This window comes from Notolepis coatsorum (assembly GCF_963971535.1).
Source record: "Notolepis coatsorum genome assembly, chromosome: 16".
Taxonomy (NCBI): Eukaryota; Metazoa; Chordata; class Actinopteri; order Aulopiformes; family Paralepididae; genus Notolepis; species Notolepis coatsorum.
In genome coordinates, this window is record NC_140180.1 from 51,897,868 (window position 1) to 51,969,956 (window position 72,089).

Here is a 72,089-nt window from a genome sequence, read left to right on the forward strand (position 1 = left end):
GCTACAATTTATAATATATTCATTTTGACGTCTGGTCATATATGGTGTCCCGTTAGGCTGCTGTTGTGTTTTTATATTTGGGTCTGATTAAAGACACCTGCGAGCAAGCGGCAGGGATGGTCTGAGACTGGGTCTGATTAAGACACCTGCGAGCAAGCAGCAGGAGGACAGAGACGAGTTGTACAGGCTCTCTAGATTCGAAGAGTGTACGACTATGTGTAGTGTACCACTAAGACTGTTACCAAGAACAGAAGAACAAGACCCCTTTTTTATGTAGCATGCAGCCAACGAGGTAATTAATGTTTGTTTGTATTTTGCTTTTCTGATGTATTGTTTTCATATCGTGTATATTATTGTTTGTGTTGACCTGACTCAACGTATATGTTTCTGTTTAAGTTTTCACGGTGGATTGGAGGACCAAGCCTTTAATAAACCCGTCGAAAGGAAACCACTTGTGTCTGCAGTGCTTGAAGGAGTTACAATTGATATGATTTGGTCTGTATAAAAAACAATACATGGCAATCCAATTACACAGGAGATAAGGCATGGACACTGAACTGTTCTGCAGTCGTCTATATTTCAATCCTGTTATAATGCACATGCAATTATATTATTGCACATGCAATTTTTTTTAACGCCAGCCAGCGCGACCAGCGCATAACCAGCGCCATTAGAAAGATAAATAACCACTGTATAATAATAATCACATCTGCCCCGTTCTGCTCATCCGACCAACACTGATATGAAGAAATCACTGTCATGGGACCAATACCGATATGGTAAAGCAATCAGCCTAAACAGTCTTATGCTGCCATCTAGTGTCCATCAGAGTTAGAGTACCATGTATATATAATTATTTCATTATAGTAAACGAGGGATCAAATAATTATATATACATTTGATTTGATTTGATTTGATTTTAATGGGGATCCCTAATAAAATCAAATCAAATCAAATCAAATGTATATATAATTATTTCATTATAGTAAACAGAGCTTTGTGAGGGATCAGTCTAGAAGAGCCATCCTAGATCAGAGATCCCCAGATCTATAAGACAACATCTCAAAACAAAAATAGAACAAAGAGCTATGTGTCAGGAGAGAGCCGTCATGAACCATATACCCAAAATAAGAAAATTAACTGTATTACAGCACAACACTGTAGGCTGAAGAGCATCTGAAGTGTCAATCGAATAGAGCTCCCTTTGGCATATCTTTATTTTCATATCTCCCCTCTTGGCAATGTAATGTGTTCCATAACAGCATAGCTCACACCATTGCATCTGATAGAGCTCTTGTGCTCGCTAATCCTTTGTTTCAGCATATGTGTAGTTTTACCTATATAAATCACATGGGCATTTTAATAAAGAAATAACATTGTCTGTGATGCATGTGATAAAATAAATAAATAAATAAAAACTCTAACCGTAACTAACCGTAACTGTCATGCACTTGTCCTAATATACTAACCTACACTGTAGCACTCAACACTTTGATGAACATTGTTACTCAGCTGATAGAGTTGTACCCTTCCTGCTGTCTTGTTGTACAAAACTTGTAAGTCGCTTTGGATAAAAGCCATCAGCTAAATGACAAAATGTAAATGTAATAAAACCCTTAACAGGAAAACCTCTGCCCCGATCCTGGATGTCTAAAAACAGGATTCCCATCTTCCTATCTTCTCTCTACGGTTCCAGGGCATCACCTCAAAAGCCCAGTTTTTAAAGTATCTGCTTAGAAGAGCTGTTCCTTTAAGAGCCTGGAGTAGAGTTGGAGAGTAGTGTCATCTACTGAAGATCAGTGGTACTACATGAGTGTACTTATCTGCTTTTAAAGGACCATACCAGTCTAATGTTGACATTTCATCAGATATTGCCAACTACTGTAATGTTGAGTTCTTGGTGTATATTGTGTGTGTTTAGCTGATCTCAGTATACATTGACAAACACAACATTTTGATTTATGAAACATATTTCATCACATGGTAAATGGGACTTTGATCCCTCTCAAAGCCCTGTTTACTATGTGATGAAATATATATGTATGGTACTACTATAAGGTGAAATATATGTATGATACTACTATATGGTGAAATATATGTATGGTACTAATGTAAGGTAATATATGTATGGTACTACTATACGGTGAAATAATATATATGTATGATTCTACTATAAGGTGAAATATACTGTATATGTATGGTACTACTATAAGGTGAAATATATATGGTACAACTATAAGGTGAAATATGATATACAGTATATGGCACTACTATAAGGTGAAATATATATGCATGGTAGTACTATAAGCTATAAGGTACTTCCTGATTGTAGGTTTCTTTCCTATATTGTCCATATGCACTGTGTTTCACCCCTTTTTTGTATTCTATAATAAGTATGGCTTCCATTTGTATGCCTCGGAGTACAACGTTCAGTACTAAAAACCAATTCTCAAGAGGTGGAGCTTCTACCACCAGGGTGTTCACAGGTGTATTGCATACTGCCAATGATTAGAATTCTACTACTATTATTACTATTTTCTATGACTATGTACTACTCCATTACTATTACCTTTGCTATTATTACCTTGTCTGCCTGTACCTCCCCTCCCCCATGCTGCTATAATACCTGCATGTCCCCAAGGGGATAAATAAAGGAACACTTGACTTGAATGGGGTTGTTAATTTGATAGACAAATTAGATAGACACAAATTTGATAGACACAACCTGATAGACCTGACATTTCAAAATAAAGTGAAACACTGCATAGTGTGCAGAAATCTCTGCAGCATCTAAATAACATTTCAGACTGCCAAATCTATACAATGACTTAAGACTTTCCATAATATATCCCCTTTATATATTATATATATGATCCCCTTTATATATGATCGAGAGGCCAGCCATGCGTTACTCAGTTTCAATGACCCAGCGCAAAAGTGAGTCGGCCGAAGCACAGCCAAGAGAGGTGGACGCTGACCAATGTCTACCTCCTCAGCCAATCACAATGTGTTCACCCAAGCTATTGTGTAATGGCAGATAAAGTCCAGAATGTCATTGTGCTCTCTACTCGTATGTCTAAAAATAAAACGTACCGTAGGCAAAGAGAAGCGAGAACTCCTGCACACCGTCCTTCCACTTCCAATAAACTTTATTAGAAATACAATGTTTTGGCCCTTAGACCATTGTCTGGTAAAACCTCTTCTCTCTTCTATGGACATTTCCTCCTATGCACCTGTCTACAAGAAACTAAAGGAGTTCATGAGCCTCTACAGTCGAGATTTTAAAATAAAACGTAAAGATAATCAGAAGAATCGGCTGGTAAATGATATCGACGTCAATTCATAGAATACATACTTTGATTTGTGTTTGTTATTTTAGATCACAAATGAGGTCACTAAATCTGCACTGAAGACAAATCAATGTTGTTGAAGGAATGTGTATGACATGGGTGGTATGGTTGAAAATAATGAACAAATAATGAAACCCTAGACACAAGGAACATTTACCTTGAGAGAGACTTGCACAATGACAATTCTTCACTTCAAAATAAACCACCTCTGTCATTTACAGGTGTAACACGGACAATACTGTGTACTGTGGTGTTACAGTATGTCAAGTCAGAGAACGATCTGCGTCGGAACATCAGACAGCCAGCGGTCACTGCCCCCCTGGGACAAGGCACAGTATACAGTTCCACAGAGGAAGGGCTTTTCTCCTCTCCTCTCTCTTCCTTCTCGTCCCTCAGTCTCGCGTTGCGTAGAAGAGCCCCCATCGCTGGTCCCCGCTGTTGCAGCGCTGGAGTTTCTGACTCCATCCGTTCACTATGGCGAGGTAGTCCTCCTCTGAGAATTCCTACACGGGAGAGCGAGAGACGGGCACGGTGAGTGGCATGGAGGCGTACAGTACATTGTATATTACTAAGCTGTTAGGCCCTCGTGCTGTTAGGCCCTCGTGCTGTTAGGCCCTCGTGCTGTACTCCGCTTTTACTGTTAGGCCCTCGTGCTGTTAGGCCCTCGTGCTGTACTCCGCTTTTACTGTTAGGCCCTCGTGCTGTACTCCACTTTTACTGTTAGGCCCTCGTGCTGTACTCCACTTTTACTGTTAGGCCCTCGTGCTGTACTCCACTTTTACTGTTAGGCCCTCGTGCTGTACTCCACTTTTACTGTTAGGCCCTCGTGCTGTACTCCACTTTTACTGTTAGGCCCTCGTGCTGTACTCCACTTTTACTGTTAGGCCCTCGTGCTGTACTCCACTTTTACTGTTAGGCCCTCGTGCTGTACTCCACTTTTACTGTTAGGCCCTCGTGCTGTACTCCACTTTTACTGTTAGGCTCTCGTGCTGTACTCCACTTTTACTGTTAGGCCCTCGTGCTGTACTCCACTTTTACTGTTAGGCCCTCGTGCTGTACTCCACTTTTACTGTTAGGCCCTCGTGCTGTACTCCACTTTTACTGTTAGGCCCTCGTGCTGTACTCCACTTTTACTGTTAGGCCCTCGTGCTGTACTCCGCTTTTACTGTTAGGCCCTCGTGCTGTACTCCACTTTTACTGTTAGGCCCTCGTGCTGTACTCCACTTTTACTGTTAGCACCAAGGCGCTTCAACTCATACAAGAACGCTAACCCCTGATCTCCAATCTAGCAAAGTCAGCACAAATCACATCTCTGAGAGCTGCACTGACTTCCTGTTGCCGCACAAATCCGGTTCAAGGTTCTTAACCTGGCATACCGTGCAGTGAGGGGAACAGCTCCCTCCTACCTCCGCTCAATGGTTTCTAACTACACACCCTCAAGACCCCTACGCTCTGCATCTTCTGGCCGCCTCAGACCCACTCCTATCCGAGCTCCTGGAGGGTCATCAATGAGAAGCAGACTGTTCTCTGTCCTCGCTCCACAATGGTGGATCGAACTCCCCACCACAGTCAGAACAGCTGAAACCTGCCCAAGTTTCCACCGTCGACTAAACATACACCTCTACTTGCGACTATGTCTATACTACTATCTACTATGTACTATCTACTATTTACAAATTCAGATCTGTGGTGTATACGCTGCTTGTGTGACCTGACCCAGCTGGGCCCAAGAATCTCCACTCTGGAACAGAGTTGAACTTTCTGCTAATCATTATAGTAGGCTTCCAGAAGGTAAGTAAAATACATATTTCAATGCTGGAAATTGGCATTCCCCTTTATAGGCTGTTACGACACTGTTAATGAGGTTTCCCTCTCAGGGGATTACTAAAGTTTATCAATCAATACATTTAGTTTTGTGTATTTTTATTTTATGATTTAATTTAGATTTTAGACTATGAGAAGCACTCGGTTGTATGGTGTGGTTTGTAAATAAAGATGTATTGAGTGTCTTTGTTTCATAATATTCATGAATGGTTTATGTTCTTGCACGCTGCTTCTAGAGCTTTATATGCGCAAGTGTGAGTCACGGATAAATGTAGGTATGCATACAGTACATTCAGTATGACCTCATTCTTTACATGCTTGATTTAAAGTCATTGCATTCTTGCAGTGTTTGTGACATGGACGTCACTGCTGTGGACGTCCTTCAGCGATCATGTAATGTCTGCGGTATCTTTGGAGAACTCTGCAAAGGTTCAATTTGGGGCTGGTACACGGACGTGGGAGGGGACCCCTCACAGATAACTGTGCAGTGTGCACACGACGGGCGTACCTTAATGAACTCATCCTTGCTGGCCTCGGCTGTCTGTAGCTCTGTCTTGATCACCTGAATGAATTGGGCTGTCCTGTCCTCGGCTTGCACGTTGCAGAAAGCAGCCTGCTCAATGAACTGCAGAGAGAAAGAGATAAGAGAGAGGTAGAGAACCAGAGGGTGACATGCGGAGAGGAAGAAACACAAACAAACAATCACACATTACACAGTTGTGGAATAATAATTGTGGAATAAGACACCAGCCGAAATCTCACTCCTTTGGGAGTGCCTACAGCCCCCACCCCTCCTCAAGAGCCACAAAAGGTCCAGGCGACCATCTCTCCTTCAGTGTAATCTCGGGTGGCCAGACACCACACTCCTCTTAGTCAAGCTCATTGACCTCTTACTAATACATTTATATTGATCATGAACCGGTTCCGCCACACAGTACACACAACCAATAACTAACTATCTCCAGAATTGGAGAGTAGTGTCATCGACTGAAGGTCAATGGTAGCCTACTACATGAGTGTACTATTTTGCTTTTAAAGGACCATACCAGTCTAATTTTGACTTCTCACCAGATATTGCCCCGTATTTAAATAATGTTGTGTTCTTGGTGTATATAGTGTGTTTTAGCTGATCTCAGCTTACCTTAGTAAACGCCAGTCACACTGGAAAATATTTGAAAGAGACGTTGTCGCCATACAGTAAGTAATTAACCCCTGTGAAAACCACTGGGTTGTTTATTTTTGCAAACATTACTGTATCACCCTCAGGGCTTAATTTGTGCCAGATCCAGCAGGAACAGGATCCGGGACTTCCCAGATTGGGACCGGCACCTATTTGATCGGATCCGGCACCGCCACATGCCCTGAGCGAGTTTTGTGCACGGGAACCAGCCTACTACTGACTGTGTGAACTAGCCTACTGCTGACTGTGTGAACTAGCCTACTGCTGACTGTGTGAACTAGTCTACTGCTGACTGTGAACTAGCCTACTACTGACTGTGTGAACCAGCCAACTACTGACTGTGTGAACTAGCCTACTGCTGACTGTGTGAACTAGCCTACTGCTTACTGTGTGAACTAGCCTACTGCTGACTGTGTGAACTAGCCTACTGCTGACTGTGTGAACTAGCCTACTGCTGACTGTGTGAACTAGTCTACTGCTGACAGTGTGAACTAGCCTACTGCTGACTGTGTGAACTACTGAAGCCTACTGCTGACTGTGGGAACTAGCCTACTGTTGACTGTGGGAACTAGCCTACTGCTGACTGTGTGAACTAGCCTACTGCTGACTGTGTGAACTACTGAAGCCTACTGCTGACTGTGTGAACTAGCCTACTGCTGAATGTGTGAACTAGCCTACTGCTGACTGTGTGAACTAGCCTACTGCTGACTATGTGAACTAGCCTACTGCTGACTGTGTGAACTAGCCTACTGCTGACTGTGTGAACCAGCCTACTGCTGACAGTGTGAACCAGCCTACTGCTGACTGTGTGAACTAGCCTACTGCTGACAGTGTGAACCAGTCTACTGCTGACTGTGTGAACTAGTCTACTGCTGACTGTGTGAACTACTGAAGCCTACTGCTGACTGTGGGAACTAGCCTACTGTTGACTGTGGGAACTAGCCTACTGCTGACTGTGTGAACTAGCCTACTGCTGACTGTGTGAACTACTGAAGCCTACTGCTGACTGTGTGAACTAGCCTACTGCTGACTGTGACAACTAGTCTACTGCTGACTGTGTGAGCCAGCCTACTGCTGACTGTGTGAACTAGTCTACTGCTGACTGTGTGAACTAGCCTACTGCTGACTGTGTGAACTAGCCTACTGCTGACTGTGTGAACTAGCCTACTGCTGACTATGTGAACTAGCCTACTGCTGACTGTGTGAACTAGCCTACTGCTGACTGTGTGAACCAGCCTACTGCTGACAGTGTGAACCAGCCTACTGCTGACTGTGTGAACTAGCCTACTGCTGACTGTGTGAACTAGCCTACTGCTGACTGTGTGAACTACTGAAGCCTACTGCTGACTGTGTGAACTACTGAAGCCTACTGCTGACTGTGTGAACTAGCCTACTGTTGACTGTGGGAACTAGCCTACTGCTGACTGTGTGAACTAGCCTACTGCTGACTGTGTGAACTGAACTAGCCTACTGCTGACTGAACTAGCCTACTGCAACGCACTGCTCGCTGGCCTCCCGGCCACTGCCACTAAGCCTCTTCAACTCATTCAGAACGCAGCGGCCCGCCTGATCTCAAACCTACCGAAGTCGGCCCATGTCACCCCACTTCTTAGGGACCTGCACTGGCTCCCCATTGCTGCACGAATCCGCTTCAAGGCCCTCAACCTGGCATACCGTGCGGCAAAGGGAACCGCTCCCGCCTACCTCCGGTCAATGGTCTCTAACTACACACCCACAAGACCCCTACGCTCTGCATCTTCTGGCCGCCTCAGACCTACTCCTATCCAAGCTCCGGGAGGGTCATCAAAGAGAAGTCGCCTATTCTCAGTCCTTGCCCCACAATGGTGGAATGAACTACCCACCCCAGTTAGGACAGCCGAAACCAGTCCAATCTTTCGCCGTCGACGCGAAAGACGCACTTCTTCAACCATTATCTGAAAATAATAAAAAAAAAAAAAAAAAAATCTAACCCTAACTAACCTTACTGTCATGCACTTGTCCTAATAAACTAACCTACACTGTAGCACTCAACACTTTATGAACATTGTTACTCAGCTGATATAGTTGTGCCCTTCCTGATGACTTGTCGTACAGAACTTGTAAGTCGCTTTGGATAAAAGCGTCAGCCAAATGACTAAATGTAAATGTAAATGTGTGAACTAGCCTACTGCTGACTGTGTGAACTACTGAAGCCTACTGCTGACTGTGTGAACTAGCCTACTGCTGACTGTGTGAACTAGCCTACTGCTGACAGTGTGAACCAGCCTACTACTGACTGTGTGAACCAGCCAACTACTGACTGTGTGAACTAGCCTACTGCTGACTGTGTGAACTAGCCTACTGCTTACTGTGTGAACTAGCCTACTGCTGACTGTGTGAACTAGCCTACTGCTGACTGTGTGAACTAGCCTACTGCTGACTGTGTGAACTAGCCTACTGCTGACTGTGTGAACTAGCCTACTGCTGACTGTGTGAACTAGTCTACTGCTGACAGTGTGAACTAGCCTACTGCTGACTGTGTGAACTACTGAAGCCTACTGCTGACTGTGGGAACTAGCCTACTGTTGACTGTGGGAACTAGCCTACTGCTGACTGTGTGAACTAGCCTACTGCTGACTGTGTGAACTACTGAAGTCTACTGCTGACTGTGTGAACTAGCCTACTGCTGACTGTGTGAACTAGCCTACTGCTGACTGTGACAACTAGTCTACTGCTGACTGTGTGAATTAGCCTACTGCTGACTGTGTGAACTAGTCTACTGCTGACTGTGTGAACTAGCCTACTGCTGAATGTGTGAACTAGCCTGCTGCTGACTGTGTGAACTAGCCTACTGCTGACTATGTGAACTAGCCTACTGCTGACTGTGTGAACTAGCCTACTGCTGACTGTGTGAACCAGCCTACTGCTGACAGTGTGAACCAGCCTACTGCTGACTGTGTGAACTAGCCTACTGCTGACTGTGTGAACTAGTCTACTGCTGACTGTGTGAACTAGCCTACTGCTGACTGTGTGAACTAGCCTACTGCTGACTGTGTGAACTAGCCTACTGCTGACAGTGTGAACCAGCCTACTGCTGACTGTGTGAACTAGCCTACTGCTGACTGTGTGAACTACTGAAGCCTACTGCTGACTGTGGGAACTAGCCTACTGTTGACTGTGGGAACTAGCCTACTGCTGACTGTGTGAACTAGCCTACTGCTTACTGTGTGAACTACTGAAGCCTACTGCTGACTGTGTGAACTAGCCTACTGCTGACTGTGACAACTAGTCTACTGCTGACTGTGTGAACCAGCCTACTGCTGACTGTGTGAACTAGTCTACTGCTGACTGTGTGAACTAGCCTACTGCTGACTGTGTGAACTAGCCTACTGCTGACTATGTGAACTAGCCTACTGCTGACTGTGTGAACTAGCCTACTGCTGACTGTGTGAACCAGCCTACTGCTGACAGTGTGAACCAGCCTACTGCTGACTGTGTGAACTAGCCTACTGCTGACTGTGTGAACTAGCCTACTGCTGACTGTGTGAACTACTGAAGCCTACTGCTGACTGTGTGAACTACTGAAGCCTACTGCTGACTGTGTGAACTAGCCTACTGTTGACTGTGGGAACTAGCCTACCGCTGACTGTGTGAACTAGCCTACTGCTGACTGTGTGAACTAGCCTACTGCTGACTGTGTGAACTGAACTATCCTACTGCTGACTGAACTAGCCTACTGCAACGCACTGCTCGCTGGCCTCCCGGCCACTGCCACTAAGCCTCTTCAACTCATTCAGAACGCAGCGGCCCGCCTGATCTCAAACCTACCGAAGTCGGCCCATGTCACCCCACTTCTTAGGGACCTGCACTGGCTCCCCATTGCTGCACGAATCCGCTTCAAGGCCCTCAACCTGGCATACCGTGCGGCAAAGGGAACCGCTCCCGCCTACCTCCGGTCAATGGTCTCTAACTACACACCCGCAAGACCCCTACGCTCTGCATCTTCTGGCCGCCTCAGACCTACTCCTATCCAAGCTCCGGGAGGGTCATCAAAGAGAAGTCGCCTATTCTCAGTCCTTGCCCCACAATGGTGGAATGAACTACCCACCCCAGTTAGGACAGCCGAAACCAGTCCAATCTTTCGCCGTCGACGCGAAAGACGCACTTCTTCAACCATTATCTGAAAATAATAAAAAAAAAAAAAAAAAAATCTAACCCTAACTAACCTTACTGTCATGCACTTGTCCTAATAAACTAACCTACACTGTAGCACTCAACACTTTATGAACATTGTTACTCAGCTGATATAGTTGTGCCCTTCCTGATGACTTGTCGTACAGAACTTGTAAGTCGCTTTGGATAAAAGCGTCAGCCAAATGACTAAATGTAAATGTGTGAACTAGCCTACTGCTGACTGTGTGAACTACTGAAGCCTACTGCTGACTGTGTGAACTAGCCTACTGCTGACTGTGTGAACTAGCCTACTGCTGACAGTGTGAACCAGCCTACTACTGACTGTGTGAACCAGCCAACTACTGACTGTGTGAACTAGCCTACTGCTGACTGTGTAAACTAGCCTACTGCTTACTGTGTGAACTAGCCTACTGCTGACTGTGTGAACTAGCCTACTGCTGACTGTGTGAACTAGCCTACTGCTGACTGTGTGAACTAGCCTACTGCTGACTGTGTGAACTAGCCTACTGCTGACTGTGTGAACTAGTCTACTGCTGACAGTGTGAACTAGCCTACTGCTGACTGTGTGAACTACTGAAGCCTACTGCTGACTGTGGGAACTAGCCTACTGTTGACTGTGGGAACTAGCCTACTGCTGACTGTGTGAACTAGCCTACTGCTGACTGTGTGAACTACTGAAGTCTACTGCTGACTGTGTGAACTAGCCTACTGCTGACTGTGTGAACTAGCCTACTGCTGACTGTGACAACTAGTCTACTGCTGACTGTGTGAATTAGCCTACTGCTGACTGTGTGAACTAGTCTACTGCTGACTGTGTGAACTAGCCTACTGCTGAATGTGTGAACTAGCCTGCTGCTGACTGTGTGAACTAGCCTACTGCTGACTATGTGAACTAGCCTACTGCTGACTGTGTGAACTAGCCTACTGCTGACTGTGTGAACCAGCCTACTGCTGACAGTGTGAACCAGCCTACTGCTGACTGTGTGAACTAGCCTACTGCTGACTGTGTGAACTAGTCTACTGCTGACTGTGTGAACTAGCCTACTGCTGACTGTGTGAACTAGCCTACTGCTGACTGTGTGAACTAGCCTACTGCTGACAGTGTGAACCAGCCTACTGCTGACTGTGTGAACTAGCCTACTGCTGACTGTGTGAACTACTGAAGCCTACTGCTGACTGTGGGAACTAGCCTACTGTTGACTGTGGGAACTAGCCTACTGCTGACTGTGTGAACTAGCCTACTGCTTACTGTGTGAACTACTGAAGCCTACTGCTGACTGTGTGAACTAGCCTACTGCTGACTGTGACAACTAGTCTACTGCTGACTGTGTGAACCAGCCTACTGCTGACTGTGTGAACTAGTCTACTGCTGACTGTGTGAACTAGCCTACTGCTGACTGTGTGAACTAGCCTACTGCTGACTATGTGAACTAGCCTACTGCTGACTGTGTGAACTAGCCTACTGCTGACTGTGTGAACCAGCCTACTGCTGACAGTGTGAACCAGCCTACTGCTGACTGTGTGAACTAGCCTACTGCTGACTGTGTGAACTAGCCTACTGCTGACTGTGTGAACTACTGAAGCCTACTGCTGACTGTGTGAACTACTGAAGCCTACTGCTGACTGTGTGAACTAGCCTACTGTTGACTGTGGGAACTAGCCTACCGCTGACTGTGTGAACTAGCCTACTGCTGACTGTGTGAACTAGCCTACTGCTGACTGTGTGAACTGAACTATCCTACTGCTGACTGAACTAGCCTACTGCAACGCACTGCTCGCTGGCCTCCCGGCCACTGCCACTAAGCCTCTTCAACTCATTCAGAACGCAGCGGCCCGCCTGATCTCAAACCTACCGAAGTCGGCCCATGTCACCCCACTTCTTAGGGACCTGCACTGGCTCCCCATTGCTGCACGAATCCGCTTCAAGGCCCTCAACCTGGCATACCGTGCGGCAAAGGGAACCGCTCCCGCCTACCTCCGGTCAATGGTCTCTAACTACACACCCGCAAGACCCCTACGCTCTGCATCTTCTGGCCGCCTCAGACCTACTCCTATCCAAGCTCCGGGAGGGTCATCAAAGAGAAGTCGCCTATTCTCAGTCCTTGCCCCACAATGGTGGAATGAACTACCCACCCCAGTTAGGACAGCCGAAACCAGTCCAATCTTTCGCCGTCGACGCGAAAGACGCACTTCTTCAACCATTATCTGAAAATAATAAAAAAAAAAAAAATAAAATCTAACCCTAACTAACCTTACTGTCATGCACTTGTCCTAATAAACTAACCTACACTGTAGCACTCAACACTTTATGAACATTGTTACTCAGCTGATATAGTTGTGCCCTTCCTGATGACTTGTCGTACAGAACTTGTAAGTCGCTTTGGATAAAAGCGTCAGCCAAATGACTAAATGTAAATGTGTGAACTAGCCTACTGCTGACTGTGTGAACTACTGAAGCCTACTGCTGACTGTGTGAACTAGCCTACTGCTGACTGTGTGAACTAGCCTACTGCTGACAGTGTGAACCAGCCTACTACTGACTGTGTGAACCAGCCAACTACTGACTGTGTGAACTAGCCTACTGCTGACTGTGTAAACTAGCCTACTGCTTACTGTGTGAACTAGCCTACTGCTGACTGTGTGAACTAGCCTACTGCTGACTGTGTGAACTAGCCTACTGCTGACTGTGTGAACTAGCCTACTGCTGACTGTGTGAACTAGCCTACTGCTGACTGTGTGAACTAGTCTACTGCTGACAGTGTGAACTAGCCTACTGCTGACTGTGTGAACTACTGAAGCCTACTGCTGACTGTGGGAACTAGCCTACTGTTGACTGTGGGAACTAGCCTACTGCTGACTGTGTGAACTAGCCTACTGCTGACTGTGTGAACTACTGAAGTCTACTGCTGACTGTGTGAACTAGCCTACTGCTGACTGTGTGAACTAGTCTACTGCTGACTGTGACAACTAGTCTACTGCTGACTGTGTGAATTAGCCTACTGCTGACTGTGTGAACTAGTCTACTGCTGACTGTGTGAACTAGCCTACTGCTGAATGTGTGAACTAGCCTACTGCTGACTGTGTGAACTAGCCTACTGCTGACTATGTGAACTAGCCTACTGCTGACTGTGTGAACTAGCCTACTGCTGACTGTGTGAACCAGCCTACTGCTGACAGTGTGAACCAGCCTACTGCTGACTGTGTGAACTAGCCTACTGCTGACTGTGTGAACTAGTCTACTGCTGACTGTGTGAACTAGCCTACTGCTGACTGTGTGAACTAGCCTACTGCTGACAGTGTGAACCAGCCTACTGCTGACTGTGTGAACTAGCCTACTGCTGACTGTGTGAACTACTGAAGGCTACTGCTGACTGTGGGAACTAGCCTACTGTTGACTGTGGGAACTAGCCTACTGCTGACTGTGTGAACTAGCCTACTGCTTACTGTGTGAACTACTGAAGCCTACTGCTGACTGTGTGAACTAGCCTACTGCTGACTGTGGCAACTAGTCTACTGCTGACTGTGTGAACCAGCCTACTGCTGACTGTGTGAACTAGTCTACTGCTGACTGTGTGAACTAGCCTACTGCTGACTGTGTGAACTAGCCTACTGCTGACTGTGTGAACTAGCCTACTGCTGACTATGTGAACTAGCCTACTGCTGACTGTGTGAACTAGCCTACTGCTGACTGTGTGAACCAGCCTACTGCTGACAGTGTGAACCAGCCTACTGCTGACTGTGTGAACTAGCCTACTGCTGACTGTGTGAACTAGCCTACTGCTGACTGTGTGAACTACTGAAGCCTACTGCTGACTGTGTGAACTACTGAAGCCTACTGCTGACTGTGTGAACTAGCCTACTGTTGACTGTGGGAACTAGCCTACCGCTGACTGTGTGAACTAGCCTACTGCTGACTGTGTGAACTAGCCTACTGCTGACTGTGTGAACTGAACTAGCCTACTGCTAACTGAACTAGCCTACTGCAACGCACTGCTCGCTGGCCTCCCGGCCACTGCCACTAAGCCTCTTCAACTCATTCAGAACGCAGCGGCCCGCCTGATCTCAAACCTACCGAAGTCGGCCCATGTCACCCCACTTCTTAGGGACCTGCACTGGCTCCCCATTGCTGCACGAATCCGCTTCAAGGCCCTCAACCTGGCATACCGTGCGGCAAAGGGAACCGCTCCCGCCTACCTCCGGTCAATGGTCTCTAACTACACACCCGCAAGACCCCTACGCTCTGCATCTTCTGGCCACCTCAGACCTACTCCTATCCAAGCTCCGGGAGGGTCATCAAAGAGAAGTCGCCTATTCTCAGTCCTTGCCCCACAATGGTGGAATGAACTACCCACCCCAGTTAGGACAGCCGAAACCAGTCCAATCTTTCGCCGTCGACGCGAAAGACGCACTTCTTCAACCATTATCTGAAAAAAGACAAATCTAACCCTAACTAACCTTACTGTCATGCACTTGTCCTAATAAACTAACCTACACTGTAGCACTCAACACTTTATGAACATTGTTACTCAGCTGATAGAGTTGTGCCCTTCCTGATGACTTGTCGTACAGAACTTGTAAGTCGCTTTGGATAAAAGCGTCAGCCAAATGACTAAATGTAAATGTAAATGTGTGAACTAGCCTACTGCTGACTGTGTGAACTACTGAAGCCTACTGCTGACTGTGTGAACTAGCCTACTGCTGACTGTGTGAACTAGCCTACTGCTGACAGTGTGAACCAGCCTACTGCTGACTGTGTGAACTAGCCTACTGCTGACTGTGTGAACTAGTCTACTGCTGACTGTGTGAACTAGCCTACTGCTTACTGTGTGAACTAGCCTACTGCTGACTGTGTGAACTAGCCTACTGCTGACTGTGTGCACTAGCCTACTGCTGACTGTGTGAACTAGCCTACTGCTGACTGTGTGAACTAGCCTACTGCTGACTGTGTGAACTAGCCTACTGCTGACTGTGTGAACTACTGAAGCCTACTGCTGACTGTGGGAACTAGCCTACTGTTGACTGTGGGAACTAGCCTACTGCTGACTGTGTGAACTAGCCTACTGCTGACTGTGTGAACTACTGAAGTCTACTGCTGACTGTGTGAACTAGCCTACTGCTGACTGTGTGAACTAGCCTACTGCTGACTGTGACAACTAGTCTACTGCTGACTGTGTGAATTAGCCTACTGCTGACTGTGTGAACTAGTCTACTGCTGACTGTGTGAACTAGCCTACTGCTGAATGTGTGAACTAGCCTACTGCTGACTGTGTGAACTAGCCTACTGCTGACTATGTGAACTAGCCTACTGCTGACTGTGTGAACTAGCCTACTGCTGACTGTGTGAACCAGCCTACTGCTGACAGTGTGAACCAGCCTACTGCTGACTGTGTGAACTAGCCTACTGCTGACTGTGTGAACTAGTCTACTGCTGACTGTGTGAACTAGCCTACTGCTGACTGTGTGAACTAGCCTACTGCTGACTGTGTGAACTAGCCTACTGCTGACAGTGTGAACCAGTCTACTGCTGACTGTGTGAACTAGCCTACTGCTGACTGTGTGAACTACTGAAGCCTACTGCTGACTGTGGGAACTAGCCTACTGTTGACTGTGGGAACTAGCCTACTGCTGACTGTGTGAACTAGCCTACTGCTTACTGTGTGAACTACTGAAGCCTACTGCTGACTGTGTGAACTAGCCTACTGCTGACTGTGACAACTAGTCTACTGCTGACTGTGTGAACCAGCCTACTGCTGACTGTGTGAACTAGTCTACTGCTGACTGTGTGAACTAGCCTACTGCTGACTGTGTGAACTAGCCTACTGCTGACTGTGTGAACTAGCCTACTGCTGACTATGTGAACTAGCCTACTGCTGACTGTGTGAACTAGCCTACTGCTGACTGTGTGAACCAGCCTACTGCTGACAGTGTGAACCAGCCTACTGCTGACTGTGTGAACTAGCCTACTGCTGACTGTGTGAACTAGCCTACTGCTGACTGTGTGAACTACTGAAGCCTACTGCTGACTGTGTGAACTACTGAAGCCTACTGCTGACTGTGTGAACTAGCCTACTGTTGACTGTGGGAACTAGCCTACCGCTGACTGTGTGAACTAGCCTACTGCTGACTGTGTGAACTAGCCTACTGCTGACTGTGTGAACTGAACTAGCCTACTGCTGACTGAACTAGCCTACTGCAACGCACTGCTCGCTGGCCTCCCGGCCACTGCCACTAAGCCTCTTCAACTCATTCAGAACGCAGCGGCCCGCCTGATCTCAAACCTACCGAAGTCGGCCCATGTCACCCCACTTCTTAGGGACCTGCACTGGCTCCCCATTGCTGCACGAATCCGCTTCAAGGCCCTCAACCTGGCATACCGTGCGGCAAAGGGAACCGCTCCCGCCTACCTCCGGTCAATGGTCTCTAACTACACACCCGCAAGACCCCTACGCTCTGCAGTGTCTATATGAATTGAAAATGGGGGACCCTGATGGAAACAAGACAAACGTCTTTCTCAGGTCTGCATCCCCTTAACAATTGTATGTATTGAGCCGTACTGTATTGTACCCATTCTGCAATCTGTTAAATAAAGTTTTCATTCATTCATTCATTCATTCATTCATTCATTCATTCATTCATTCATTCATTCATTCATTCATTCATTCATTCATTCATTCATTCATTCATTCATTCATTCATTCATTCATTCATTCATTCATTCATTCATTCATTCATTCATTCATTCATCTTCTGGCCACCTCAGACCTACTCCTATCCAAGCTCCGGGAGGGTCATCAAAGAGAAGTCGCCTATTCTCAGTCCTTGCCCCACAATGGTGGAATGAACTACCCACCCCAGTTAGGACAGCCGAAACCAGTCCAATCTTTCGCCGTCGACGCGAAAGATGCACTTCTTCAACCATTATCTGAAAAAAAAAAAATCTAACCCTAACTAACCTTACTGTCATGCACTTGTCCTAATAAACTAACCTACACTGTAGCACTCAACACTTTATGAACATTGTTACTCAGCTGATAGAGTTGTGCCCTTCCTGATGACTTGTCGTACAGAACTTGTAAGTCGCTTTGGATAAAAGCGTCAGCCAAATGACTAAATGTAAATGTAAATGTGTGAACTAGCCTACTGCTGACTGTGTGAACTACTGAAGCCTACTGCTGACTGTTTGAACTAGCCTACTGCTGACTGTGTGAACTAGCCTACTGCTGACAGTGTGAACCAGCCTACTGCTGACTGTGTGAACTAGCCTACTGCTGACTGTGTGAACTAGCCTACTGCCGACTGTGTGAACTAGCCTACTGCTGACAGTGTGAACCAGTCTACTGCTGACTGTGTGAACTAGCCTACTGCTGACTGTGTGAACTAGCCTACTGCTGACTGTGTGAACTAGCCTACTGCTGACTGTGGGAACTAGCCTACTGTTGACTGTGGGAACTAGCATACTGCTGACTGTGACAACTAGCCTACTGCTGACTGTGTGAACTACTGAAGTCTACTGCTGACTGTGACAACTAGCCTACTGCTGACTGTGTGAACTACTGAAGTCTACTGCTGACTGTGTGAACTAGCCTACTGTTGACTGTGTGAACTAGCCTACTGTTGACTGTGGGAACTAGCCTACCGCTGACTGTGTGAAGTAGGCAACTCTCGCCAACACGGTGGACAACTGGTCAAATGCTGTTAGCTTAGCTATGGAAGGAAAAGCTAAAAAGAGAGTCTGTTCTCCCTCATGACGTGCATGGACGGACCAGAGAAATAGACAGCGTGGAGCTTGTGAAGAGTGAAATTCAAGTCCAAGCGAATTTCTCTCTGACATGTCAAGATTTTTATAAATATGCTCTTGGTCAGAAGGCTCTATTTGAAGCTGCACGGCCCAGTAATAAATATAATTTTCTCAAGCACTAAAGGCGCATTACATGCACTATGGTGCTCTCCATGGTGCTGAAACCTTCGGCGATTTGGGAGCATGTAATGAATATAACATGTAGTGTTACAGCCATTTGCTTAGCCTACTGTTCCCCATAGGCTACTTTGCTTTTTTAAGTGTTGTTTCCTATTGTTCACTGCTGTTTTAATTTGTATGTGTATATTATATGTATTTCACTTATGCAGAATAATTTGAAATGCGTTTATTGAAAGGATAAACCCCTTGAGATGAACCATCTAGTTTTAGAGGGGTTACACTCTTTGTAGGCCTACTCATGCTGCTCATGTTATTATACATCCTGTAAATATATATATATATATACCTGTGATATATTTACATTTAAAATGTTAATTAAAGTAAAAAAAGGTTTTTGTCAATTTTGTCAGATTATCATTGAATGAAAAATTAAAACGTAGCGTTCTGGACAGGTTTAGAATCAAGGAAGCCAGTGTAGACAATGTATGCACTTCACTATACCATTACAAGAGAGAACACAGGGTACATGTACATCTTAACTAGCCATAGGACTTGGGAACCTCTAGGTACCGTCGTTAGGTCATTTAACAGCATGTTGGATTGCATGGTATGGTCTTCTATATAATTATGAGTATAATAAGCAATTAAAACAAAACAATATTGTATTAAATGTTTATCTTTTGATCATACGGATTTGGTGACCCTACTATAAGCTCCACAGCTAGTGGGCGTTTGTGCTGTGTGGTAGTTGGTCAATTATAAGTGCCATCGTTGTGGGCATATAGTGCATGTGTAGTTTAGGCTTAGTTTAAATGCAACAATGCACATGGAATTGTTTATGTTTAATTCTTGTTTAGTTTCAGCACAGCAGCACCTTGGTGTTGTCTGTGCTCTAGACACTGTGGTTCAGTAGCAGCAGCTATGTGTTGTCTGTGCTCTAGACACTGTGGTTCAGTAGCAGCAGCAGCTATGTGTTGTCTGTGCTCTAGACACTGGTTCAGTAGCAGCAGCAGCTACTGTATGTGTTGTCTGTGCTCTAGACACTGTGGTTCAGTAGCAGCAGCTAGGTGTTGTCTGTGCTCCAGACACTGTGGTTCAGTAGCAGCAGCTAGGTGTTGTCTGTGCTCTAGACACTGTGGTTCAGTAGCAGCAGCTAGGTGTTGTCTGTGCTCCAGACACTGTGGTTCAGTAGCAGCAGCTAGGTGTTGTCTGTGCTCCAGACACTGTGGTTCAGTAGCAGCAGCTAGGTGTTGTCTGTGCTCTAGACACTGTGGTTCAGTAGCAGCAGCTAGGTGTTGTCTGTGCTCCAGACACTGTGGTTCAGTAGCAGCAGCTAGGTGTTGTCTGTGCTCCAGACACTGTGGTTCAGTAGCAGCAGCTATGTGTTGTCTGTGCTCCAGACACTGTGGTTCAGTAGCAGCAGCTAGGTGTTGTCTGTGCTCCAGACACTGTAGTTCAGTAGCAGCAGCTAGGTGTTGTCTGTGCTCCAGACACTGTGGTTCAGTAGCAGCAGCTATGTGTTGTCTGTGCTCCAGACACTGTGGTTCAGTAGCAGCAGCTAGGTGTTGTCTGTGCTCCAGACACTGTGGTTCAGTAGCAGCAGCTAGGTGTTGTCTGTGCTCCAGACGCTGTGGTTCTGATGCGTTCCGTGACTTTATTTCCTCCCCCCGACCTGCCAGATCAACACCCTCTCTGTGTTACGACACCTCCTGATTCAGAAATTAAGCACTGATTACTCTACTTTTATTTATAAGCGGAAATCAGCTAAAACACAAAACACCTATTATGAACACAACATTTGTTAAAGACAGAGGTAATCTCTGGTAATGGGCGAGAAATCCAAATTAAACTGGTGTGATCCTGAAAATAAATATACTATTGCATTACAGGGTTTCTCTTCTTGGAATACTTATTGTGTATTATCCCTTTTACTGAGGTCATTACCTTGCCATACTGTGATGGTGTGTAGAGGATGTAGCCTCTCTGTTTGACGTAGTCCTGGAACTGAGGTGTCCATGGCTTCTCCCCACAACAGTAGTCACTGATCAACAGCCGGCCTCCCGGCTTCAACCATGACTGGATGCAGGTACAGAGAGAAGGACAGTGTCAATAGAGTTGTATCAAATTAAATGTAAATTGACAACATGAATCAGCATTCTATTCACCAACTCAACCAGGAAGGATAAAGGGGATAGGAAGAGCGTGTCAAGAATGTTGGATTTAACGTACATCTCAATTTTCATTTATGGTTATACATTTCAGACCCAATTGATAATATTGATATCAATTTAATCTCTGTGCATCAGTTTTAGAGTTATATTTCACACACACCTTTAACGGAGCTCTGGGGCATTCCTTTGCCAGCCCTGAACCTTAAAATGCCCTTGAGCCCAACAGCAGAGTAGTGGTACCACAGCTGGCTCTAGCGCGCTCGTTTTGAAGCTAGTGAAGCTAGTGGTGTCAGATGAACCTAGACGACAGAAGGAGTCCAGTGGTATCCAGCTCATCATGCTAGCAGCTAGCTTGTCAGGAAGGGATCACCATGCTAGCAGCTAGCTTGTTGGGAAGGGGGCTAAATAAATTAAGTTAGGCAAGATTCTGACCAGAGAAAAAATGGCATTGCCAATTTGAAAAGGATCGCTTGACCTCTCACCTCAAGATATGTGAATGCAAATGGGATCTATGAGTACCCATGAGTCTCCCCTTTACAGACATGTCTATGTTTATGCAAATCCCATGCAGTTTGTGGTAAAGAACATGCAGTCTTTTGCATGCAGTAGCCTATCTGTAATTTTTGCCTATTTAAAAAATTGTGTATTTGACCATTTCTGCATACTGTGGTCCTTAAACAGTCTTGGAATTGCATAAATTATGTATGACTGGAAAGCTGAGACTCTTGCAGATCCAATGAGTCCAATTGTATTTGTGATGATGTTAGTCCACATAGTAGCCATTTCATTGTAGTGAGACAATTATAATATTTTATTTTACTTGACCTCACTGTATAAAATTACCTATTGTGACCACATAATTACAGCCTCACAGTCTGGTATGGCAACTGCTCTGCCTCGGACCGGAAAGCATTGCAGAGGGTAAAACTGCCCAACGTATCACCAGTACACCATTCCCTGCAATTGAGGCTGTCCAGCGCAAACAGTGCCTGAGGAAGGCACGCTGTATCGTTAAAGATACCTCCCACCCAAACCACAGACTGTTTGTCCTCCTCCCCTCTGGGACGCACTGCAATAATCTCAGTTCCAGGACCAGCAGGCCCAGGAACAGCTTATTCACCTCAGCTGTCACCTTATTGAACTCTGCCCACCACAGCCACCCCCCCCCCCCCCCTGGATAACCCAGTAACCCTACCTGTGCCCCTTTACCATCAGGGCCAAACCATAGACAGACTGTGTGTGTGTGTGTGTGTGTGTGTGTGTGTGTGTGTGTGTGTGTGTGTGTGTGTGTGTGTGTGTGTGTGTGTGTGTGTGTGTGTGTGTGTGTGTGTGTGTGTGTGTGTGTGTGTGTGTGTGTGTGTGTGTGTGTGTGCGCGTGTGTGTGCGCGTGCGTGCGTGCGTGTGTGCAAATATTGTTCCTTTTAACCTTTGTACTATTAGGGCTCGAGCCATGCAGAGTAAATAGAGGAAAGGGCAGAAAGGAGATGTGACAACAGGAAAGGAGAGAAAGAGTGAGAAAGAGAGAGAGAGAGACCAGACAGACTCGTTGAGGATTCCTCCTGGTGAAAGATTGTGTGTAAACCCCTGTCGCTGTGTAGTGTCGTTGTGTAGTGTGTGCGTGCCATATACACTCACATGGAAGCGTTTGAAGAGAGCCAGTTTGTCGTCTATGTGTAGGATGGTGTCTCTGCTGTAGATGACGTCGAAAGAGCCCTCTGGGAATGACCTTTTAGTGGCATCGGCCACCTCAAAGTGAACCTGCGTTAAGGGAGGGGTTAAGTGGTTAAGTCTACATGGTCATCATTCCACTCCAACTACGATGTATTTTGATAGTTTTTAAGGAGCCCATGTAAGGTAGAATCAATCACTAAATGTTGTCAGATTCAGATTCAGATTATTTTAATTGCCATTATGTTTACAAAACACATAGGAACGTGATACGGCATATACAGTACAGTGCATACACTTTTTATTTTTCACAAATAAAAAAAGTGCAAAACAGGACAAAACAGTGAGACAACGACAAGACAATAAGTGCAATGGCTAAGGACATGTTGTCAGTGCAAAATAAAGTAAAAAATTCCAGCCCTAGAAGCTCACCATAGAGGGCGGTGGGGGTGGAGCAGGGGGACACCTGACTCATTTACTAGGCGAGCTGCTGAGGGGAAGAAACAGTCTGTGACGGGTTTTCAGTGTCTTGGGCAGCCGTAGCCGCTTGCTGTGGGGAAGCAGGGTGAAGAGGTTGTGACTCGCCCTCATCAAGGCCCTGGTGGAATGTAGGGACTCGAGGGAGGGAAGGGAGCAGCTGATCACCCTCTCTGCCGAGCGTATCACCCGCTGCAGCTTGGCCTTGTCCCTGACCGTGGCCACAGGAAACCAGGTGATGATGGAGAGGAAGAACGCAGAAAGAACATCCTCTTCCAGGCCTTTTTATTGAGTGTTGATGTTCAGCTCCCATTTCAGGTCCCGGGAGAGTGTCATCTCCACTGTTTTCTGGGCGTTTAGGTCCAGGTTGTTGCAGCTGCATCAGCTCTGCAGCCTCTCAATCTCCCTCCTCTAGACAGACTCACCCCCCCTGGAGATGAGACCCACCAGGGAGGTATCGTCCGCAAACTCCAAGAGCTTGACCGAGGGGTGTAGAGACACAGCTGTTGGTGTACAGGGATAATAGTAGGGGGGAGAGAACGCAGCCCTGCGGGGAGCCTGTGCTGATGGACTTGGTGGATCAGAGATGTTAATTCCCAGCTTCACCCATTGCGTCCTGTTTGTCAGGAAGTCCGTAATGCACCTACAGGTAGAGTCCGGCACCTGCAGCAGGGACACCTGATGCTCCAGGATGTGTGGGAGGATGGTATTGAAGGCCGAGCTGAAGTCCACCAACAGAATCCTGGCGTAGGTCCCTTGTTGTGTCCAGGTGTTCCAGGACGTAATGCAGAGCCATATGTTCACAGTGAATTGTGTTCATTCCAATGCAATAATGCAGTAGTAAAGTCACAGTAACGCCAATAATCACCTACACAGTACTGTATATATTTTCAGAATAGTATTATTTTATTTCAGTGAAAATACCCTATTTTCATGTAACTTCATGTAAAGATTTATATGTAAAAGGTGGGTAAACACTATTTCAAAAATAAAAAGGTGGGTTCAGGTGGGTTTACCATAACTACATTCCTGATTCCATATAATTGTACTTGTTTGAGCCTACAGGGTCTTTATTCCAAAATCCTGGCTAATGCAGCTTTAACCCTAGTGATGAATGGTAAAGGTGTATAGTACATTAGTGCCTTTTAACATCCCAGCCAGGCAATGCAGATGAGATTTTGCCTGCAGTTATCCAGTAGGAATAAAAGCTTGGATTGTGCTGAGCAAGGACTCTACCAATAGAGAACATCATTGGTAAGTAGGAACCAGCTAGTCCAAAATTCTGAACCTACCCTTTAATTCATTGTATCATTAAAACAATGATAAAACAATTTGATTTTCTGTGTAGGTGCTTCACATTTGTTTACATTATGCATTCGTCCTTAAATTGAACTTCAGTACAACAGTTTACTGCCAAAGCAAAACACCAACCATTTCATCTGCATGACAAATAAATACTTCTTCTCACCATTGGCAGCTTCTCAGCAATCGCCCTCTCCATGGCGATTTCCACCATGTTTTCAGACAAGTCCAAGCCCAGCACCTCGGCTCCAAAGGTCTGGAAAATAAAACATTTTGATCTCAATATTTAGCATGAACAATATTATAGATAAATATAATATATCAATATTTTCTATTGATGTATTTTATAGAATGATACTTATTATTATTAAATAATTAAATTAAATTAAATAATTTAAATTATTATTAAAACAAAATATGTATTTAGCTTGACAATCTCATTTTGCTACAATAGAATTATTGGAGTAAGGTGAACAGACTGAAAACGTTATCTTATTAGATAAAACTATGTGATGTGTATTATATTTCTGTTGCAGATATTGACAACGTTTTCCGTTGGAGGCATGTTTTTGCAGTTGAACAAAGGTAACAAAATCACAAAATATCGCAAATTGCGATATTACAATAGTGTGATTATAGTACCGTGATAAAATCTTTATTGTGGGGCCTCTGGTGATTCCCACCCTTAGTTATTATCATCATTATCATCATCATAGTCTGCATCTCCGTCATCATCATCACCACCACTATCATCATCATCATCATCATCATCATCATCATCATCATCACCACCATCATCATCATCATCATCATCATCATCATCATCATCATCATCATCATCATCATCACCATTATCATCATCATCATCATCTTATAACTTAAGAGGGAGAGGGAATCTTAAACAACCAATGGTACACACTACGCTGAAAAGCATGTGCATATCTGTTTGTGGAGTGAAGTTGTGGAATATTTTACCTGAATACATCAAACTGAGTAAACATATGGCACAATTTAAAAAGCAGCTTAAAAAATACACATTAGAGAAATACAGAAATTAGTAATGAGGATAAACAAAGTAATGCTATATTGTGTTATGTAGTTCTGTACTGTATTCACTGCTGTCATGTGAATCAAGTTTTTTTTCTCTTCGTACTATAAGTAAAAGTATATTCTATATTGTATTATACTAAATTATGTTAGTAAAATTAATGGAATAACACATGTAAATGTAAGGGGGTAGGGATCAATAAGCTTAGCTTCCCTCTACTCCTTTTTTGGACATGTCTGCTAACTAAATACATTGCTCTTGACTTTTTGTTTATAATTCCTTTTTTTTAATGTTTTTTTTAATTGTTTATTGTTAATTGTAATATACCATGATTTGTTTGAAGGAATATGAAGAATACATGTTCAAAAATAAACATTTTCATTAATTAATTAATTAATTAATTAATTAATTAATTAATTAATTCATCATGGTCTCACCTTTGCCATGTAGAAGTTTCCTCCACCAATGCCACAGCCAATGTCCAGAACCTTCTGGCCAGGCTTCAGGTTCAGGAGGTCCACAAATTCCTGTTACCGCAAAATAGCAAATGGGTCCTTTAGCCTATTGAAGTCACTGAGACATGCTTTGAGGACTCATTCACCACTGCCTCAGTAAAAATAAATACAAGTTTGAGATGTTATGAGGTGCACTTGTTTTCTAATTGTAGGCCCAATTAACCCCTTAAACTCTTAAACCCGGTCGGCCCGGTATCGGGACAAGATTTATTTCACGTCACAAATAGATCAATACAGTATTAAGTGATGTTGTGTTTCTTTTTCAAATGTAGCAGTCAAAGTGTATATTGTCAGCACTACGTTTGTTTAGAAATTATTTTAAGTAATTATTATCTAACCCTAACTAACCTTACTGTCATGCACTTGTCCTAATAAACTAACCTACACTGTAGCACTCAACACATTTTTTTTGGATCCACTTTTTCTCCTTATTTTCTATTTTTCTCCCATCCCAATTTCGCATTGCCAATTCTCCCCTCCAATTCTCCCCTCCCCTGTCTTGAACGTTGCTAGACTATGCCTCCCACTGGTCGGCTCTAGTGAGGATAGAAGCCTTGCATCACGTGTCCCCTCCGGTACACGAGGAGGCAGCCTGTCGAATCTTTTCACCAGACAGCGCGGACTCTCAGTGGCGAGGAGTAACGCGTGGGAGGCTCACACTGCCCCCGATACTCCCTGTCTCTGCTGTACAGGCGTCACCCAACCGACCTGTAGGAGTCGCTGTCCACAACGTCCAATGCCCACCCATCGACTTTCCACCCGCTACCTCTGCCAATTGAGATATTATGACGACTGGCCCAAGCCGCAGGCAATGCTGACTCGGGGAGTCGAGACCGGAGTCTCTTGCATTGGTGACGAGCGCAATCTCCGCTACGCCACCCAGCCTAGCACTCAACACTTTGATGAACATTGTTACTCAGCTGATAGAGTTGTGCCCTTCCTGATGACTTGTCGTACAGAACTTGTAAGTCGCTTTGGATAAAAGCTTCAGCTAAATGACAAAATGTAAATGTAAATGTAAGTGTTATTAGCAAAATATGAGCTTATTAAAAATATCTGCACATTGCACCGGAAAATGTTTGATTTAGACGCAAGAAGAAGTAGAACTCATGAAATCATTGTAGTAGAGAGAAAGAGGAGACCCAGGGCAGGAAGGTGATGAATGAGCTCAGTGGCATCTTTTCGCTTTTGGTCAATGTTAGCATGGTGTTATTCACTGTCAAAGATGATTAAAAAAAATATATTATAATAATAATTTATATTCTCATTTGGTTCATTACAATATTACAATATATCACACAATATTTCTGACACTGGGAATATATTCCCTGAGGTCCATAGATGTCCATAGATACCAATAACATGCAAATGGACCTTGTATATAGCAAACCTCCAATTACTTGGGTATGTACTTTTAGGCGAATCTTAATAATAATAATAATAATAATAATAATAATAATAATACATTAATTAACACTTTCAGCGCCAGAGGGCGCTGTTTACTGTTACTGTTGAAAGGCCACCGCTTTAAAGTATGGGGATACATGGCGGTGTTTGCAGGGCTCAAACTATATTATATATCATAGCTATGGATATAATACTATTGCCCATTTGACATCGAGTATCTATCGTTCAATTTGTGAAAAATAAATAATTGTTTCATCCATACATTCCCGTATTATACCGTGGTGAATATGAGTATAGTTTTAGAGTAATCCTGTCTAATCCCAGAAAACGACGCTATGCAGCGTTTAGTGCATTTCACTAAAAACCGTGGCGTTTCTCGCCTGTATCAACAATCAATCTGAAATCAACGCTATATTATCGGTAGCGATCGCGTGATTTTAAGAAAATCGAAATTAAAAAAAAATTTAAAAAAATATCAGGATTTATATTTTTTTTATTCAACAAACATGACCATGTTCACGTCTTAAACTCATACTGAGGCCTTAGTTTTGGTTTTAAATTGCATATCATCATTCAGTTTTTAGATTACTCCGGTTGCAATTAGTGCACTGCAACCCTGCCCAAGCCCGACGGGGCCCTACCCGACCAAACGGGTTCAGGCTAGGTAGGGCTTTATTTTTAAATAAATAATTCGGGCTCGGCCGGGCCGGGCACCGCCGTTCTAAATTAAAAAAAAATGTATTGCGCTTTTTTTTTTTTTTTTTTTTCATATAACTAGGGTTATAGGATAACCTTCGTTTTCCTTAAGATTCGTTTTCTCTTTTGCGCAAGCTGTCATCAGATAAACATTTGGATGTAATTACTGCAGCGCGCAGGGAGAACTCAGAGGAGAACTCGAGGGAGAACAGTGATGACCCTCAGGTGGATTGATGAACAAATGAACCGGACCGAAGTGGCATTGGTTGTGTTGGAACATAGCCAGTTGGCGAATGTTTTAATTTGTTCTTGGATGTATGTAGCCGGTTGGCGAAGTTTTGTTAACGTTGTTCAACGCGTTGCTGACGTCAACAGCGAAGTGGTGAGTCTGATGTTTATTATTTGCTGGGTGCTGCTGCCCTGTTTTGTTGTGCTTTCATTATGTGGCTCTGCTCGAAATCTGATTTCTGTTTGTTTGTATAGTGACTGAGTAGGCTATTGTGTTGTGTGTGTGTGTGTGTGTGTGTGTGTGTGTGTGTGTGTGTCAAAGAAGATTCTATAGCCTTCAATACGTTTTACGAGGCTGTCTAATAAGCGAGCACTGGGATGGCATTCTAATAAGAGCGAAACAGGCTATGTAAATGCTTCTTAGTTTTCAGCGTGATATGCGTTATTTAGGCAGACCTATTGGACATTTTCGTTTTTGTTTATTTATTAAGTTAATATATAAAGTGTTTAGAATATTTAAAACAAAAAAATTATTTTATATTGGACTATATAATAGAATTTGCGAATCAGGCTATAGAATGGTTTATTAGTTTTCAGCGTGATATGTGTTATTTAGTTAGACCTATTGGACATTTTCGTTTTTGTTTATTTATTAAGTTCATATAAAACCGTGTTTCGAATATTTAAAACAAATACAAAAAATATATATATTTTAATAATAATAATAATAATACATTTTTTTCAGGTTTTCACGCGGTCTAGGGCTTAAAATATTATTTACAGTCGGGCTTATTTTAGGTCTAGGGCTTAAAATATTATTTACAGTCGGGCTTATTTTAGGGCAGGGCCTGAAGTTCACGGGCACGGGCCTCGCTTGAATGACGTGATGCAAGGCTTGGTCCTCACTGCAGCCGACCAGTGGGAGGCATAGTCTAGCAACGTTCGAGACAGGGGAGGGGAGATTGGAGGAAGAATTGGGATGGGAGAAGAAAAAAAAAGAAAAAAAATTACATTATTTTTTTTTAAAGATCGGATCGGGAAAGATCGGTATCGGTAGATACTCAAAATCACATGATCGGGATCGGATCGGGAGCAAAAAAATGTGATCGGGACATCCCTAATTATCGGTATTATGTTTCATCATGAATGCATGAAAGGGGGGGGGGGATTCTATGCTTTGATTGCCACCAACGGAATACGTTACACACACACATTACACACATACGGTCGGATCGTAGTGAATGGATTCTTGGATCAACGCAAGATTGATACCATATAGCCCTTAACTTGACTAGGATGTATTCCAAAAAGAATATTCCAATTATCTGATCGCCATTCCAAGTATTGATGTCGATCGTGTTGCCAACATAATCCACCAAAGAACATGAACTGGGAGTGCTTGATTATAAACGCTTGTCCTGCCCGACAAGGAAAACCCGGACCGGACTTTTTAGATCGACGCACAGCCTAAGCCAGAGAGTTTCAAAGGATGTGCAATACCGGCCGCAAGGTGGCAGGCAGCGGTATTGGACGTTTGCGATCTCAGACCCATTCCCAATGATAACATCAGGCTCCCTGGATGGATAATCAATGGAAATAGCGAATAACAGAAATAACGACCAAACCCTGACTATACTCGGGTCTGGCGCCGAACGTTCGGCGAGTTAACCCGACTATACTCGGGTCCGGCACGGAATGAGTTAAAAGAGCAATATGCGGCTGTTGATTTTGGGCAGAACTTTTATTGGGCAAAATATTTTCAGATCCTTAAACCAAATTTGACACACGCCCTTCCTCCAAAGCCACGCTCCACTAGGTAGCTAGCAGGCAGCTGCTGTATGTGTTAGAAGCAGGCCTTTGTGTACACACACAAACTATTTTAAAATCAGCTGCCGTATTGACCCTTTCATTTCTCTAAAATAACATTCTCAGGAAAAAATTATTCTCTCTCACCTGCCCACCCTGGTGCTAGTGTCCTGAAACTCACTAGGACACAACATGTGTGCTACTGTACAGTATGTCACTTACAGAATTTAACTTGGTTGCTTTGTTTTCTTTTTACTAAATAATACTACTTTATTTACTTACCTTTGTGGTGCCGAGGCCCCCTGTGCTGACATACCCAGCCCCAAACATCTTCTCGTAGCGCAGGATGCCACGACGTGTGTACTGCTGGTTGTCCAGGAACTGCTGGAAGGTGGTGAAGCCACCCTGGGTGGCAGAGGAGCGGAGGACTTTCTCCAGCAGCCAGCAGACCTGGTTCAGGTTGTTCTTCATCTGGGGGGTAGGGGGGGGGGGGGGGGGGGGGGGGGGAAATCAATTAAATAGATTTCTATCAACATGCTTAACACTGACTTGACTTGAGACTACTGTAGGTCCAGTTGGTCCTCAATGTGATTAATAGAGTATTGTGCACTTTGGGCTGCAATTCTTGTATGAAAGGTGCTATAAAAATAAATTATTATTATTACGTTTATTATTGTGGGACAAAAACATATATCTTTTTTTGTATTTTATTTTTTTATTCTTTTTTAAACAAACATATAAACAAACATGACAACACACGATAAGATATACAAGCATTAATTGTCAGGGCACATCCAATGAGATCACCTTTTGGTTAGTTGTTTTATATAAGATATACCCATAATACCTGTTATCTAAAAAAAAAAACTACACACATATGCTCAGCTCGAACCCCCCCCTCCCGGACCCCCTCTTGGATAGTACCTCCATTATCCCTCGCACCTAACCAGACACTACCATTATAAGCTAGCTTTTATTCTCTCCACCACTTCTAACCACATTGACATTTTGGATTCATTGAGACCCAGAATTCTTGCTGTAGATATTTCATGGTAAATTACATCGAGATATGTAAGAAACCAAACTTTACGGCAAATTTTTTCCGGTTGAAACCAGCGTGATGCGATCAGCTTTTTGGCTACTGTGATACCCGATAAAACCAATCTCTTTAGCTGTGGATTCACTGCAAACTCAAAAACATCATTCAACAGCAATACCGAGGGGTGTACAGGTATATTCCAAGATACGAGTTTTGATATTTGTTGGGTCATATCTTTCCAGAATGCCTTAACTGGTGAGCAGTCCCAATACATGTGCATAAATGTCCCTTCGTCCCCATTTGTACATTGGGTGCATTTGGAATCTTGTTTGAGCCCCATTCGGCACAGTCTTATAGGAGTCAAGTATGTCCTGTGAATATAGTTAAGATTGATTTGTTGATGATCCGGGTTCCTTGATGTAAGTCGGACATTTGCCCAGGCTCCTTGCCAATCAAAGTCATTTTCCAGGTCAAAAACATATATCTAACGATTCCTGCCATTAAGGCGAGACACTGCAGGTGAATAGTCAAATATATTTTTTTTGTTGATTTTGAGATTTTGTTATATTTTGCTTCCTAAACATGTCTTCTATGAAACTAGTGACAATAAAACGTCAATAACACACATTTAGTTGTTTATTTTACATCATTTTGCCTTATTGCATCCATAAATGTGCACATATTTAATGGGGAAGTGCCTCATTTGCATATATAAACATACATTTCAGAAAACTTGCAATATATTTTTTCTTAGTTTATATGTACATAACAAATTGGGAAAGTTTCATAGTGATATCTATTCAAATATTTTTTGCCTATTAGGGGGTACTACACTGTACTACACTGTTTGTAGCCTGTGTGTAGTTCTGTTCAGTTCAATAACATCATTATTATTCAGTTATCAGGCATGTGTTTAGGTTGTCTATTACTAATGGTTTGATTAGGTATTGTGTTTGTAAATATCTGTTTAAAAAAAAAAAGTATGACATTTTACAATACAGAACTTTGAAGGCGTTTTCCCGAAAATGAGTTTTAAGAGTTTTTCCTCATACTCTGAGCCAGAAATCTCCACTTCAGTAGCACTCACATACACCAAAACTTCCAGTTCTATTCATATCTATGTTCTGAAGGTATTTACAGAAGGGTTTGTTGATATCGCATTCATACCCTGATTTATATCACATTTTATTCCTAAAAACATGGCGAAATATGGAATTTTACCATAAAAATTGACTGAATGGAGTATTTTCTGATTTATGGAGTGATAAAAAGAGATATCCAAAATCCCCTCTGTAATAACCTTTGGCTCTAATATGTCAACAAAATGAAACTATAATTTTGAAAATGGCTTTATCCAATGTTCAGATTTCTGTCCTGGAATTATATGCAAATTAGTGCATATTTAAGTAGATCATGCCTCATTTGCATATTTAAACCTACAATTTCAGAAAACTTGTAATACAAAAAAGTCTTGTCTTAATATAAGTAATCAACTGGGGAAGTTTCATTGTGATATCTATTAGTTAATTTTTTTACCCTATTCACCTGCAGTGTCTCCCCTTAAGTTGGGAGAAATCCATCTGGGACATCCCGTTTGCAAATGATGTGACCTAGTGGAGCATGTGTATTGTAAATAGAATGGGGACAAAAATGTATCCTTGGGGAACATCACATAGAGGAGCCCAAGACAATGAGGTGTTCCCAACAACCACAGAATTTGTGTTATTTACAAGGCAGAATCAGAACCAACTTGGAGTAGTGTCCTTGATGCTGACCAGGAATAACTGTTAACTACCTGAATAGATGATATGAACACATTATTAGTCACAGTATGCTGTACCTTAATGTAGGCCTCAACCTTCTTTGTGACCACAATGTCGAAACCAAATTTCTCTGCCCCCTCCTCAAACTGTGCTGATGTCATCAAGTGACTGTATTGTGCTTGGGTACGATAGTGGGTGGGGTTGAAGTCCCTCTTGCAATCACCTAGGTATGAAAATAGAGATAAATTCAATGTCAGGCTCTCCTATTATTCACAATGAAGTAATAATTGCACAACATTCTCACAAGATTATGAGTCATACTGATTGAAAGCAATATAAAATGTTATGTGGCAGTTTTAATATTATTGAATAATCACTTGTAGTGCTTACGTTAAACTATATCTTTATCAACAAAAAAACATTAGATAACATCCTAGATAGCGGTGGAACCATTCATTGAGTACCTCAGATGAAGAACCATATAACATCCACGCTTTTATTGCTTGGAAAAGGGATCAAATGTTGTGGTGTGTTCCATCATGAAGTTGTCTCATTTGCATACACATGATAATAATGATGATGGAGTGGGTCCGATCAGCCCAGTACCTGACTGGTAGTTGCAGGATTCCCTGAAGAAGAGGAAGCCTCCAGGCGTCAGCCACCCCAGCATCTTCTCTGTCAAGACCTTCAGCTCCTCCTCACTCAAGTACATCAGCAGCCAGTTGGAGAAGATCAGGTCAAAGCTGAGGAGAACATTACACACACGTGAATAGTCAAGTTTGGTAGAACATAATCTTGGACTGTGATAATGAAAATATTTCGTCATACATTGTGATGCACTCAAAAAGGGTAACTATAAAAGGGTTATAAATGGTCTGCACTATGTGTGACACACAAACATTAAATTGTGGGTACCAGGTTGTCATTCATTTAACAGTTTACTCATAGGACTGTATTTTGCGGACACAGCCAGAGTGGTTTTCTGTGATAGTAGAAGGTTCTGATATTGTGGACAACAGAATAATATGAATTGAAATATCTTTGAAATATCAAGTAAATACATAAGCCTAAATAAGTTCCCTTTTTACACCACTGCACTTACCCAGGAATAACCAGCTGTCAGCTGTCCTGTGTTGATTGACCTGGGACACAGACCCAGATCCAGAGCATGGCTGTCACACAGGTACGACCTGGGTTAGCTTTGTGTAAACTTGCGGACCCGGGTCATGTATAAAAGGTACCTGGAACCTACCCATGTTTGTGGTTTGAAGTAAATTGAGGACTGCATTAAGTATAGCTGCCACCAAAATTTCTCCATCTATCTAGGGGTGCATGATATGGGAAATCTCATGATTCGATTTAAATTCTTGAGGTCAAGATTAGATAAAAAAAATTGATTCTCGATTCATAATCCCATTTGACTGCATTTACATTTACATTTAGTCATTTAGCTGACGCTTTTATCCAAAGCGACTTACAAGTTTTGTACAACAAGACAGCAGGAAGGGTACAGTACAACTCTATCAGCTGAGTAACAATGTTCATCAAAGTGTTGAGTGCTATAGTGTAGGTTAGTATATTAGGAGAAGTGCATGACAGTAAGGTTAGTTAGGGTTAGGATTTTTTTTTAATTTTATTTCATTTCAGATAATGATTGAAGAAGTGTGTCTTTAGTCAACGGCGAAAGATTGGACGGGTTTCGGCTGTCCTAACTGTGGTGGGAAGTTCGTTCCACCATTGTGGGGCAAGGACAGAGAATAGGCGACTTCTCTGTGATGACCCTCCCGGAGCTCGAATAGGAGTAGGTCTGAGGCGGCCAGAAGATGCAGAGCATAGGGGTCTTGAGGGTGTGTAGTTAGAGACCATTGACCGGAGGTAGGCGGGAGCCATTCCCTTCGCCGCACGATATGCCAGGTCGAGGGCCTTGAAGCGGATTCGTGCAGCCATGGGGAGCCAGTGCAGGTCCCTGAGAAGTGGGGTGACATGGGCTGACTTCGGTAGGTTTGAGATCAGGCGGGCCGCTGCGTTCTGAATGAGTTGAAGAGGCTTGGTGGCAGTGGTCGGAAGGCCAGCAAGCAGTGCGTTGCAGTAGTCGAGGCGGGAGATGACTGTTGATTGGACGAGGAGTTGGGTCGCTTCTTTTGTCAGGAAAGGGCGGATCCTTCTGACGTTGCTCAGGAGGAATCTGCAGGTTCTGGTTGTCACTGCGATGTGAGCGGAGAAGTTCAACTGGTCGTCAAGGACAACACCAAGGTTCTTGGCGGTCAGGGACGCAGTCACAGTTGAATTCTCGACTGTGATGGAAAGGTCGGTCAGGGGGGAGGATTTGGCCGGTAGGTGAAGCAAGTAGACAGTTTAATAGAAACAAATCACACTAATAATTCAAAACATCTAGCATCCTATTTGGCAGTTAGCAAGCATCAGGGCTAACATCTACTACCAAATAGAGGTGCTATGTCAGCTACCAAATGTTGTAGCTAATGCAAGTTAGTGTTAATCAAAGATAGTCATTGAATAACTAACAGTAGCTAGTAGGGGTGTAAAGGTACACGTATCCGTACCGAACCGAACCGTTTCAGTGTGTACCGTACCGAACGGCTGGGTAGTGTACCGAACGAATACAACGGTATGTTAACCAATGCTTTGCATTGTGGGATATATTAGGATAATTGAGTTACAGCATACTTAATACAGTCCATTGTCCCCAACACAAGATGGACATGGGTCATTAGTCAGTGTTATTAACCAGGGTCATTGGGTCTAAAAGGGATTAGGACATTAATCTGACACAAATCAAATCTGTCTGCCTCCCTAAACACCTCCCTGGTTCACACCTGCTACCAACAGCCCCTATTCCAGCCCCTCTTCTCTCCTTTCCTCTTGACCTACCAACCCCTCCCCTCTCCTGGTTTTCTCCAGTTGCCTCTCTGCCCTCTGCCCCTACCTCACCAACCTCTTCAACTGATCTGTTAGCCGGTAGCTATCTGTCCTATTAGCCGAAGCTAGCTTGTCCTTGTGGTCGGGGTTTCCCTTCCTTCCTTCCCAACCCTCGTCAGAGAGCTGGGAGCTCAGCTCCTGTCTCGCTGTCTCGCTTCAACACACTTCGTCTGACTCTCTACCGGAAGAACTCAGATAATGTCTTAAAGTCTCTCTCTCTCTCTCTCTCGCGACACTCCAACTCTCCTCGTCGTTTGTATACCTTGTTACTATAGCAATGTCTCTCTCTCTCTCTCTCTCTCTCTCTCTCTCTCTCTCTCTCTCTCTCTCTCTCTCTCTCTCTCTCTCGCTACTAAGCGACGGCGGCCGATTGTCACCCCTGACCCAATCAGACGCTGCTATGGCTTAAAATTAACACTCTCTACACCTCTTGGAGTGACCTTGGCTCACAAGCCCAGCTACTATCAACCACTCTGGCTCCCTGCCCAGACTCTGCTCTTGCTTGTCTGTCTCCTCGTCTGATACACACTATAACATGTTTAAACCAATATCTAGATAGATATGTATTTTACCTCCATGTTATGATCAAATGAAAACAATTGGTTTCCTTCACTGGTCTTGATCCATCCTGCCTTAACCACTACCTGCCAATCTCCAAACTCCCCTCTCCATAACCATACCTGTCAACCCTCCTGTTTTCCCCGGGATTCTCCCGTATTTGACACTTCTTTCCCGCCGTCCTCCCGTTTCAATATTTTCCTGTAAATTTCCCGTATTTTCATTTTGCCCTTCAGTTCTTAGTAAAAACGTCTTACTAAAAAGGCTAGATTACCCGCTGTGAAGACGACAGGCAGCAAGCCTGGAGTCCCCGTCAGTAGGACCCCCCCGAGGGCTGACATAATGGCTGTTGATTGATTGATTGATTGATTGAAAACTTTATTACCAGATTGCAGAATGGGTACATTACAGCACAGCTCAATACATACAATTGTTAAGGGGATGCAGACCAGAGAAAGACTTTCGTCTTGTTTACATCAGGGTCCCCCATTTTCAATTCATCATATTCATATTCTGTACTCAACAGAACAAAAGCGACCGCAATTCAAATGGATGATATGCAATGAAACGACAGTAGGAAACCCCTAGGTGACTATCTCAAATATGCCACCAACACAAAAAAAGGAAAATGGACATAGGGACGTTTTTTTGTCAAAGGGAAGCAGAGACAAGTGATACAGGGACACAGGTAAGGTCTTACAATGGCTTAGTTATTATAACAGTGCAGTTCAGCATTCAGTAACCCATACTTTTTGTGAACGTGTTTTTGATACTGCATTCTGTTGAACACACACCCCAGAACCGTACCTAATGAAAATTGGCTCAATTGCAAGAAAAATAATAGACAGTTATGATATTACATTCTGCTCAGCATAATTTGTATGCAAAATATTGTGGTTCCCTGCTTTAGTCTGTTGACACATTTCTATACTAAATGCTTTTGTAGTCCTGTGTCATACCTAAATATCATATAAGTGAATTGTATAGAAACAACTCACCAAAAGTGACTATAGACAACTGATTTGACCAAAGAAATCCACCAAGGGGGGGATACCCTCACTTCACCCCCCCCCCCCCCCACCCTCCCTCGCTGGGAAATCTCCCTTATTTTTAAATCCCAATGTTGACAGCTATGCATAACACAGAAACTGCACACATCAAAGTGCTCAATGTTTGCAATAAAAGCCTGGATGCAACAAAATGTGATGCAGCATGGTCTAGGTCAGGTTGTTAAGGAGCTCACGATCCGTCTGAAAATCCCAAAATGTTGTGCAATTCAGAAATAGGTCAAAATGGAGATGTTGGCAATTTTTTGTGCCTTGACATTTTCTCTATCTGTTCTCTATTTGACAAAGAAACTGTTTATTGATCAAAGCATCCAACCTGTTTTTGGGGAAGTCCAGTTTGGTGACATCGGCTTGGATGAAAGCAGCATTGCTATGGTGACCGTTTTGCTGTCTGTTCTTCTCTACAAAGCTCTCCATGAAGTCCACCGCTGTCACATGGTCTGCCTTGGTCAGCAGGTGACTGGTGTAGCGACTGGAAAGGCACATAAGGGAGCATTTAGTGGGTTTGTTTGTTTGTTTTGTGTGTGTGTGTGTTAGACACATCTGCATGCAACTACGGTAACTAACACCCCACAAATGTTCCACAAACGTGCGCATAGACATACCATTATAAAAAGTTGTGTAAAACACACATTTTCTGTGGTATTGTTATCAACTTTGGACCTGTACTAGATAAGGCTTTAGGCTATGGACCCATTGTGGTTTCCAGGTCATACCTATCAGCTGGAACCTGTAAGAGGCCTCTGTTTGCAAGATAATTCAAATGGAAGTAAAGAAAAACGTAAAAAACGTTAAAGGGGACATGTCTTGCTATTCCTTTCATTATTTGGGCAACTTTACACAATTCATGTGAGTCTATGGAGCACATCTGTAAAGTTTTTTCCCCAAAAAATTCATTGTTTTGTATTTCTAATCAAGTACTCTAAAGCAGCATTTTTCCACTTCAAGATTTCAAGCTGTTTTGGGCTGGGCTCCGCCCATAAGCGATTTGAGTGACAGTCACCCACAGTCTGCACTACCAGACAGAGAGAGATATAGAGAGATTGAGGGGGATAGTAATTAATTTCGCCGCGGGGGGGGGGGGGCATAATCCCACGGGACAATGCATTGGTAACTTGTTTCAAATGGGAGTGTGCGCAATGATATTTTGACAGTGATAGATATGTGAGTGGAGAAGCTCCTTCCTCGTGCGCACACACATTTACACACACTCCCGCGCACGGTCGGGAGGTTGTGTGTACATGCTTGTGTCCCTCTCTATATCTCTCTCTCCCTCTCTATATCTCTCTCTCTCTCTCTTTCTCTCCCTCTCTATCTCTCTCTCTCGCTCGTTCTCTGCTGTCTCTGTCGGCACCTGCGCACGTCAACCCGTTTGAGGAAGTAATTCCACTCGCTCTGTTGTTGAGCGAATTGTTGATTGTGGGCGGTGACTACAACCAGTGCCTTACTCACGTCAGCAAAACAGTCAAATCAGAATGGCTTAGTTGAGTGAGGGAGGATCTCGTGAACTCGAGACTAGACTGATGAGCCAAAATGAGAATTAGAGACACAGACCCCATTGATACAAACCCCCATTGCTAGAAAACAATGATAAACACTGGAAAAGGCTATTTATAAGACAGGGGACCTTTAACTTAACTTAACTTCAAAATGTTTAAAGCACTCAGAGTTATTCTTCCTGTTGTGGATGGAAATTCATAATGTTTCCTTTCAAAAGAGACCAGACTCTTGCATGTGCTATAAGTATAAAGTATAATAAATTGCAGATTACTTTGGGTATGCAATTTTCAGGCGTGTTCTGACAAATTTACCCGTCAGTTAAGTAGTTAACTCATGTCATATATCCTGGCTGTGGAGTTCAGTCAGGGCAGACATTTTGTAACAACGATTATTATTGTCTCACTAATAGTTGTAGTGTGGTGACACTTATCACGCACAATTGGTGCAGACATTCACTGGACTTGAGGAGCAGAGGAATGCTCCTTTAAGCCTGGGGATTCTGGGAACGGTGTGGGTATTTGGTGACGTATATTAGGTCACCTGTCAGCTGTCAGCTGGCTGCTGTCACTTTGAAGTAGTAACGTTAAACGCCTCTGCACTCTGTTTTGATGTATGTAATTTATGTTGGGAAGTAAAGGAAAGACTCGACTACCGTCTCCCGTTTCATCCTTTCTTGCGATCCCACATTGGTGACCCGAAGTACGTGAGGAATATTACATCATGACGGACGGAGAAGTGAACATTATCTACGCCGCTGCAATCAAGTTACCCGACTTCTGGCATCACAGCCCTCGACCCTGGTTTCAACACATTGAAGCTCAGTTCGAGTTGAGAGGAATAACACAGGATGTTACGAAATATTATCATGTGGTAGCAGCATTGGATGCCCAGACGACGGCCCGCGCTATGGGGCTGCTGGAAGCCCCGCCAGCTGCCGGCAAATATGACGCTATCAAGGCATTCCTTTTGCAATTATTTGAACTGTCGGAGATTGAAAAGGCGGATCGTCTATTGTCACTTAACGGCCTCGGCGACGGCAAGCCGTCCGAACTGATGGACAGGATGCTGTCCGTTTTGGGCTCGGCAGATCCCTCTTTTTTATTTAAACATGTTTTCATGCGTCAGCTCCCAGCGCCTGTGCGCACCGCCCTGGCCAGCTCTCCCGTCTCCTTCACCAAGGACTACCGCGCGCTGGCTGCCGAAGCGGACAGGATTTATCTCGCCAACCGACAGCAGTTTGTGCATGCGCTGCTTCCAGCCTACCACCCACCTACCCACCTAGTGGACGCTGCGGACGCCGCTGCAGCAGTGACTGCCCGTCGCCAGGGTAACAGTGGATGGTGTTATTTCCATAACCGGTTTGGCGCCAGGGCCAAACAGTGTCGCCCACCGTGCAATTACAGTGACCAGGGAAACGCCAGGGCCAATGCTCATTAACAGCCATGAGCGTTGGCGGAGGCAGCAGGCTGCTATTTATTAAGGACACCTTATTTGGCCGGCGACTACTAGTCGACTCGGGCGCGCAACGAAGCATCCTGCCTGCTACAGCTGTGGACACTATGGCTGGGGGCCATGGTCCCCCCATGGACGCTGCTAATGGCACGCCTATACGTACCTACGGAACCAGGTATGTAGAGGTGTGTTTTGGCGGGCGCCGTTTCGGGTGGGAGTTTGTCATGGCCGCTGTGTCAGTTCCTCTCCTCGGCGCGGACTTCCTGTGTGCGTTCAGGCTGCTAGTGGACATTACAAACTGTCGCCTAATCGATGCTGTCTCCTTCGCTACCTACCCGTGCACGCTGGGAGGGCCAGGGACACTAGGTCTGTCCAACATGCTTGCTGCTGGGGATGTATATCAGCGCCTCCTAGCGGAGTTCCCTATCCTCACCACGCCTACATTTTCCTCAGCAGTCGCTAAGCATGGCGTGGAGCACTATATAGCCACTGTCGGTCCCCCGGTCTATGCACGTGCTCGGCGCCTTGACCCAGCTAAGCTCTCCATTGCCAGGGAGGAATTTGCAACCATGGAACGCCTTGGAATTGTGCGCCGTTCTGACAGTCCGTGGGCCTCCCCCCTGCATATGGTCACTAAGGCTGATGGTGGGTGGCGTCCCTGTGGCGATTTCCGACGCCTAAACAACGCCACGACCCCGGACCGGTACCCCGTCCCGCATATACAGGACTTCTCCGCCCACCTGGCGGGGACCACCATCTTTTCCAAGGTGGACTTGGTGCGGGGATACCACCAGGTACCAGTTCACCCACGGGACGTTCCCAAGACGGCGGTCATCACTCCTTTTGGCCTGTTCGAGTTTCTGCGGATGCCCTTTGGCCTCAAGGGGGCGGCACAGACTTTCCAGCGACTGATGGACTCGGTGCTGCGGGATATGGCATTCATGTTCGTATACTTGGACGACATTCTCGTAGCCAGCACGTCTGCAGAGGAGCACCTGACACATCTCAGGCAGTTGTTTGAGCGGCTCAGTGCACATGGGCTCATTGTTAACCCCGCCAAGTGCCAGTTCGGCCGGTCGTCTATAGATTTCCTCGGGCACAGGGTCTCAGCAGAGGGAGCCGTTCCGCTCCCTGCCAGGGTGGACGCCGTTGCCAGCTTTCCACGCCCCCGCACCGTGAAGTCCCTGCAGGAGTTCCTAGGCATGGTGAACTTCTACAACAGGTTCATTCCCCGTGCTGCTCACCTCATGCGTCCCTTGTATGAAGCCCTGCGTGGTAAGGACCCCAAGGCCGAGGTGGACTGGTCCCCGTGTACCGACGACGCTTTTTTGGGCGCTAAAACTGCACTGGCCAATGCCGCATTACTGGCACACCCATTTCCTACCGCCCCTATCGCCCTCACAACTGACGCCTCAGACTACGCAGTGGGGGCAGTGTACGAACAGTGGGTGGGGGGGGGCTGGCAACCGCTTGCTTTCTTCAGTCGCCAGCTGCGGGACAATGAAAGAAAGTACAGCACCTTTGACCGGGAGCTCCTAGGCCTCTTCCTGGCCATCAGGCACTTCAGATTCCTGCTGGAGGGCCGACGGTTTACTGCCTTTGTGGATCACAAGCCACTCACCTTCGCCATGGCCAAGGCCACCGAGCCGTGGTCAGGGCGCCAGCAGCGCCAACTCTCCGCCATCTCCGAGTTTACCACGGACTTACGGCATGTCGCAGGTAAAGACAACTACGTCGCTGACTGCCTCTCCCGGACGGTGGTGGGGGCCGTCCACTTGGGACTGGACTACGCTGCCATGGCTGCCGACCAGGCCACTGACAAGGACATGCAGGCCTACCGAACAGCCGACACTGGGCTAAGGTTAGAGGATGTCCAGGTTGGTATTGCCAACACCACGCTCCTCTGCGACGTCTCCACCGGTCAGCCCCGTCCGATGGTTCCCGCTGGCTGGCGGCGGCAGGTATTCGAAGCCATCCATGGCCTGTCGCACCCGGGGGTGAAGGCGTCAACTAAGCTGGTCAGTGCTAAATTCGTCTGGCATGGCCTCAGGAAGGACATCGCAGCCTGGGCCGGCTCCTGCGTGGCGTGCCAGCGTGCAAAGATACACCGTCACACCAAAGCCCCCTTGGCACCGTTTCTCGTGCCGGAGAGGCGCTTTGACCATGTCAATGTGGACCTGGTGGGTCCCCTGCCCCCCTCCCACGGGTTCACTCACCTCCTCACCATGGTGGACAGAACCACTAGGTGGCCGGAGGTGGTCCCGCTGGCATCGACCACATCCGCCGAGGTGGCCCGGGCGTTCATTGGGTCCTGGGTAGCCCGTTTTGGCACACCATCTGATCTCACATCCGACCGGGGCCCACAGTTTACGTCCGGGCTCTGGACTGCAGTTGCCGAGGGCCTGGGAGTGAAGCTCCACCGCACCACAGCCTACAACCCACAGGGCAACGGCTTGTGTGAACGGTTTCACCGCTCTATGAAGGCTGCTCTGCGGGCCAGCCTTACGGACTGCAACTGGGTCGACCGGCTTCCCTGGGTCATGCTTGGCCTGCGCTCCGCCCCCAAAGAAGACCTGCAGGCCTCGGCTGCTGAGCTGGTGTACGGACAGCCGCTGCGAGTCCCTGGGGAGTTCCTCCCGGATGCCGAGGCTCCCTGGTCGGTCACCTCATCTCGGACTGTGCTCAGGGATGGCGCCGGTGCTTTCACCCCAGTCCCAACTTCCCAGCACTGCCTCCCGCAGTCCTACATGCCTAGGGATCTGCAGTCAGCCAGGTATGTTTTCATTCGCCATGACAGCCACCGTACTCCTCTGCAGCCCCCTTACGACGGCCCTTTTCGCGTCCTGGAGGCGGGGCCTAAGAACTTCATGGTGGACATTGGAGGAAGGTCAGAGCGGGTATCGGTCGACCGGCTCAAGCCTGCCCATTTGGACCTAGACAGGCCAGTTGAACTGGCCCGGCCCCCGCGGCGTGGACGACCCCCTGCCCGGCCCCTGCCAACTGCTTTTCCCTCTAGTCACCTCATATCTCCTGAATCCCCCCCACACGCCCCAATCCCCACCTCTACCCCTGCACGGGTGATACGGACTCGTTTTGGGCGCCTGATCCGCCCCCGCCTCGTTGACTGTGGATGATCTTTTGGGGGGTTATTGTGAATTCTGGGGGGGCCTGTGTGGTGACACTTATCACGCACAATTGGTGCAGACATTCACTGGACTTGAGGAGCAGAGGAATGCTCCTTTAAGCCTGGGGATTCTGGGAACGGTGTGGGTATTTGGTGACGTATATTAGGTCACCTGTCAGCTGTCAGCTGGCTGCTGTCACTTTGAAGTAGTAACGTTAAACGCCTCTGCACTCTGTTTTGATGTATGTAATTTATGTTGGGAAGTAAAGGAAAGACTCGACTACCGTCTCCCGTTTCATCCTTTCTTGCGATCCCACAGTAGTATATATAAATAATATAAGTGCCTCAGTTGAGGTGCTCCCAGGTCGGTCATGTATGTGGCTTTGCAATGACATTCATGTTGCTCACGGCTACATTGTAATAATAAATAAGGCAATGAGCGCCTGTACACTTCAGAGGGTTTGTGCACACATTGAAGTAGCATATAACCACCCCATGACTTCTCCTGCACAGACATGTAGGCTATTTAGCAGGCAGCTTGATCTGAATCCACTCCTAATGACCTTGTGGGTGACAGGACATATACATTTTGACCAATGCGCAAACATATTAGCTTTAGTTTGAAAGTTAATATGCAAGAGGACGAAGTAGAATGTGGACAATTTAACTGTAATCACCATCCTACAAAATAATTGTTAAAATTTTCCTCATACTGTGATCACACGATTATTTGATTATTGTAGCAGCCCCAAGAGAGGGTACTGTACACTCAAAACAAACAAATTATTACAATTTTCATTGAAAAAAGTCGTAAAGCTACGATGATGTGCTTTTTGCAGGGGTCTCTGTACCAAATAAAGTGTCTTCTTCCATCTATAGAATATAATTTGTAATCCAGGGAATCTCTGCAGCACCACAGTACTTCCTTTATAATGGTATTTTCTCTTATCACCTTCATCAAATATCCAAATGTTCAGCCCTAACATATACACACAGTGGTGGGAAATAACTAAGTATTTTTACTCAAGGAATCTACTTACTTAAATTATGGAAGGAATGTAATTACTTAAATTATTAAATTATTGTGTATTTTATTTCAGGGAACTGTGTACTTTTACGCCACTATGTTTCCATGGAAATGTTTTTTCCCCACAAAAAATATTGATTAACACTTTGTGCGACATACCCGACATTTCTCGGGTTATCTCGCCAGCGGTCGAGTGCCATTCTCCACTTGCACAACGTGAAGTAGGCATTTCCGGTAGGACTTCCGGGTTGAAAATGGTTCTTCCGGTCCCATCCAAATACGTTTTTTTAGCAACTTTTCTCCTGTTATTTAAACAACTTTGTCGTCACAGAGAGGTAATGAAACGTTTGTATTATTATATTATAGAATGTATTTAATAAGCAAACGTTTGTCAGCAGGGTTTTTGGGCTGTATTTCATGTAAAAACGTTTACTGTTAGTTTACTTGCTCACGCTAATTAAGGCTAATGCTGGCTAACAGAAGCTAGCGCAAGAAACAACGCCGCAAAGTATTGTTTATAGTGCATTTCTTGCCACCTTATAGCATTTGTACATTTGTATGACAGTCTATAATGCTCCCGTGAGGTGATTTTCACTATAAAAACATATTTTTAAAAGACAGGAAGTTGATGAAAACGGGCCGGATTAGCTTTGAGCTAACGATCTTTGCCAATGCATACTTGATGTATTCATTCTATTCTAAATGTAACGTTAGTTTACAAAACATTACCTGTCTATATAACGTTGAGGAACTAATTATAAAGTGTGTGAGTGTGTATTGTTGTACATAATCACATCAGCTCTGGAAACTAGAGTGATTAATTTGGTTTGAGAAAGAAGTGCAGCTAACTATTTAGCTACTGTCTGTAACTGCAATGCATTTTCTGCATTGCGGTCCAATGTTCACCAAAACACACACTCACACACTTTATAATTTGTTCCTCAACGTTATATAGACAGGTAATGTTTTGTAAACTAACGTTACGTTTAGAATGGAATGAATACATCAAGTATGCATCTGCAAATATCGTTAGCTCAAAGCTAATCCGGCCCGTTTATCAACTTCCTGTCTTTTAGAAATATGTTTTTATAGTGAAAATCATTACCAAAACGTCCGGAAAAACCTCACGGGAGCATTATAGACTGTCATACAAATGTACAAATGCTATAAGGTGGCAAGATATGCATTATAAACAATACTTTGTGGCGTCGTTTCTTGCTAGCTTCTGTTAGCCAGCATTAGCCTTAACACTGATTGCCAGCCGTGTTTTCCTTTTTACCCCCTTGAATGCCACCATCCACTCCAATGTTAACTTAATATCGCCTAATCTATGTTTTAAATTATGGCTATGTGTCTAATCTGCCCGTCGCTTATCAAAGACTCATTTTCCAGTCAACATTGTCAAGGCAGATTGTTTTTTATCGCTTCATTTCCGTTTGATAGCATTTTGAAAATCACTCGTTTTCGCGGAAAAAACAACCCATTCTATGATAATCGTCTTTTACTGGAATATTCCAGAACGTTGTCATTTGTCTGCCTATTTATGAATCGTTTTCAAATAAACGCTAGATGATCGATAGTATATGTGTGCGCACGCACGCTCGTGCCGCACGCTGATAATCGCTGCTCTTATTTCCTGATGGCTTTTACAGTCAAAACAGCTATATCACATATAAGGGAAACGCTTATATATCCGTGAAAACGAGTCTGATTATCCTAAGACTGATAATATAGATTCCTTACCTGAGGTCAGATGGTATCCAAATGGTTTATTCCAATTTCCGATCGCCATTCGAAAAAAATCGATAATTGTATTGATCCACCGTGTGTACAGTAGAACACATATTCGCTGCAGCACCAAGGCTCCAGAATGAACTCTGGTAGACCCCGGTTACATCAGTGAGAAGTAAAATGTGGAGTCAGAAATCCGTTCTCCCATTCAATTTCATTGAGTCCAATCCAAAAGGGTGATTTACCATCTGGGAGACAATAGGGGGGCGCTTTTTTCACATCTGAGAGCCGGCGGTGCCTGGATCTCCAACGGTAGGCTCGCTTGATGCAATATGATTTCAGAGCGCTAATAAAAAAACCTAAAAAAAACCCAGAGAATACTCGTGACGTGGCATTCAACGGTCGGGGGGTAAACCAGAGAAAAGCCGTGAGTGGCATACAAAGTGTTAATTAGCGTGAGCAAGTAAACTAACAGTAAACATTTTCACATGAAATACAGCCCAAAAACCCTGCTGACAAACGTTTTACCGGAAATGCCTACTTCACGTTGTGCAAGTGGAGAATACCCGAGATTTCTCAGGTTTTCATCGTATTTTCTTTTTTAATATTCTATACACTCTCACAGACCTCTGTGTTATCATTGGAACTCATTCTGAGACCTCGAGAGTGCAATGCCGGCCGAATCCTGCTAGGTGGCAGTATCGCCTATCATTTGAAACCTTATTTCACACTGTGTGTTACATTTTATATGGTCCGGGCGGAGAATTTGGACCCGGGCAAGTGAAACGCTTCATTCAAGCAACTTGGAACGCGTCCAGCACACTTGATGCATATTTTATGCCATTTCATGTCAGGGACCCGATGGACATCAATACTGGAAATCGTGATCAGACAATTGGAATATTCATTTTGGAATAACTCCTAGCAAAGGTAAGGACTATATGACATCATTCCTACTTTGATCCTACAATGATTTCACATCGATCGCAACGATCAACGTATGTAGTATTCCAAATCAATCAGAGCATCAACCCCCCCCCCCTTTGATGCCTTCATGATGAAACATAATACCTATTATATACCGTTGATTTGGAAATAATATCGTGTCCAGGCGAGCAACGTGAACGACTTTCGCAAAATGCACATAGCGCTCCATGACTCAGCTTCCAGGAATTAGCCCGGATCACTTTGAAACTATACAATATTCACCACGGGATAACACGCAAACGTATACATGAATAAATTAACTATTTTTAATTAAGACGCACAGTGAAAATGCCTATCTTTTAAAGTGTGGCCCATTGACTACAGGGATGGGGATAATCGCTGGCGCTGAATGAGTTAATGAATTTCAAATTGTATTGTTTACATGTTGCAGGCATGTATACCCTCCCTATTTCTCATTTCCCCGTGTGGAATGCACCTGATTGGATAAATGACATGCTGGTGCTCTAGTGCGACATCGAGTGGAACCTTTAAGTAAAGCAACTGTGTACTTCTTCCATCATCTGCGCGCGCGCACACACACACACACACACACACACACACACACACCTACACACACACACACACACACACACACACACACACACACACACACACACACACACACACACACACACACACACACACACACACACACACACACACACACACACACACACACACACACACACACGCCCACACACACCCTCGTACATCTCAGCTGAGTAACCATACAAAACGTTAATCAAAAATACCACACCAATAACAGTTAAATAATCAACAGAAAAGCATTACATTGCAAAATAATATGTCCATGTCTGTAGTGTCGCACGCACGCACACACACACACACACACACACACACACACACACACACACACACACACACACACACACACACACACACACACACACACACACACACACACACACACACACACACACACATCTCAGTATATCTCAGCTGAGTAACCATACAAAACGTTAATCAAAAATACCACACCAATAACAGTTAAATAATCAACAGAAAAGCATTACATTGCAAAATAATATGTCCATGTCTGTAGTGTCGCACGCACGCACACACACACACACACACACACACACACACACACACACACACACACACACACACACACACACACACACAGAGACCGACATACTGACCCGATACCTGCCCCCAGCTCCAGGACCCTCTGGCCAGCCAGGTCAGGCAGTAGGGCGAGGATCTCTGGCAGCTCACACTGGGTCAGCTCCTTGGCATGGGAGTCCAGCATCATCTCCTCTACTGTTGCCTCCTTGGAGTGCTCCATCCAAAATTCTGTCATGGTATTACGGACTATTGAGAAATGGGGCAGGGGTTAGGGGGAGGTGATCTGTTAGACAAGCAGGAACAAGTATGTAAGATAAGATAAGATAATATAATATAAGATAAGATAAGATATTCCTTTATTGATCCCTTTTGGGAAATAGCAACATGGGGGTGGGGAGGTACAGGTATGGGCAGGGTAATAGAAGAAAGACATAAATATAGGCAATGAAATAAAATATGAATATATAAATATGAGAAAAATAAGCAGTGCAAACAATATAATTAACTCTGAATATAAAGATATTAGAAAAATAAATAGTATAGTATAGTACGGTTGGTGGAGTGTCAGGGGGGTATGACTCTGTGGCTGAACATGCTCCTCATTTTGGTTAGCTCCTCATAGAGGGGGTGGGAGGGGTTCTCCAGGATAGCGGCCAGCTTCCATCTCATCCTCCTCTCTGCCACCACCTATAGTTTGACCAGCTCAACTCCCACTACAGAGCTAGCCTCCTTCACCAGCTTGTTCAGTTTGTTGGTGTCCCTTGAGTTGATGTATGCTGCCCCCCCAACATACAACGGCAAAAAAGAGGACGCTGGCCACTAAGGATTTGTATAGTCGATTTGTAGTCACCAAAATTAGCCGATAGTCGACTATTAGTCAACTATGAAAAAAAAAGAAAAAAGAAAGAAAAGTATAATATTCTTTTTATTTGTTTTATCATTCCATTTGGGCTGTGGGTGTCCTTAATGTCTGAAGGAGTCGACGGAAGGCTTATTTTCCTCTGCAAAAGCATGCAATTGGTCCACTGATGGATACATCTTGATATTTGTCTAGTCTAGTGTGTTCATTAGATGGGTGAAATATTTTTTCAGTGCCTCTGTGCCTGTTTTCTGTTCTTCTTCTTCCTCTTCTTCTCTATTTTTTCCGGCAGTGTAAACGCAACATGGCGTATTACTTCCCTCCTCAGTTCTATACTACGCCCACAATTGAGATTTTTTTTATACGCATAGGCCTACAAAAAAATATAATAATAATAATAATAATAATAATAATAATAATAATAATAATAATAATAATAATAATAATAATAATAATAATAATAATAATAATAATAAATAAAATAACATTATATCCTCTGGTACAACTCTGCCTCGTGCAGAAATGTCAGCACTGCCTCTGTGATCAGCTGGTGGTTCTCATTATTCAGGCCAAAGAAAGATTTTCGCGCGTGCACACAGGAATGCGCTGCACTCGCCAACTCGCTATAAGTACCCACCTGGGCTACTTTGCATATCAATAGCGCCGGTCGTCAGGTGTGTTAAATACGTTCTCAGATACATTCACACAGAACTTGTGAATGAAATGTGTTACATTCCATTCGTAGAGGCAATTAGGCATTGTCTTTGGTCTGTGCTTAAGCGAGGGAACATTTATGCGCATGCGCGGGAACGCGTGCACGCGCCCTGGAGCGCGTGTGCACGTGGAGTCATTAGCATGCGTGCAACCAGTGTTGATATGACGAACGCAACACTGGTGCCTCCCCTTGGTCCCCTTTTCCCACTCAGCCTGCCACTCAGCCTCAACTCCTTTTTTAATCTTCTCTCTGAGTTCAACTCTTCCCATTGAAATGCTTATCTCTTCTTCCCTTCCCAGGCTCTGTTTGGCAAGGGAATCAGCTGTCTCATTTCCCTCAATCCCAGCATGCCCCGGAACCCAGCAAAACTCCACTGAACAGCCTGCCTTCTCAATCCTATATAAAACTAATATTATTTCCTGAATGAGATCAGGGCGAGGTTTAGACCTACCTGCACTCACAGCCATCAGTGCAGCAGCCGAGTCAGAACATATAATCACCTGACCTTTCTGTTTTTTACCATACATAATTATTTATATTATTCAAATGGTACACCCTCTAAACACTGTGATAGCCCTCTAAACACTGTGATAGATCACAGTGTTTAGAGGGCCATCAGTGTTTAGAGGGTATATGTTCCTGTGATGTAAAAGTATGATGTCCTAATAGAACATTCTAGAACATTTGTGATGTCACAGTATGATGTCATAATAGAATAGGCAGTTAGCCTCTGGTATGCGTGCCATTAGCGTTAGCGTTCTAGGTCTATTTTCTTTTGGAAAGAATGATATTTATATATATATATTTTTGCATTCAACTAAGAGGTTGGCAGTCGACTACGGCTCCTTTCGATCGATTAGTTGACTATTCGACTAATAGGGGTCAGCCCTAGTTCAAGGTTAATGTTAGTTAAGGTGCAATTAACGGTTATGGTTAGGGTATAAAGTTAGATTTTAATAAGGGTCATATTAACTCTTTCACTGCCACACTACAGAAGGTTAACAGTTATGTTCAGGTTAAGATTCGTTTTAAGGTTTGATTAACGGCTATGGTTAGTTTAATGTAATAGTGTGGTTAAGGTTAGGGTTAGGGTTTGATGGAGGCTGAGAATGGGTTGGAAATTATACCATGAAATAAAGTTATTGTAAAGTTATTTAGCTGAGGTTCTTTAGCTCAAATTATCATAAATCCCCCTGTAAAGCAAGTCTGGAACAGAGATGAACAATTGATCAAATCTGATTACAAGACGTTTAAAACAATACAACAATGTAACGATTCCACAGTCACTGTGTTGGGTGAATTTTCCATTATGCAATAGCGCTGTACCATTTCACAGTCAACTGCTCTCATGATTTTTCTCACCATGTCCGTCCTAGTAGCCTAAATAACGACAACTTCTACTGTTAATCAATTATTAGCAAATTACACTGCCTTCAAACATTGCAAACATATGTAACATACGGTTATCCTATAACCATAGTTATATGAGTATAGCGAGCGCTCTGCTCTCTTGGAACTATCCCTTTATCCAATCTAATAATGAATACTTTTTCTCCACATGTACACACCCATCCGCCTGGCCACACCCACATCCGCTCCTCTACATAAGCGGGGTCGTGGCCACACCAACAGCTCCTTCCCAAGTCTTTCACCACCGAAGGCGAAGACCACAGGGTCCTCAGTGAGTCAGAGCAGAGCGCTCGCTATACTCATATAACTATGGTTATAGGATAACCGTATGTTATATTATAGCTTACGCTCTGCTCTCTTGGAACACAGGAGCTGAGCAGAGCAGAAGCTCGACAGATGTACCCACTGAGGCCCCCCACAACTATCAGAACCGGGGAGGACCCGAGCCCCCGGACCCCCCTAGAGGGGGACGGGAGGGAATCGGAACGGACTGTGCGAAGAGGGTTTAGCACCTCAAACTCACAGGGTGAGCAGACCGTGGGACTTACCTTCACACAGAAGGCCCCGTGACCACTCAGGCGCGCATCCCACATGCCACCAGGGAACGAACGGGAAGCAAAACACCCCCGTCACAGCCCCCAACATCACAGGGTCAAAGGTCAAGAACCCAACCCTGTGGCAAGGCCGTAGCAGCGGAGCGCGGAGGAGGACCCAGCCCCAGGAACAGCCTGAGGGCCAGGACCCCCCGAAAAAGGGGGCCCGGTGAGGCCAACGATGCCGTAGCATCGGGACCCCACCAGACGGTCACTGATGACACCACTCCCCACATCGCCAGCGTATCAGACAGGGCCTAAATCAAGAGTAGGCCCTTCCCCCCTTTCGCACGCCGCCCTGAAGCACTCTAGCTTACTGCACCTGGTATTCCCAGGGGGTCCCCCATCCAAGAACTAACCAGGGCCGAACCTGCTTAGTTTCTGAGATCTGAGGAGATCGGGCGTGTCCAGGTTGGCATGGCCGTAAGCCCCAAGAGGCTAACCCCCCACAATACTGTGGGGCCAGACAGCGCGCCGGGGAGACAACCCCCAAGGGGGTTGATCCCTCAAACCAGGCAACAGGCCAGAACTCTACCTGTGCCTGGAGCACTGCGGACTAGACAGGCACCAAAGGTTCTACTGTAAGAACAGTACCCGGCGGAAGGGGTGTCCAGCGGGGTCGAGGTTCAAAGGAGAGGCAGACACAATTGGCAGACGTCATGAAAGATGCGGGGGCACACTCTCGGGCAGACGGGGTCAAGCCTGGCCTCAACCCGAGAGTCGACTCTGCTACCAACACACCGGAGAACCAACCACCTCCCTATGTTTAGTTTAACAGGAGGCGGTTGTTCCCTTAACCCTCCAAGAAAACCTAGAAACATAACTGCGCGTATACACAGTCTATACAAGCAGTACAAGTGTTTCAGTTTTCAAAGGGTTAACCCAGGCCAACAGGTAGACGAGAACGAGTCCGGACCTGGGCCTGGCGGACCGGGACCTACACAGGGATGCCTAGAGGGGTTGACAGCAACCACCTCGACAGCCCCCTCCCATCCCTGCCTAGCAGGGGGAGGGAGGAGTGAAACAAATGGAGAAGGACCAGGCCCCCTAACACAGCACAAGGTACAACACAGTATGGACCAAGCACGTCACTGTTATGGGCAAGTCGTAGTGGCATACATATGACACACCAGGCACGTGCTGCACACATAGAGGCCAAGGGGTGCTTGAGCACCTGCCTTTTTGAGCCTCATCAAAAAAGTGCCCTTTTTGAAGAAGATTTTTTTTTCTTTTTTTACTGTTACGCATATAGACTGCCCTTCCAACTGAAAAATGTCAGGATAGAATCAAAATATTAGGTAAAGAGAGAGAGATGCCCCATATTCCATTGCAGTTTGCACGGCCTCCTCAGCGTGCCTCTCCGCGGACCTATATATATTATGCATAGCGTGGGTGGTGATGATAATGATGATAGAAACCGCTGTGGCGCATACAGTTGAATGCTGGTATTACACTCATTGAGGGACACGAAGAAGTCAAGTCCGATGGGATTTGGGAATCTCAAATACAAATCGGGATTGGAATAAAAAATGCATTTATATTAAACAATACAGAATATACAGCACTTCTTGGGGTCTGTAGGGTAAGCACTTATTCCCTCCCCCCTGAACATTTATGGAGATGTATGGGCCTTTTAAGTCAGTGATAAAAGTGTCTTTCAAGGATATGTTAGCTCCTGCACTGATTATTATAGTTCAATATTCAATATTTGATCACCAACACCCCCCAAAAAGCATAAAAAGGGGGCCCCCCGCCCGAAAAAGGCCCTTAAAAATCGTGCTTGCGCGCTCGGTTAATATATACACACAAGTGTAGTGCCCTTTTCAGCCTTTGAGCACCTGCCCCTCTAAAGTCCTGTGCACGTCCCTGTGACACACACATCCACGACATCAATCCCCACAAAGCCCGGACCGACCCGGCATTTTCCTCCCAGAAAAGCACAAAGTCCTTCGGGGTACCAGAACAGCAGATCTGCGCCCCGGCGGACAACGGGTTAACTGACCTGGTCCAGCATGACCAGAACCAGTCCCGCGTCCTAGTCACACCGCCATCCCCAGTCCTAAGAGGGGGGTAGATACGCGTGTCGATCTAAGACATCACAGAGGGCGCCACCAAGATGGACAGAACGTGAATGTGCTGCTCCTGGCGAGACCCCTCCGCCAATGTAATGATCTACTCCGTCATCTCCCCCCGGAGATGCACGTGAGTCATCGAGTCTAACCTAGTGCACTGGCGCTTGGTAGAGATAAAAAATCTCCTTCCTAGTCGCCCGCATAAAACACGCTGTTTCTATGAATTGGGCAACCAAGGCGCGCCGGCCCATAACGTGGTTCCACATTGGAAGCACCCAGGGCCAGCGCTATATGCTCGTCAAGAACCCGAAACACATCAATGGTGAATTCTAATAAGAAACATCAGACAACATTCCCTCCATGCTGTCTGGGACGAGCAGCAGGAAGCTGGTCAATAAGACACAGACACAGGCCTTATATGACGCGACTGAGGGCAACCCCATCAATTCTGCTCCTCACATAAGAGGGGAAGACAGATGTTCCCCCAGAGAGACCTCCACGTGAGTACAATTGAAAAAGATACATGCAATAATAATTGGGCCAAGTGACCAACGGCCCAATACACACTGTAATAGAGAGCAGAGCAGAAAACGAACAGTTTTCGAATGCATCGCATCATCCAACTTTGACAAAGACAGCGGTCTGCAGCACAGAGCCTGTAACCTCGCGGATGTCTCCTGGCCAATAGGAAACGCATATTTGAGGGGAGGGGGGGGGACAGGGGCAAACCAGGGAATAATTTCACCCACCCCTCACCACCTTACCCCTGATACGACGCCAAATGTGTAGAGTAAAAGCATTACATCATGCACGCCAGCACAGCCGAAAACCTTGTTTGAAACAGGTTTCCCACAGCTCTGCTTATATGTGAAAAAAACTTGCCACTTGTTATCTTCATCATTACCCTCAAGTAAAGAATAACAAGCTAAGAGAGGGACTCAGCCCTCGATCATATGGGCTGCGTTTTCACTGTTATGCAGACGACACTCAGCTCTACCTCTCCACCAAGACTATCACTCCAGCCACTCTCTCCACCCTCAGCACCTGCCTCACAGACATCAAAACATGGATGCAAAATAACTTTCTTAAACTAAACTGCAATAAATCAGAAATCATCATTATCGGTCCAAAATCCCTCACCAGCCACACCCAGGATTTCACCCTAAATATTGATGGTACCATTGTCACCCCCTCCACTCACGTCCGTAACCTTGGCATCATCCTGGACTCCACCCTTTCTTTCCTCCGCCATGTGAACCACATAACCAAATCGGCCTTCTACCACCTCCGGAACATTGCTCGTCTCCGCCCCTCCCTATCACTCTCCGCTGCTGAAACACTGGTTCATGCATTCATATCATCAAGACTAGATTACTGCAACAGCATCCTCTACGGCTCACCAAACACTATCCTCAATAAACTCCAATATGTCCAAAACTCTGCTGCCCGCATGCTCACCTCCACCAGTCGCTCTGATCACATCACCCCTGTCCTCCACGACCTCCACTGGCTTCCAATCAAATACAGGATACATTTTAAAATACTACTCATCACATTTAAAGCCCTCAACAACCTTGCCCCTCCCTACCTGTCCGACCTCCTCCACCGTCACACGCCCACCCGTCGCCTTAGGTCTGCAGATGCCAACCTCCTAACACCTCCCACGACCAGGCTCCGGACCTGGGGCGACAGGGCCTTTGCTGCTGCTGCCCCCTCCCTCTGGAATGCCCTCCCCAGCCATATCCGTGATGCAAACACCCTGACATCTTTTAAATCAGCCCTCAAAACTCACCTTTTCAATCTTGCTTTTGACCTCTAATTCTGTCGGTGTTATTTTATTTTTGTCATGTATTATTTTTGTTCTGTTTTTTGTTTTGCCATAGTTTGTCTCTCCTGCCCATGTAAAGCGTCTTTGAGCACCTGGAAAAGCGCTATATAAAATAGATGTATTATTATTATTATATGCCACTATGCACAGCATTGTAGGGTAACCCAGCCAGTTGTGGGCTCAGCCACGTTGTCTAAACGTTACATGAAGACACACAACTTCTCATCATACATCAAAAAACCCAGTTCATCTTTACTCACGTAAAAAACAACGCTGTTCTTAGGTAGAGAGAAGGCATAAGCCTTGGCCAACGCTAACCTAAGCTATACAAAGCGACCAAGAAAATGTTCACACCACACGTCGTATCTCCAAATGTAGTGAAGTAACATATGTTTTGTAGACAAAGACATCGTTATTAACAAAAACATTCGGGAGGGGGAGGAAGGAAGAGTGGGGTAATGTCCAATGGACACCTTACCTGCACCAACGAACGCAGGACGAAAGGCCGCAACACAGGTTGATCCACCACGTTAACGAAGGCCTCTCGCTGGCAAGGCCAGAAGAAGCAATGGCCGGAGCCTTGCTCCGGCGTGACGCCCCCCTCCTGCAGCCGGTCATGGCGCAGGCCCGACAACATTTTCTGCCAAAGATGACGTCGTAGTCAGAGTGCCAGGGCCTGCTATTCTCACGGCTACGCCAATGGTTGTAGCACAAGCTAAACAGCTAACTCTAGGCTAACTGATAGCATCAAGCTAACGTTCCCAGCCGAGCGCAGCCGGCAGCTAACGTTGTAGCTAAACAGCTAACTGGCTAACAGTTAGCTCATACCGGCTATCGCTAGCCACTAGCTAACGCAAAAGCAAGCTAAGCGGCTACTACTGAAAACTGTACAACGTGAGAAAAGCAATACAGGCCAACACTTCAGACAGCCGCTGTCTTTTCCTCTTCTTATCCGAAGAAAAAAGGGGAAAAGGCAACACACACCCCTCTTCAGAACGGTATTTACCAGACACAGCGGTGTCGGCAGCAAGCCCCTCGTTGTACGCGGGCTGTAGCCGACCTGAGCTTGGAGATATTCTTGGCATGGCGACAGAGGGTATCCGTTTGTCCAGAGACCCGGGGAATTGAACCGCAGATTCGGAATCACGGTCCCAGGAAAACAAAGCTACGACTTCACTTGAGGAGGAGCTAATGTTATCGTGGGACATCAGACTAGAACCCCCTCCACGCCGCTAAGGGGCAGCGAAAAGGATCCTAGCCTGGAGCCGACCTTCGTAAGCTGTGCAGTTGTCCCCCCACAACTGACACACCTGGCGCCCGTGTGGCAAAAAACATCACCCGCCCAGAGAGGCCGTCAGCCCTCACACGGCCGATCGCCTCCCAAGCAAAGTGTCCAGCTGCAGAGCCGGCGGGGATTGCTCAGCGACGCGTGCCCCTAATGCGAAGCGCCGGTGGAGGTCAGAATGATCATCATCTTCTAGACACTCCGGTGGCGAAGACATTATCGCTGTATTTCCTCGAAAAATAGTGAGAGAGAAAACAAAGATATAATGTCAACGCAGATCCTTTTCTCCAATAACGTAACTCCTTTCCAATAACTATTTCGGCACTAAACTAAAGTGGTGTATACAGGCACTTTACGGTGGTGAAAATAGGGAAGGAGCTGTTGGTGTGGCCACGACCCCGCTTATGTAGAGGAGCGGATGTGGGTGTGGCCAGGCGGATGGGTGTGTACATGTGGAGAAGAATTATTCATTATTAGATTGGATAAAGGGATAGTTCCAAGAGAGCAGAGCGTAAGCTATACGATAATATAACAACAATTCAACACAATCGTTGGGGGAATTCTCAGGGAAATGGAATTCAAGCATAGCAGGTTCCCCCAAAGGTTGTACATTCAAGATTCAAGATTGTTTAGTTTATTGTCATATGCACAGTTAAACAGACAGTTTGCCATACAATGAAAATCTTACTTTGCTAGTCCACCCTTCACACAAAATCACACAATACCTAACTTAAACATATTTAAATACAAGCGAGTGCTAGAAAATAAGGTAAAATAGATTAAAAAAAACCTACATTTTGCTCCTACCTACTGTCTGGTACACTATACCTCCATCTCTAAAATCACACCCCTATAAGCAGAAATGCTTATACACCTGTAAGTCACAGCCTGCTGAACAGTTTGTTTGACAGTGGAACGTCGTCCAACTCTCTGCGTAGGGGAATGTTCTAAAATGCAAAGTTGTAGGAAACAGGTTGGACCAATTCAGTGCAAAAATACTGCTGAGATACAATAAGAGTTATAAATTACGCACTAGTCAACCGTTCAGTTAGTCTACCCTTCAGCAGGCTTGTGTCTGCCACTTAGCCAATAGTCATGAACAAGAGAATACTTAGCCAATAGAGTCATGGGCAAGAGAATACTTAGCCAATACAATAGACTAGACTAGAGTCATAGGCAAGAGAATAATAGCGAGCGAGCAATGTATTGGGATCAGAGACACATTCCACTTTGCCTTAACACACTGATAGAGGATTACTCCCACCGGTCCAATGAACAATTTTGACACAACAGCACAGTATACAGTATGACTCACTGTTACAAAAAGCCATCACACATTTACAGAAATCCGCACAAAGTTAATACGAATGAAGGTCAGATGATAACAATCCACTTGTATAGTAGACTCATACCTTTGTCCATGTTTGTCTTTGGTTCAGACGGTAGTAGTAGTAGTAGTTTATTGTCACGTATAGGCTATTGGTTCAGAAATTATGCAATAATTAAGTTTACTTATTCAATAAATATCCGTTCTAATTATAAGGTGACGACCTGTGGAGTGTTTATTCTTAACAAACCACTATGAGGAGGAGGGAACACGTGGTCGCGTTTAAATAACAGAGGAGGTGGTCGCCAGGTATATCATTGACCATTAGGATAGTCGGAATATGAGGGGAGGGGAGGAGGCAAGTAACAATCACACAGTCATCACTGGGAAAGATGCTCCCCTCACCTTAAATTACAGATGTACAGCAAGACCTTGGGCTGATGGCTGTTGTCTTCCGACAGCTGTCGTCCAAAGATAAGCTGATAGGTCGAGAGTCACCCATTGGGAGGAAATAAATGGTTATTATATGTTTCATCATTCGTTTCTTTTAGTGAACGAAGAATACGATACGAGTAAGAGCGGTTCACATCCCCCGACCAGGCTCCCAGTAAGAAATGTCATATGCGCGGATAGCGCAACATTGCCTCATGCACCCTTTTGGTTTGGTTTAGTCTACAGCTGCGTGGAGGGACATGTTTGAATACGGGGTATTCAAAGTATTCTGTACTTCTGTATGACAACTATTAAAGAAACTTGAGAAACTTGAAACTTGAAACAGCATATTATTGTAAACCAGTATCCACTGTATTTCTTGTATGCACAACAACAATAGCAAGTATTAGTATGATACGAATAATGTTATTAGAATTTGAAAATATATAAATCACAACATGACCATTATGGTCTTTCAATAATTAAATTCTTTTTTTTTTATTCATATATATTTTTTGTAAATGGAGTAGCAACATGACCTACACAAATTATGAGAGCTTAGAAAGAGAGAGAGAGAGATGTCTACTTGACACCAGCGCAGCAGTGTGTCAATATGTCAATATGTAACCTGTGTGTGTTTACATGTCTGTACGCACATGTGGAAAGAGTGTGAAATTCATGGTTTGTGTTTGACTTTTGCCATGGTTCCAACGCACCATATCCAAAGTTCACCTGCAGTTAGAATGGGAATAGAGACGTGGCTTTTTGTGGCCCTATCTTGTCCAGAAATCCCCTGTGTGCAGTGGCAGTGGTCAGTGGTCACTATTATGAACATTCATCTAAGTAGAAAGATAATGGTCTATTTTAGGCATCTAAAACATAATTCTACATTGATTGGAATTCAGGCAGTGGGGGTGAAATAATATCCAACATTTCTTGTCTTATTCCTGCAGGCAAAGTAACAAAGACACTTATACATGTACTATAGTTACAAAGTACAAGTGAATGATTTTTATTTTGGTCTCCTTTTACAAAGCAATGTACAGTAGTAGAATATTTATAAAAAGAAAGAAAATGACCGAAAAGGTGTAGGCTGAAGCCGATGCTTATAATTGCCTACCCTTTTTACATTACATAAAAAAAAATTAAATTAAAAACATAATTAAGTAGCCTACATCATTTTGCAAAAACAAAGGGTTACAAAAGTTTCATAGTTTTATACAAAACGTATACACATTTATTTGTTTTTCATATATATATATTTTTGTCATGATTTTAATACAGTTATGTTATAATACAATATAATTCAAGTTTCAAGTTTCTTTAATAGTTGTCATACAGAAGTACAGAATACTTTTATACAAAATGCTTCTTACTGTTACGCTCCAGAGACTGTGCTAGACAAGATAAGTATCAAATAACATAGTATAGCATGTAAATTAGATGTAGATGTACATCTAAGATGTAAATGAGGTCACAGTGTTCAGTATAGACATATGTACAATGTTCGATGCAGAATAGACGTAACTGAGTTACCATATAATATACAATACTATGCAGTGTACTAATATACAATACTATATAGTGCAAAGCAGAAATGGGATGAGGTACAATTTAGGTACAATTTACAGTAAGGTGTACGAGTTGTAGTGCAATCCTTTATCAATAAATATAAAGTGTGGGGAGTGGGTGCTACAGTGTGTTTGTTTAAAGTGAGTGTGTGCTATAAAGTGTGGGGAGTGGGTGCTACAGTGTGTTTGTTTAAAGTGAGTGTGTGCGTGTGGATGTGTGTGCTATGTGCGTTTGATGGTTGTTGTGTAGTGTTCATTGTTCGTTGAGCAGCCTGATGGCCTGGGGATAGAAGCTTCTTCTGAGTCTTTCTGTGCTCGCCTTGAGACTCCGGTATCGCTTGCCTGACCGCAGCAGTTAAAAGAGGCAGTTGTTCGGGTGACTGGAGTCCTTAATGATTCTCTTAGCCTTGCCCCTGCACCGCTTGTTGTAAATGTTCTGGAGGGTGGGGAGCCCCCCTCCAATTGTGCGTTCGGCTGAACGTGTCACTCTTTGTAGTCTGCTTCGGACTTGTGCAGTGCTATTCCCAAACCAGGAGGTGATGTTGCCAGTCAGGATGCTCTCTATTGTACATGAGTAGAAGTTCTTAAGGATCTTCTGACTGACTTGGAACTTCCTTAGGCGCCTGAGGAAGTAGAGGCATTGTCGTGCCTTCTTCACAACACTCAATGTGTGTGGTCCATGTCAAGTCCTCGGATATGTAGGCTCCGAGGTACTTAAAGCTGTTCACTCTCTCAACCGGTGCCCCGTCGATGCTGAGGGGGCTGTAGTCCTTGACCCCCGACCTCCTGAAGTCCACAATCATCTCCTTTGTTTTGCTGACGTTCAGGGAGAGGCTGTTTTCCTGGCACCATCCCGCCAGGACCTTGACCTCTTCCAGGTAGGCCCTCTCGTCGTTTGCAGAGATCAGGCCCACCACCACTGTGTCGTCAGCAAATTTGATGATTGTGTTGCTACTCCGCTGAGCCACACAGTCGTGTGTGTACAGGGAGTAGAGGCGGGGACTCAGAACACAGCCCTGGGGGGCCCCTATGTTGAGGGTGATGGATGAGGAGGTGCAGTTGTCTGCTCTCACCACCTGGAGTCTGCCCGTCAGGAAGTCCAAGACCCACTGGCAGAGGTCATAGTTCAAGCCCAGGTCCCTGAGCTTGGCTATGAGTTTGGAGGGGACTATGGTATTGAATGCCGAGCTGTAGTCGATGAATAGCATTCTCACATAGTTCCCCTTCCTCTTGTCCAGGTGTGATGCTGCTGTGTGCAGCACATGGGCTATGGCGTCCTCCGTGGACCTGTTGGGGCGGTATGCAAATTGCAGGGGGTCCATGTTGATGGGGAGGGAGGAGAAGATGTAGCCCTTTACTAGCTTCTCAAAGCACTTCATGGCTATGGAGGTGAGAGCTACAGGGCGGTAGTCGTTGAGGCAAGCAGGCTTGGATTTTTTGGGTACAGGGATAATAGTGGACTTCATCAGGCAGGTGGGGATGACAGCCTGTTCTAAGGACAGGTTAAATATGTCAGTGAATACCGGGGCCAGTTGGTCGGCACAGACTTTTAGGACGCGGCCGGGGATGCCGTCCGGTCCTGCTGCCTTCCTGATATTCACTTTTTTAAAGGTCCGCCTCACCTCATGCTCTGTTACCCTGAACACTGAGTCTCCATCAGCAGCAGACCCCCCCCCCCCCATTGCCGTGGCTTGTGGGCTGGTGTTGTTATTACCAGCATCAAACCTTGCATAGAAGGTATTGAGGTCATTCAATACAATTGCATGCAATTGTAAATTGCAAATGCAATTATTAGGATAATAATAAGGTTTTATATTTATGTATCAACTTATATTTGAATACTTTCTTAAATGTATGTATCAAACTACAAATATATATATATATTTTTTGTATCTCTCTTTCTCCGATTTTCTCTGTTTTCTCCCCGTCCCAATTTAGTCGTTGTGCCAATTCCCCCCCTCCCCTACCTGGTTGTTGTGCGCAGGGCCGCCTCAGGGGGTGTGCGAGCAGTGCGGTCGCACAGGGCCTCGCGGGAAGGGGGGCCTCGAAAAAAAAAAAAAAAAAAAATATTATTTATTGTTTTTATTTATTATTTTTTTTTATTATAATTTTTTTTGCGAGGCCCAACTTCCCGCGAGGCCCTTTTTCATCAGAGACCTAAAATCTAGTTTTGCTTATATGCTTATATATTTCACATTAGACACGTTTGTAGAATGTTCCTGGCTCTGCGGCTCTGCACTATTCTCTATTGGAGCTCTGGGGCTCTGCAGCAGACATACTATTGGTTTCAAGAAGGGAGGGGTTACATCATGTGTACGCCGGCGTGGGTCAGCTGCGTTTGACTATTTCGCGCGTGCAGCTTTGGAGGTTATGCTTAGTTATGCCAGCCAAAACGAAGAGGACGGTCATTCGGCAGATGGACTGAAGATGAAAGTTGTTGCATGTTAGACAGTTCAGTCAGGCTAGCCATCCCGGCTAAAGGCAGGGACAGCTAGTTAGCTTTAGCTACGTTATAATATTGAGTGCTAACGTGTGGTTCAGTCGGGATAGCCTTGATGATGTCGGCTAGTAGCTAGCTTAGCTAAAGGCTAACTAGCGTTAGCTAACCTAGAGAGAGCGCGTGCAGCATTGTTATGCCAAGATGAAGAGGACGGTCATTCGGCAGATGAACTTCGTCAACTCCATGCGGTTGTCTCCATCCTTTTGGACGTTTGGTGAGTTTTTAATGCACTCTATTCTATTCCCGCCATGGATATCTCTCTCTCTCTCTCCTGGGAGCCAAACGGGCCGACTAGCTGTTGTAGTAGCTAACGGTGTGTGGCCTGGTGTCAGCACCTGGTGCGAGGGAGGTGAGCTTGGTGTTTCATTATGAGAATATCTCCATGCTCAAGTCGGCTATAGTCCGCGAGGGACTTGTTGCCGGCACCGCTATGGTAAACACCACTCTGTAGTGGGACGTGTATTGCCTTCTTTTTCCCTTCCCTCTTCGGATGAGAAGAGGAAAACACAGCGGCTGTCTGAAGTGTTGGCCTGTATTGCTTTTCTCACGTTGTACAGTTTTTCAGTGGTAGCCGCATAACTTGCTTCTGCGTTAGCTAGTGGTTAGCGATAGCCGGGTTGAGCTAACTGTTAGCCAGTTAGCTGTTTAGCTACGACGTTAGCTGCTCGTTTTCGCTCGGCTGGGAACGTTAGCTTGATGCTATCAGTTAGCCTAGAGTTAGCTGTTAGCTTGTGCTACGACCATTGACATTAGCCGTGAGAATAGCAGGCCCTGGCACTCTGACTACGACATCATCTTTGACAGAAGATGTAGTCGGGCCTGCACCATGACAAGGCTCCGGCCATAGCTTCTTTTTGTCCCGCCAGCGAGAGGCCTTTCGTCAACGTGGAGACCTGTGTTGCGGCCTTTCGCCCTGCGTTCCTTGGTGCAGGTAAGATGTCCATTGGACATTACCCCACTCTTCCTTCCTTCCCCTCCCGAATGTTTTGTTAATAACGATGTTTTTTTCCAGGCAAAACATATGTTACTTCACAACATTTGGAGATACGACATGTGCTGTGTGTGAATTGTCTTGGTCGTTTGTGTAGCTTGGGTAGCGTTGGCCAAAGCTGTGTGTGGCCTGGTGTCAGTACCTGGCTACTCTATTTGCAGTTAGCCTATTTAGCTGATGTCGGCCATTGGCTCCTTGCTACTTTGTTTTCTCTGGTATAGACCCTCTTCTCTTTGGATTTAAGTGTTGATCTTTGTCCTTTTGGATCTATGTATATTCATGTTGCCTTTGTGAAGTTATCTTTTCCTTCTGTTTTGTTCTTCCATTAAAAGTTGAATATCCTTTAGGGGCTCATCTTTGCTTATCTCTCTCATACATGCTCTCTCTCTAACACACACACACACACAGACATGCTCTCTCTCTCTAACACACAAACACACATGCTCTCTCTCTCTCTCTCTTTCTAACACACAGACATGCTCTATATCTCTCTCTAACACACAAAATGACATGCTCTCTCTCTATATATTTCTCTCTCTTTCTAACACACATATACATGCTCTCTCTCTAACACACACACACAAACAGACATGCTCTCTCTCTATCTCTCTCTCTCTGGCCTTGCTCTGGTGGAGGGTCAGGGGCATTGCCGGGTCTGTGCAGCGATAACACTGTATATTGACTGTAGAACGGGAGCTCTCTCTCGCTCTCTCTCTTGCTATATGTTGACTGTATCATGCCCAGCCTCGGGCAGCGCTATTATTTAAGAATATGTTGACTGTATACCTTTTGGGGGGGGGGGGGGGGGGGGGGGCTCGCGTTTAAATCTCGCACAGGGCCTCGCATTTCTCCCAGGCGGCCCTGGTTGTGCGCATGTTCTCCTACTGGTCGGTACAAGGGAACCCTGAAGTATCCGCGAGCTTCCTCCGACACGTGCGGCGACAGCCAGTGGCTCTCTTCTCACCTGGCAGCGAGGACTCTCATTGGTGAAGCGTAACGCGTGGGAGGTCACGCTGCCTTCCTCAAGTCCTGCCTCCGCTGAGCAAGCGCCCAGACCTGACCTGTAGGAATCGCTGTCCACAACGCCAGTTTCCCACCCACGGCTTCCCTCCCCCTAACCCAGCCAAACGAGTTAGCATAGCGATCAGCCCAAGCCAAGGCAATGCTGACTCCGGGAGTCGAGACCGCAGCCTCTTACATTGGTGACGAGCGCAATCCTCGCTACGCCACCTGACCACCCCGAACTACACATTTTTACTTTGTTGTCACAGTTATTCCATACTGTAGTTGTACCCCTTTAGCAGATATACATCGACTTTTTATATTTGTCCTTGCCTTTGCGATATTGAAGACACAAGTTCCCCTAAGTTTATACCCGCTCTCTCTAGTTTGGAACAACTCCTGAATGCAACTTGGAAGTGTCCCAAGATGTAGAGTATTACTACTGTTCTGAGAGATGTTCACCAGAATGGTGCTCAGCAGCTCATTCTCTATCATTGTATCATCAGGGATACAGAGACACGGGCAGATTAAAAGGAGTTTGTCTTTTATGATATGATAACCAATTAATATAATCCCACATATACATATACCCATATACAGTACATGTAACTGAGGGGTACAATTCCCTGACTGTATTACTAGATATGATACTTACTACCACTACCTTTGTACTTAATATTCGGCCACCCAGTACACGGCATAAATATATTATGATGAACACTGTCACGTAGATGAAACGGATCCAACACAAATGTACGAATTAGAAATAGGTCTTTATTTCTACACAGCGATGGTGTGTAGAACAAGCACTTAATCAAATCAATCACATTTATGAATGGAATTAGTATGCACTTTTATGGCAAGAGTATTCGTCGGTATATCAATAGAGAATGTCCAATCTCTGAAGGCGCAGGTGGTACATATACGACCTGGAATAGTTTAAGGAATAACAGCAATGATACTTTAATGATTATATACTGGATACACTAGAGGGGGTTAATCCGGTCGCTTGTAAGCCGACAGGAGTAGGAAGGGGGGGGGGTAGAATCCGACTGCCTCATCCGGCCAAGGGTATCCCAGGTGAACCCACTGTAGTGCCGTTCAATGCGCCGGCGATCCTTGGACCACAGATGAAAGCAGGTGGACTCTTTGTGGGCCGGCGTCATCCGGTCCACGGAGGAGAGACGTGAAGCGACCTCGTCTTGCAGAGCGTCTCCTCACCTTGCGTCCTCTCCAGGATGGGGGGTTCCAACACACGGCAGTGTCGGGGGTCTTTATCCATGGAATAATCAATGTATACAAAGCATAATCCGTGCCTGGGAAGGCGGGCTGTCGTCGGTAGAATAATCCGGTATACAGGTCCACTCGCTCGTCGGCTCTGGGGCTCCTCGGGTGCAGCTTCACGTAGGGTCAACCACCCTGGGTAAGCAGCCAGTTCTCTGCCCGAAACGATGGGGTACTGACTACGGTAGTATTCTCACCGCACGAAGCACTATATATTAACAGACTATTATTAGCTTAATAGACTACGTCCAACTCGACGATATAGTGCCAAATATGACTATTCAAATATTAATATACACGATGTCTCAATACCGATGGTAGGCGAACTTGGCCTTACTCCCACACGTGGCGTCGCGGGGAGGCTTTACGTCTGTGACTCTATTGGAGGGTAAGAAACTGGACTGAAAAGAAAGTCCTACTTTAGTAGCGCAGTATATATACGCACTATGAACAAATAGTCCCATTAGTGGTGCGGTAGTCAGATTCCTACGCGGAACTAGGACTTGTTCGTACATGTGGAGCGGTACGTTTGAACTGGGTCTGAGGGGTATGGCAGCCTGGCACCAAGGTCTCGACCAATAGTAGAATGGAGACTATTATGGGATGTTCAGTAGGCTAGAATGGATATTCAATGCATATTGTACAAGGAATATACAAGGGATATCAGGGAATATTAGAGAATATACAAATACAATTAAATATATATAAATAAATATATATATTCGGTTTAATCTGGCCCTTCACAACAGTACATAAAACCAGGAATGCTTGGTTCAGAATAAATGGCACATCTCAAAAAGCTACAAAAACCATTGAAAGTAAACCACAATAACCCTTAAAAGACTGGCGATAGAGGCCTTGCATGCAATGTTTGTAAAGTTATCTTTCTTCCAGCATGGCTGCCTGTAACCATTGGTAACCACTTTCAAAAGTAAATGTCTTATTTCTGTGCAGTGGTAGAGTAGGTAAAACATTGAAAAAGCATGACATTTCTGTTACACTGTGACCTGTTTACCAAACTATTACATTTATATCTCACATGTCAACACAGCAATTGTTGTTTTTGTTGTTGCATGCTATAGTTGGTAATGAATATTTCCCCCAATGAATAAAGTATACAGTATGGCATGTACACATACTGTATGTCGTCTCTTGTGGCCTTTTCAGGATGTGTGTGAGTCACAGGTGCTTTCATGCAGTTTGTGGTTTGCATTGAGATTGAGACAAGTTGTTTACAATAGAAAACGCTAGCGTTTATGTTAGGTTAGGTTCACTGTGCATTGTATGAATTGTCAGGTCAGTCATCCCTGGCCATAAGAAGACAGTTACATTGGTATTTATTTGTATCCAAAGCCATTCTTGTTTCACTTGATTTTAAAAGCTCTCTTGGTGCTCCGTCATATATTTCTTCCTGTATGTTAAGCCACTTGGAGCCAGACTTAAATACTAGGGCTGTCAACCGATTAAAATACTTAATCGTGATTAATCACATTATTGTCCATAGTTAACTGTGATTAATAACATATTGTAACGAACCCTCTTTGTTGTTGTTCGTTATTGACGACTCTCGAGGCAGATGTTAGTTCTCACTTTGCTTCTTTATTCCAACACAGGTGCGTGCATAGGTTGCAGTATACAAGTGACTCATTGCTACCACTTCCCATGCCTCAAGAGGCCGCACCGTACAGTAGGTGCCACACCCTCTTATAGCCTTCCCAGGTCAGCCCCTGCCCCCTCCCCTCCACCAACCCCGGGCTCGCGCGACCAACAGCGTCACCTGCCAGCCCCAGGTAGGGCATCCAGAGCTCTCAATGAGTGTTGAAATTTCGAAAAACTACAGTACCCAGGAAATTCTAGCTTCCTGCAAACAAATTACTTGTGTATGAATTCTTTTTATTTCTCTTATTTCTCGGGATACTATATCACAAAACTGAACGTTATTGGCATAGATTGGAGCGCAGTTAGTGTGTCTACCTTCTGTGAACATTTAGCAACAATCCACGTTGCAAACTGATTCAAAATGACGGACCTGTTGCAAAAATAAAAAGCTGACTGTATTTACAGTAGATTTCATTCTTGGTTCTTCATGCACGCCTGGTAATACTAAATCCAAATTGAACTCTGCCATTGGAAAGAGTAGATTTGGCCAGATCCATAGATATGCAAGTTGGCTATAATAAGGTCATTTATAGGCCTCATATTCTATATTCTATAATAATATTTCAAATTGCATGGGTCTGTATGGCAGAATTCAGTACTGTATCTACAAAACCTTCTGTTTAATCATCTTCCCTTTATTCATTTCCTTAGATCTTTTCTACATGTGATCTCAAGAAGGTACTGAACGAGCTCAGTTGCAGTTCTTCATGTCTGGTCATTATTAGCATGGTGGTATTCACTGTCAAAGATGCAAAGAAAAATCATAATTCATATTCTCCTTTGTTTCATCACAATTTAAGCAAGCCTAGTAATAGACACAATATTTCTGACACTGGGAATACATCCACTGAGGTCCATACATGTCCCTAGATACCAAGAACATGCAAATGTCCTTGTAGAAGTGGAGCAATCTTCCATTTACTTAGGTATGTATTTTAGGCGGATTTCCAGAAAATAGGGCTCCGGGCTTAAGAGGTTAAACAAACGTATTGTTACTAAAAAGCATTACAATAACAGCGTTGTGATCATATAGTATTAATTAGTTCCCATTACGGTTCCACCCATGCAATACAACGATACTGTAGCTCTCCACACAAAAACACAGAATATAATTTTCCAATCAGTTACAACAGCACAATCAAATACAAGGTAACGTTTTGGATTAAAGTTACAAATCACAAGCCTTACTGAATCTGCAGAAGATGCCCCACAGTTAAGGCTAGATAAATATCCCACACCATGCCTATAACCATCAGTTTCAGCGAATATGGAAGAAAACATCAAATAAACCGAGCTAAAGCACACAAATCACACTGAACTATCCACACACAAGCACACACACGACACGCACGCTGTGCACGCTCACACACTAGCAGCCACTTTAACACTTTAACATGAGCGGGCACACACTCATGCCGCACACACCCACTTATGGCCAAAAGGAAAGGCCACTTTAAATTAGTATAACAACAGTAACAGTGTATTGCACTACCAAAGCTATACCTAGCATGTCCTATATGCTCTGTAAATAACTATGTACAGATACCGAGATGTAACACCATGTTACCTGTTACCTGTTTATTGCACAATGTTGTTTTTATTGGATTCTATTATATGTTGTACCACTGTATTGCACATCGTTGCGGGCAAGACCACCCGCATTTCATTGTATACTTGTATGCCGTGACAAATAAAACTCTTGACTTGACTTGACAAATATATAGCCTCATTTTTACGATCATCTTACAGCGAAGATGGCAAAACAACAACCATGTATCAGCGTACTGCGAATATGGCAACACAACACAATAGTATAATCTTACAGTGAACATGGCTGAACAAGTGTGTGTGTGTGTGTGTGTGTGTGTGTGTGTGTTTTCAATAAAAAACATAATCACTCATCCCATCCTACTTGTAGAGGAATGGACCTGGACAGATTAGTTAGATCAGAATACCCAGTGGTGGTCCAGGGGTTGTTTAGGACACCTGCCTTGTCGAGCAGGAGGCATTGCCAGCAAAATAGCTTCCCTTGTTAAGCCGATTCAATTAGCCATTCTGTTCTTTTGAAATGTTCGATATTTAAAGAACGTTGTCCCTTACTCCCTCTCGTCTCAACAATACACAATTGTGGAATTGTGGTGTCGGCCTTCCATTTTCTTAAATTTTCAATTGTTGTTCAAATCGTAACTTTATGAAATCGTTCATTATCAGAAACTCTCCATCTCCGTCACCTTACCATCCATAGTGTAGCTAGCTATAATGAAGGCTATCTTATTAGCTAATTATTTAAAAAAAAATTGTCAAAGGAAGCCAAATTCGAGTTGGCTTCAATCAATCAAATGCTACCCTGAGAGGCACGTACATGCCTGCAAGGTATAGAGAGGGGGCGCAGTTTTGCTCGCTCGGTTAATTTCTCCAGGAAGGGAGATAGATTCAGCCAACCTCGCACTCTAATTGGAAATGTTTTATAACACAGAGATGAAATATAATGATTTTCTTATTAGTATTTTATAATTATTTTTTACTGGTCACATTTTTGGGGAAGCTTGGCTTCCGTTGGCTTCCATGAATAATCGCCACTGACTTTGACACTGTTGATCATTCCATTCTTCTGAGTCGGCTTGAGAATCATGTTAGCATTCAGGGTCACGCACTTGCCTGGTTTAAATCTTATTTAACCGATAGAACACACTGCGTGGTCTATAGTGATTTAAAGGGGAACTATCTTATAAATGGCCTTTTTGAGTGTTTAGCATTGTTTCCTAGCTATGTGAACTTATATTAATATGATCTATGTCTCAAAATTCTCATATTGGTGCATTCTTCCAATTCTCCTCTCACAATATTCACCCTCACTGAACTGAGTCATTTGAAAATGTGCCCTATATGTGATGTCATATAGTCACTGCTGCATGTTAATGTTCAGGGGGGCCGGCCCGGCGCAGTGGTTTAGGAGCCCAGGCTCAAAACAGCTCGAGATCTTGAGGTAGAAAAATGCTGTTTTTGAGGACTTGATTAGAAATACAAAACAATAAATAAAAAAAAATATATATATTACAGAGGTGTTCCATAGACTCACAGGAATTGTGTAAAAGTGCCCAAATAGTGAAAGAAATAGTAAAATAGTTCCCCTTTAACATCTGAGACCTTCACAGTGCAATGCGGTGTCCCACAAGGCTCTGTCCTGGGCCCTTTGCTATTCACCATTTATATGCTACCCATCTGCAATATCATATGCACATTTGGAATTATCTTACATTTTACGCAGATGACACCCAATTATACCTACCTATTAAGCCGAATGATTCTTCCCAATTACAAAATCTCAAGGCTTGCCTGCTTGCCATTAAAAACTGGATGTCGCAAAATTTTATACTAAAACTGAGATGCTAGTTGTTGGCCCCCCAAATCAGAGAGGCCTGTTTGAGGACATTCCCCTCAAATGTGATACTTGTCATGTCTCTGAGAGCTCCACCATGTCTCCCCTCTCTGTGTTGGTTTTGTGATCTAGTTTAGTGTTGTTATTTTGTGTGTATTTATTTTCAACCATGTAATGTTCTGTGTCACTCTGTTCTTCCCAGCTGAGTCTAATTAACCAATTACCCTCCTGTGTCAATCAGTGTCTGTATATATGCCTGTGAGTTCCCTGTCTTCCCTGTCACGTCATTACTCTTTGTTACCCAGTTCCTGTTGTGTTGTGCTCATTGTTTGTTACCCGTTCACAGAACACTTGTTGTAAGTAGCACACTGTCTTGTCGGAGTTTCTATCGCTCCTTGTGTTGGAGGATAGTTTTCATTTATAGTGTTTTTGTTTTGTAGGGCAATTAGTTCGTTTTCTAGACTTGCCCTTTCTCTTTGTTTGTTGAGCTACTCTGACCAACATTAAAGGAGCAGTGCTCACTTTTCAAAATTCAACATCTGCCTTCATCTATCCTCTGCTGGTCTGTGCCTGGGTTCTTCTCTGTCCACTATTATCATGCCTAACCGTAACAACTGACCTTGTGTTTTGGGAGGCCAAAGTGCCTGCATGTGTAACAGTACACAGAGTCCTGGCTCTGTGAGTATTCTAGTCAGGAGTGTAGAGTGTAGGTCTACCATGAGACTTGAAGGTTTCTTTGCCTGTCAAACTGGCCGAACTGGTCCACCAGCTCTTAATTTGGAAACCCATATAACTCTGTATGATAGCATGTACAATAAACGTATATATATATATATATATATATATACGGTAAGTTTATATATATATATAGTTTTATATATATATATATATTATACACATCTGTCTGTACATACCTGCATATAATCATTTTTACATATGTGACTCGGCACAGTTTATGCCGTCTTGGAGCTCACGATTCCTAAGGAAAACCCCAATGTCGCACAATTCAGAAATAGGTAAAAATGGAGATATTGGAAATTGTGTGGTTTGAAATGTTCTCTATATGTCTCGTTATTAGCAAAACTTAATACAACTTGTAAATCTGTTAATTATTGTTAGATTGTCCGACAGTATCATTTTCCTCA

At 44.7% G+C, this 72,089-nt stretch overlaps 1 protein-coding gene across 1 annotated transcript; it reads right to left on the reverse strand.

Moving 5' to 3' along the window:
* Positions 1 to 3,742: 3,742 nt before the first annotated feature.
* pmt (phosphoethanolamine methyltransferase) lies at positions 3,743 to 48,272 on the reverse strand (the record flags this gene model as incomplete). The annotated part of the gene is made up of 11 exons (XM_084331838.1): positions 3,743 to 3,853; positions 5,683 to 5,799; positions 20,390 to 20,521; positions 22,252 to 22,374; positions 24,230 to 24,319; positions 25,549 to 25,638; positions 30,046 to 30,234; positions 32,643 to 32,788; positions 33,172 to 33,308; positions 37,444 to 37,599; positions 48,112 to 48,272. 11 exons carry the CDS (start codon positions 48,270 to 48,272, stop codon positions 3,743 to 3,745), a joined length of 1,452 nt encoding a protein of 483 aa, XP_084187964.1.
* Positions 48,273 to 72,089: the final 23,817 nt, after the last annotated feature.